Below are 72,089 nucleotides of genomic sequence, written 5' to 3' on the forward strand. Positions count from 1 at the left end.
CCTGTTCAGACTAGGCCAAGAGAATCCTACCTGTAGAATCTTCCTACTGGTAATATCTAGAGCAAAGTGGCCGCCGCAGACACCATCATGGAAACTTGAGATTACCTCCGTGATTTACTTGGAGATTGGCACTCGCCTGAGAATCTGATCTTTGTCCTTGCAATATAAGTTGTTGTTTACAAGGTGGTATCTTGTAGCCTTCCTGACAAGCCATTGTTTCTGTCCCTTGGTGTACCCTTCGGGACATTCTCCAATATCTAAGAAGTTAATGACATCAGGCATAGCATCGCTACCTTGAAAGAGGGGTAATTTTAGTTTGATTGCTCTTATGTGAACGTCTTGTATTCTTTCCTTGGCTAGAGCATCTGCCTCTTGATTTTTTGCCCCAGGGACATGAAATAATTGCAATGCTTCAAACTTTCTTAAAAGATCCTTAACTTGGCATAATTAGCCAAGTAAAATCAGATTTTTACAAATCCAAGTGCCATTTATCTGCTTTATCAAAAGCATAGCATCGCCAAACACATTTAGGCATTGAATACCTTGCAAAACACATTGTCCTAATCCAAGAATTAAAGCCGTGTACTCTGCTTCATTGTTGGAGTGGGAATGTAACAACTGTCCAATAGAGAATACCTTCTCCTTTTCCTCATTGAAAATGATGATGCTAGCTGCAGAGTGGTCCACTGTTCTTTTGTATGCTCCATCAAAGAAAAGAGAATGAGCTCTTTCTAGCTTAGGAATTTCCACCATTGGTGTCACTTCTTTACCTTCTGTGTTGACCTTTAGCTTCTTCTCATAGTGACGATGAGTAAGAATACCTGCTAGACTAGCCTTGGTGGAGTTTTCCATCTGCATGGTGTAATTAAACTCTTGTAATCTAACAAGACACTTAGAGATTCTAGATGAGACATCCATGTATTACATCAAATATGGAAAGAACTCTTCCATTGTCAGAATTATAAAGGGTCTAGGCAAAGAGCGGAACTTTGTAGTGGCAAACATTTATGCAAGCACCTTGTGCTCTACTGCGGTGAATCCTTTTTCTGATGGGGTCATGACACGACTAGAGAAGTAGATAGGATGCATGAAAGAGGTTTGGGGGTCCTTTTGCATTAGTACGGCTCTAAGGTATCACTTCCTACACTGGGGTTCACATAAAATGGCTCGTCCCATCTAGGGGGTGCAATGGTGGGAAGTGTAGCCAGGATTTGTTTCACTTTGGTAAATTGTTGCTCATTTTCTTCACTCCATGAGAAGACATCTTTATGGGCGACTTGTTGTAGAGGGAGAACTACCTGAGAGAGCAAGTGAATGAACTTGCTCAAATGTCTTACCTTCTGAAGGAAAAAGACCAATTGTTTAGCTATGGTGGGTGATGACAAAGATACCAAGGCTTGGATCTTGCTAGGGTCAGCCTAAATCCCTTTTGCTGAAATTACATGGCCAAGAAGAGTGACCTTGCTTTCACCAATGTGACACTTATCCACGTTAATCTGGCCACCCAAAGTTTGCAGTCTACTCAGGCCATCATTGAACTTGCTCAAATGGAGGGAGCAAGAACTATAGATGCAAAAATCATCTACGAAGACTCATATTGACGTTCCAAAGTCTGGCTAGAAGACAAAAGTTACATAGCGTTGGAATGTGGCCGGAGCGTTGCTGAGGCCAAAAGTCATCACTCTGTAAGCAAAACATCCCCATGGTGTTATGAAAATTGTCTTTTTTTGGTCTTCTTCTACAATGCTAATCTGAAATTAGCATGAATAGCCATCACATACTATGTAGCACTCATGACTTGCTACCTCATTGAGGATTTTGTCTTGGAATGGAGAGGGAAATGATCCCTCTTTGTGGATGCATTGAGAGGTTTGTAGTCTACACAGACTCTCCACTTACCATTCTTCATTGGTGTGACTACCACGGGAGAGACCCACTCTGAGTCTTTGACGGGGTAAATGAAACCTGCCTGTAGCAAATTCCTTACCTTTTTGAGCAATGATTCTTGTTGGATTACCCCAAACCTTCTGAGCTTTTGCACTACGGGCTTACTTCCTTCCTCGAGTCTTATGCGGTGTTGTACCACTGTGATGCTTGTGATCTTATCATAACCATCAATGAACAATGTGGTGAAGTTACCTAGCATAGAGACATATTCTTTCCTCTCTTCACCAATTAACTCACTGGCGAGAATTCGATGTAACTTACTTGTATCCACCAAGGGTTGCGTACTTGATGGTCCCTCTTGGTTTGCTGATGGTGTTTCAAATTGTGTCAATCTTTTTGGGTCTTTGAGGATGACCCCCATTACTTTGATGCTACTGTCGCTCTCTTCATTTGTTGTTGTCTCTTCTCGTGAGGTGGACGAATAGTCATTGGTGGACTTATCTTCCGATGCCTCCAAAATCAGTTTGCGTTGCTTCCCAGTCTTCATGTCGTAGAATATGGACTTTCCTTTAGCGTCCTTCATTTGAATCATTCCGATACTCCAATCTTGCTTAGCTTCCATAGCCATGAGCCAGGGTCTTCCAAGAATGATAGAATAGACCTCCCATTTGTGTGGCATGAAAAAAATGTCTACCTCCACTTCTGTGTTGAATGCCTTCACTTTGACTTCATTCACTATGCCTACACACTTCACTTTGACATTATTTTCCATTTTGGCTTGGCAGGGTGCCGCTGGCCTACTTGCCTCTGGGCCTAGATGGTGCATCATTTTCTCACTCATGACACATATCTATGTGCCACCATCTATGTAGGCGTTTGAGATATGTTGCCCCTTGATGTCGGCATCCATGGTTGGTAGGATGTCATCAAGATTCCTCCCAGAGATAGCCCTAGATATCCTTGGTCTTGATTTTCTTGTACTTACCATCTTTGTCCATTGTATCCTCATCCTTGATGCAAGATGGGGTAATTGGGACCAAGTTATCTTTGGACCCTGCATCAATACATCCTGAACTAGGTCATATGGTTTAGCATACTCACCCAATGAAAGTCGATCTTCCGTCGAGGCTTAGATGCTTGTTTGCTAGATTCACCTTTTCCTTTCATCTTCTCCTCCCTTTGAGAGGATTCTTCATGCCTGGCATGCTTCACTCCCATGGCATCCACTTCTTCTACCTTTCCTTTTCCTTTGTTCTTCTCTCGGACCAGCTCTTCTATCTTTGCCTTCCCTTTAGCTTCCAGGCTAATGACACTCACTGCTTGGTTTCTAGCAAGAGGTGGAGGTAGCGGTGGAATGAGAGGTTGTGGTGGTGGTGGTTGTTGTACACATGGTCAAAGTATTTGGACCGGTAGAATCGGCCTGGTTGCCTGGGTGGTGGTGGTCTTGCCCTTGGTGGGCAGATTTGATTCTGTCTTCCTCCTCTATTGAAATTCTACCTTCTTGGATGTGGGCAGTAATACATGCCATGGCCGTCCTCCCCACGGTTGTAGTAGTGGTATTCTTGGTTTTGCCTTCGTTGTCCCCTTCCTTGCTCTGGACTTCTGACAGGTGCATGCCCTTGCTGTACTAGATGCACGAATAAACTTTCAAGCTGAGTAGTGTTGCGACTCAACAGGTCTTGCTGCTCTTCTGATGCCTCTTGTGGTTGGGTTCTATGAGCGGCTGTTGCAGTCACTGGGGTTAATCGGATTGAGCTCGATTCCTCTGACTCATTGACTCTTGCTTGTATGCGTAACTTCTTGTATTTAAGGCGGGCTACTTCCATTGCCAACTCATATGTTGCAGGGAATCTCCCCTTCACCTTCTCTTTAAGCGGCGACCACAGGCCAACAATGAAACGGTCCTTCTTCAGGAAATTAGACTCTCCTTCACCTTCTCCAATGAGGCAATCCATCACTCCCACACATCCACAAACTTGGATTCGTAAGTGGAATACTCTAGCAGATCTCCCTGCTTTAAGTCTGTCAGCAACTGCCATAACTTTTCTAAGATTGTGCCTCCACCAAACCTCTTCACAAAGGTAGCACGTAGTATATCCCATGCATTCTTGGTAGCTTGGGACAAAGCATTGTACCAAGACTCGGACTTTACTTTCATCAGTAGAGGAAAAATTTGTAGCCGTGAGGCATCGTCATCCTTGTTGGAAACCACACAAGCGATGTCAAAGTCATCTAGAAAATTGGTGGTGATGTCTTCCCTTTTCTTTCCACTGAAAGTGGGGAAAGAGGCACTTGACATGGTAGTAACTCAATGGGCAGGAAATTACAAACTTAAAAAAAACAAATCACAAATGACTGAGTGGCTCATAGCGGCTTTTTATAGGGTTGGGTGGATAGATTTAAAGCAGGATAAAAATGGATACATTGAAAGAGTGGTGGTAATCCAATACGGGGAGAATAATAGGGTTTGGGGAGCTAAGGATTTCTCCTAGCACAGCAGCGCCAAACAGATACACAATCTTTTGTTGGTAGAATATCTTTCTATCTACATAAATATTCACATGCATGTGTTGCAGAAACCTAAACGGAAAAGTTGCTGGTCCATTTTCCATGATGCACAGAAGGTGGAACACTTACTTATACTCTTATCGCGCCGATGTTGATAAGTCGGCACATCCACAGGAGGTCGTCGTCCTTCATAGGCTCCACTTTTCCTTCGTTGCTCAGCATGTACGGGGTGATGACGACGTGTTTGAATACTCCTAGCCTTTTAGCTAGAAGCAACTGCAAGTAATTACCATAGCCGGCGCATTGCATGAACTCCACTCCATTCAGCTGTAACTCGTCTCCGGCCCACTAGGTCTTACCTGTGGTAAATCTTCAGGATAAGCTGTACGAAGAGAGAAGGAAGAACCTCTATCTGTCCTCCAAAGCAGTGGGAACAGTAGCCGAACCACTCCTCCTTAGGGCATGGAAACCTTCTTACCACTTTTGCTTCGGGGTTGTCAAAATGGACTGGCAGCACTCGCATGTGCCGTACGAATCGATAGGCGACCTTCCGCCACTTTGCATCGGATGACCTTCTTTCTGGCAAACTAGGCACGAATCTGCTTCCCAAACTTGGAGCACTCGTGTGGCTAGATGTGTCTTCCTTTGGGGTCGTGTGTTTCATGACTAGCCTAGCCCTTCCTTTCCTTTGGCTCGAGCAGCCCCGTTTGGCCATTTAAGAGTAGATGCTATACCTTTACTTGCAGATCCCTTAGGAAAGAGAGGACTTACCAATCTTTTTCCTCCTTTGATATGGATGACCTCCTCGTGATGAACATCGATGTAGATGATTTCTTCCTCTTCGTTACCTTTTTTGCTGGCATTCATTGATCGTGTGCTTTGGTTGACAACAGTGATGGCATTTCGTAGCCTTCCCACCTGATGCTCTTAAATTGCGGTTAGCACGAGCAATACGAGATGGGGAGCTTACCTCTTGAATACTAATGACGCTACGCCTGGCATTAGTATTTCAATGAAGGTGGTGAGTGTTTCCTCAATCTCCTCCTCCTCCCTTCTCTAGTTGGAGAATTCTTGCAACCATTCGTCCATGGTCGACGATGTGCATTGTCTTCAACATTGTAAATTAGAGGTTTTCAAGAAGCCCTCCTCAGTGGGGGCACCAAATGACGAGCGCAAAGCATGACATCGACCCCGACAGCCTCAAAACGTCAGGAGCCGATGCACACCGAGCTGGCCACGGTGAAATGAACAGGGGGGACCACATAGCTTTAAGCGGCTAGGACGCGTACAATAATGATTTGAAATAACGCAAACACTACACACTGAGAGAGAGAGAGAGAGAGAGAGAGAGAGAGAGAGAGAGAGAGAGAGAGAGAGAGAGAGAGAGAGAGAGAGAGAGAGAGAGAGAGAGAGAGAGAGAGAGACGTGGGTAATGAAAACCCCTCGGGATATGAGGGAAAACTGATTCAATGCAATACTTACAGAAAGCTCATCTATGACGAGATGACAACCATGGCGATAGAGAGATAGAGAGATAGAGGGAGATATAGTGAGCCTAATGGTGCGTTTTCTAGAGGTGAATCATAGACATGGAGATTCCTACTCTCGTGAGTGTGTGGTGACCATTGGAGTCAAGGTGTGGACATGGCTTCTTCTCAAAGTGATAATTCCCAAAATGTTGCACTAAATCCCCTCTCTCTTGATACAAGTGTTGCCAATCCCTCCCACCAAAATGCTACGAAGGACTGACCCCCCCCCCCCGATAGTGACCTCTCAGTGCCTTTTTATAGGTGTAGGTTGCATTAGTTTAGGGTAATCTGATTAGGTAAGGGCCCTAATCAATAGAGACAAAGCAAAGAGTTGGGTCGAGATGGTTGACCCTTGCTTTGTCTTACGATAATTTTAAAATGAAAACTCATAGGTGCGCTTTTGTGACCATCACCTAGAGAAGGGTGACAATTTACAATGGGGCTTTTTACAGATTTTTGACTTGAAACTCAAAAAATAATGATAACCTACAGATATTACTGCAAAGATGCGTTGTGGGCGAGATGAAGGCGAACGACGGGCCTCACTAGGGTGTCGATGTAGCACGTTTGCTAGTTTCGGGGCCGACCGGGATATGTCTTTTGTGTCTTTCCTTGTTTTGGTGTTGGAATCGTGGGACTTGGCCGTTTCTTTTCTTTTGTCGATGGCGTCGAACTTCGTTATTTTTTATTTTTATTTTTGTGGGTGCATATGGCGTGGTTGTGATGTGTGTTTATATGCGTGCATGTAGGCATGTTTGTGAGTGGGTGTGCAAATGTATATAGATTGTGCGTGGATGTGTAAGTGTGTGTGTGTGGAAACAAGAGAGAGACAGAGTGATTTTATTATAGATGTATATATAATTAATTTTTTTAAAGGATTCTTACTACGCACTGAAAGAGAGAGAGAGAACGAGAGTGAGAGAGAGATGATAGGGCGGGTGCTGGGGAGAGAGGGAGGGGAGAGGGTGTGTGAGTGTGTAGGTGTGTGTGTATGAGAGAGAGAGAGAGAGAGAGAGAGAGAGAGAGAGAGAGAGAGAGAGAGAGAGAGAGAGAGAGAGAGAGAGAGAGAGAGAGAGAGAGAGAGAGAGAGAGAGAGAGAGAGAGAGAGAGAGAGTGGGTGATGGCTCAATACTACGCCTGCAAGGTTGACGAGGGGAGAGAGTGACAGAGAGGGCGGGCGTGAGATGGGGTGAGGGAGTGTTGAGGGGGTGACGGGGGTAGTGTGGGGTATGTGTGTGTGTGTGTGGGTGTGAATGAGAGAGAGAGAGAGAGCTCTGTACTCACCTGTGGGTTTGACACAGAGAGCGTGAGAGAAAAGAGAGAGAGAGAGAGAGAAAGATGGTTCGGTACTGCCTGGCCAACAGGAACGAGAGGAGGGGGGGAAGGTCACGGGATGGGGGGAGTAGCGGGCCAAAGGGGGGGGGGGGGGTGGCTAAGGGGTGAAAGAGTGAAGGGTGGTGTGTGTGTGGGTTATGAGAGACAGAGAGATTCTATAATGCACTCGTTCGGGTGCCTGGCCGACAGGGAACGAGAGAGAGAGAGAGAGAGAGAGAGAGAGAGAGAGAGAGAGAGAGAGAGAGAGAGAGAGAGAGAGAGAGAGAGAGAGAGAGAGAGAGAGAGAGAGAGAGAGAGAGAGAGAGAGAGAGAGAGAGATATGAGTGAGTGAGAGGGCTTGGGTGAGTGGTAGCCCACCAAAGGGAGAAAGACAAGAGGGGAGAGAGGGAGGGGAGAGTGAGGTTGAGGGAGTGTGGAGGAGAGGGGAGAGGGAGAGGGTGGTATGGCCGCCCGTCGGGGAGGGAGTATGGACGAGTGAGGAGGGGTGAGAGAGAGAGAGAGAGAGAGAGAGAGAGAGAGAGAGAGAGAGAGAGAGAGAGAGAGTTAGAATGAGGGAGGGAGAGAGAGAGAGATATGAGTGAGTGAGAGGGCTTGGGTGAGTGGTAGCCCACGAAAGGGAGAAAGACAAGAGGGGAGAGAGGGAGGGGAGAGTGAGGTTGAGGGAGTGTGGACGAGAGGGGAGAGGGAGAGGGTGGTATGGCGGCCCGTCGGGGAGGGAGTATGGACAAGCGAGGAGGGGTAAGAGAGAGAGAGAGAGAGAGAGAGAGAGAGAGAGAGAGAGAGAGAGAGAGAGAGAGAGAGAGAGAGAGAGAGATTTTGTTAATATGAATAATGAAAGAGAGAGAGAGAGAGACTTTTGTCCAAGCATGGCGGGCCGCCAGTGGAAGAAAGAGGGTGGCAGCTTGTTTTATGCACCCATTGGGCTAGGTGACACAGAAGCAAGGTAAGAGAGAGAAAGATGGTGAGCTAGCGGAGCCGAGCAAGAGAGAGAGGAGCTGTCCTCTGGTGATAATGGAGGGGTGTGGCCAAACTGAGAGGCGGCCCGCCAAAGGGCAAGCATAGAAGGGGGGGTGGTGAATGTAAAAAACGTTCTTTTTCATTGTTTTCTTGTATTGTGCTCCTCCCCGATTGGACTAGAGAAGATACCAAGAAGTTGCTCACTAAAATTGACATGGCTTACAATAAAATCCATGCATTTTGGAATGATTTTATCCTATTTCGCAAGGAGTACAATAATACAAGAATGCACAAAGTATGGAGAAAAGTGATACAGAGAGGATTTGTTAGGAAATATGGTGCCTGTAAAAGTCTTTAGACACGTTCTCATTGTTTCAAGATAACAAAATGGATGAAAGCAAGGGATGGTGGTACAAAATTGGTTTTCCTTGGCAATACCTTTGACAAATCTCTGCAATGCAATTTATCGAAGTCCCAAAAGAAATCACTTATCATCACACACACACAAGGCTCTCTCCATCACACACATACACAAGACTCTCTCTCTCTCTCTCTCTCTCTCTCTCTCTCTCTCTCTCTCTCTCTCTCTCTCTCCTCTCCCTCCCTCTCTGCCCTTATTTACACAAATCTCTCTCTCTCTCTCTCTCTCTCTCTCTCTCTCTCTCTCTCTCTCTCTCTCTCTCTCTCTCTCTCTCTCTCACGTATGCTAAAGAACAAGATTTGAAGTGGAAAGTGTACGCTCGAAAGAGTTCCACATACACGACAAAAAAAAAGACAACCGGTGAATTTATGTGAACACAAGATCAAAAGTATGAATGATCATGGTATGGTCTTTTCTTCCTTCACACTTTGAGATTAAACAAAAATTATTAAAATAATTAGAATATGCACAAAAATACTTGACAATATAAACAAAAACGATTGAAACAAACTCAATATGAATGAAGAAACTTAACAATATTATACAAGTAGACTAGAACTGATTGAAGCAGAATGAATATATAAATCATCAATGTATGTATGTATACAATGTCAATATTCAAAAATAATCATCTATCTAAATGCCACTATGGCTGTTATCTGACATATCGGACTTGTCCACACGATCCTCCTATCTCCCAGCATGTGAAGATGATGCAATGCGTGCCCGTTGCTCATCTATCCTCCTACCCTCCTCCTCCTCTCTCACAACAAGCTCGAGATCTCTCTTGTTGTGAACCTCCTACATTTATAAAAGTTAAATTAAATCACTTGAGAATTAATAACTAATTTGAAAATCAGTTTAACATAAAAAAAACTCTTTACAAATATTACTCACAAAAGGGCGTGCTAGTGGAAGGATACACTGCAAGGCTCTGTATCCCTGGTATGTTTCCATCTTGATCTCTGTTGGAGTTGGAGGTCGACTGTACTCTTTGGTCTATACAAAACAAACCCAAAGTTTAGGATTATTTGTATTCACATCATTCTAAAAACTATGGTATGAAAATCTATAAATATATACTTACAAAAGTGTCTATGAAGCTGGTCTTGCCCATGCGACCCAAGTGGGATGTGTAGACGCTCGCGACTCTAGCTTGTACTGCCTCTTACATGACATTCAAAATAAAATGATATTACAGTTACATAATCGGTGAATACATAAGTAATTTAATTAAAAATTAAATTTGTAAATTAACGTAGTTGCTCATGCGGGAATGCTATTCATAATTGCAAAACTGGGTCCATGACTCCTCATGGAATCCTGGAGGTCTCTTATTTTCAAGGATCATAGCATAATTCTTGTTTGTGTTCACAACAAGAGAAAATAATAAATGTTTGTATGTATAAATGTATGTATATATGTACTAGCCTTCTGAATGGAGGACGTGGCCTATTCATTGCACAAAATCTACGAGTACCACCACATTCAGAGATGACCCTTATGTGCTTTTGTGGACCTATATATGGATGAGGCCCTTGGCATCAATTGGCGTGCTAAATCCATAGCATGACCACTTATGGTTTGTGTCTCAATGCAACATTCCTTTATGATAGAGGCATTACCCATGTAGAAACTCGAAGACTTTATGTAGATGGCAGACCATATACACATGGAAACATAGCTGGCTTAATTAATAGTAGTCGGGGAAGGAATGCACGAAATGGACATGAACCGAAGTACATGAGCAAAGATGTCCCAAGATACATTCTTGGAACATGAACCAAAGTACATGAGCAAAGATGTTCCAAGATACATACTTGTAAATGTTGTTAGATCATTACGTGTCAGTGATGAACTATTAGTGAACTACAGATTTTGTAGGCCAAAAAGAGAACCTCCACCTCCAGATTGAATATATAAAAGGTATACAAGAAACGTGCAATTGTGGATTATGTATCAAATTTTTAAAATTTACACATCTATGTTTGATAATATTGAGTTTTTTGCGTAATCAATTTGTTTCTTTTTTAAATGCTAAGTATGTGCTACAAAATATTAAGTTTGATTTTTGTGTATAAAATGCTTATAATTGTGTATATGTGATAGGTTCTAGAGTATGATGTTAAAAATTATGAGCGTCTACTTTCTCATGGCATCTCACGTATGTCAATTGAGTGCATGAAACTCTTCCGTAAAAGTGATCCAAACAGCTATGAGAGATTAAAGAAACTATATGGCTCGTATCTTGACAAAGAGTATGATGTTTTGATGACGATGATGGCATGGATGATTTTATTCATGATTGGTACGAAGAAAGTGAAGCATGTAATAACAAAAAAATTCTTAGAGTAAAAGCACTAAAGCAAATCTACAAAGGAGAAAACTTGTCACAGGCTTTGTGGATGCCTCGGCTGTTTCTTGCTGTGTAGAGATAGAAGGTGTTTCTTCGGAATCCTATTCTCTTGTGTGTTCAAACTTTGTGGTGTACTCTGGTGCAGGACTCACTGCCCTTTCTGGCTCTGGTTCTTGCTCTTTGTGTTGCTCTTGTGTAGTAGCTGCTTGTTGTGAAGATTCAGCTACTTCTCTTTGTTCAGGCTCTGTCTCCTTTGTGGGATAAGTTTTTGTGGCTTTAGCTGTTGGTGATGGTGGTGGGCTTGGCATCGGGTGATCATGCTGTTCTGAAGTAGTTGAAGAAGGTCGAGAAGACATATCACCTTGTTCATGTTGTGCTTCTCCTTGTGTAGTTGCTTCTTTTTGTGTGGCTGCTTCTTTGGCTTGTTTTTGCTGCTCCACCGCCTCTTTAGCTTTTTGTTTCGCTTCTTAGGCTTCTTTCAGGTTCAAAGCTTCTGCCTCCTGATACATTTTTTCCAATAGTTCTGTGGAATCTTCTGTCTATTTCTTGGAAAGGTGCTTTTTTCTTGGTCCTTTCAATTCAATTGGTACCCACTTTGCTGGGTCCTTGCCTTGTTCTTGGCGGTTGCATTCGTAGGAGTGCTTTTCTCTTTCAAATCTGGCCTGCTTCTGTTGCGGCTTCTCCTGATGTGCTACTACGGCTTTTCTTTTCATTTCCTCAATTCATGCTCTTCTTTCCTTGTTATAAAAGCTTTCACTACTATTCCGTTCTGGCAAGCTCTCAGCAGACTCTTCATTAGACTTGTATGTTCTCTTGGTAGATCTTGTGGCCAAGGGGAAGGCTGTGCCAAGTGTTTTGATCCGGGGCAGGCGACAAGTTGTCGGCCATGCCGATAGCATGGTAGGAAATTCTGGTTAGAACCTCTGGTGCTCCTAGATATGTTATTTTTCCCTCTTTCTTTGTCCCCTTCAATGTGGACAACACATACTGTGCATGGTCAATTGGTTGCCTAGTTGTTGATTTGAGAACTTGTGTAAATGTTGTGGCAACTGCATGATTGGGTGTTGTATACCTTGGTGGTCTCTTGGCGAGGAAGTGGAAGTGCTAATGATACAATCTTGCAGGTTCTTCCACATGTTTTTGGATGGGATGTGCAAATGTGGCAGCGGCGGTTTCCTTGGTGAAGGTCCCTGTTGTCTTTCTATCTCTTGCCTCTGTTGGAAGTTTAATTTGAGAGCTTCTACCACTATCTCTTTTGTAATAAACACTTTGACTTTGTTTCCTTGGTGGTCAGAGATTTGGGCGGTTCCATCCTCTTTGATCGTGGACAAAAGCTTATAAGCTTTTTGGAAATCCACTCCACATGGCTCTTGCTCGTAAAACTCTCTGAGCCCAAGCCTTTTGTTGGATTCTTTTGTCTCGGGCTTTGCAATGACATCATAAACTTCTTTTGGTAGAAGTTACAATTCTACTTGGTGTCCTTCTTCGCTCTTGAATTTACCTGTGAACACTGTGGTGTTATGCTCTTCAAGTTGTTCTTTCGACAGGTAGGTCGCTTTGGCAGTTTTGATTGAACTGCGGTCTAGTTGGTATGGTGGTAGCTCTTGCAACTTTTTCTTTTGAGTGAGCTTCTTCTTGGCCTTCTCTGCTGCTTGCATGGCTCCTGTTGAGTGAATAGAGTGTCAAAGTCAGCAAATTTGACAGATTTTCCTCTGAAATGTCCTTCAATCTAAAATGATGACAAATTGAGTCCAATTTGCTTCAAATCATCTTTTGAACATGCATAGATGCATAAAAACATGTAAAGAGAAAAATTACGAAGTCCAAACAAAAAATTGCAACAAAAGTAAATAATCGTGATTATTTACAGTTAAGTAGTTTTTTCAACTTTCTGCAACTTTGGCATTATAGGCTTGAAGTATATACCAAATAGATACTCTAAGTGTATTATGGGCCCATTTGGGTGCATAGGGTGACACTGGTGCCAGATTTTGGCTTTAGGTCTCTGAAACATTAGATATAATGGAAATTTGAGATTTTGAGCTCCAAATTGGTTCAAACTTGGCTAGTGGGATTAACATATCATGTACTTTGATCCTATGGTGGCACAATTGCAAATTTTTTCCATTTTGGCTAAAAGTAAATAATCACAATTATTAACTTTTTCATCAAAATGAACACTTTTTGGTGCAACTTGGTTCTAGGAATGATATAGACCTTGTGTATGTGATATGAGGTGATTTGGATCAAAAAATGTGGCTCATAACTTAGATTTTGGCTTGCAAGGACTTCTTTGCATTTTTTTTAGCAATTTTCTAAGTTATAATTGATCATTTTGGCTCATACTTAAAATTTGGCATGTAATGGATGTGTACAAGTGATAGGTGAGGTGATGATACAATTTTCAAGCCAAAATATTACAAAAGTAAATAATCATGATTATTTACAACAGTCACATTTTTCTTGCAAAACTTGAAAACTTTGACCTAAACACATTCTATAAACCTAAAACAAGTCTTAAATTGAATTTGGTAAACTTTCGTCTTGCCGTAATCACTTCGTGCTTTGTTGACTCTGAAATCTCTGATTTTTGTGATCACATGACCTGTAGAGTTGGTTAGTCACTTTTGAGGCTATGGACTTGTCCGCAACATAGTCGTGAAGCAACTCATCCAATTTTGGCCCATTTGAAGTCAATTTGACCTCGTATGTTGAGTTTGATGCTTTGTAGCCTTCAAGCCGTTTTTTGCTTTTCGAGGGCTTGGCTTGATCGATTTCATGAAACCAATCATATAAATTGTGTATAGACCTCATAGGTAAGGTCTCTATGGAGTCATAATCCAATTCTGGCATTTTCGAAAAACCTAGCTTTTCGATATGGGATCCCCTCGACCCTTGTTGAATGGTCAACTGTTGCTATAGAAGTGTTCTATTGTGCTGGGGCATGCTACAGTTCAAATCTCATCCAATTTGGTTGAGCTGACAGGCTGCTGTGGTCAATTTTTGGTCGTAGGTCTTCGTGCACTGCTCGGATTCTAGGGTTTTTTTAAGGGGTTTAGACTAGATACCGATCATACAAAATGGATCATTGATAAGTAAAGAACTTACCCCTCATGTCTTGTGTGAGAGAGCGCTGAAAACAAGTGACTGTGGACTCCGGAAAGTACGTGCGAAGAGGGTCGAAAGGCTCTCTCTCCAAAGGCAACAAGTAGAAATGAGGTGATTTTAGCCTACCTTGGGTATCTATACCTGGACTTCCCGAACCATTTTTCCCAGATTCCTCTGTTAGTCCTACTAGGCCGTGAAATCTATGTTAGACTCAAAAATTTCTCCAATCAGATTCCTATAGCTCATTCTGCTCCAATTTAAGCTTCCCACATCCATGTGCCAATTTGATCGAAATTTTTTATGCTTGTCCGCCTTGTCTTTTTTATCACCACTGTGTCTTCAGTTTTTCCATTTGAGCTCCTTTGCTATTTATTATTATTTTTTGACTTGTTTATAAAAAAATCAAAGAAAATAATATAATGCGCTAAAAAAGCAAAGTGAAAATCCAATAATTAAGAAAATTCATTGAAAAACACTGTTTTATTGTTTTTTGTTGAATTTCTCCATTTTTAAGTCTCAATTTAAAAAAAATGATAAAAATAACAAAAGAGAACTTTTTTTTGATGATTTTCTGATAGTATATACACTATTTACACTCACCGGGGAGATATTGTCAATTAAATTTTCCCTCTTGATGATTTATAAGGACATTATTAGATAATTTGGCAAAAAATCACACGTTAACATCAAACTTTTTCCTCTCTCTTCAAACATTGTCCTTAATTACTTAGTACTCTTCCACCCCTCCTAGATGGCGTACTCCGGGACGACTATGTGCATGGGTTGAACAATCGTGTCTATGCATAGCCTTGGTTGGCTTTACCATGCTTTGAAGATCAATGCAGTTCAAACCATTATGCTGTACAAGAGTTGGGTCTTGAGTAATTAACTCAAGGGTTTCTGATGTCGAGGCTTGCTGATGCTGTCTTCCAAATAACAGATCTTGTAGCGTGTATTCTCTTTTCTTGATTGTACCATCAAGATGCTGTAGCACGCTGATTTCTTGAGATTTTGGTATCAATAATGATTGTTGTCGAGCTTTTTCTCGCCATTGATATCTCGGTTTGTCTTGGTCAAAATGGTGTGGTTGAGGTTTCTGAGGCTTAACTCTCCATTGCTTGATTGGTTTTGCCGTTTGCGGAGAATATAAGTGCTCCTTTTTCTTCCATATCCATTTCGTGTTAGGCTCCTTTCTCAAAAATGCACGTCTCTGTGTTTTGACCTTCGGAACTGTTTTTGGTATTGTCGATGATGTTTTGAGCACCCATATTTGAATCGACTTGTTCTTAAGTTGTGCTTTCGGTACCCAAATTTTCGTGACTCTTTGCATGCTACTTGTAACATTTTCTTGTTAATAGGATGGAGAAGATTGATTACTTCGTGGTTTGCTTTGTTGGTAAAATACCTTTCCATTCCTCCTTGCTTGGTGCAATTGGAACAACGAGTTGTTTGCCTTTAGGTGATAGTTTGAGCTGATTGGTATCCCTATCTAGTATTGCCTTGTATGTCCGCATTAAGGGAATTCTAAGAATTATCATCTCATTCATGTGTTCATATGGTAAGCATACAAACTGATGAGGACATGAACATCCATGTACTATCACATTCAAGTTGACTACTCAAAATGTTGGTGTTGGGTTCTTGTTGCATCCTTTGATAGTTGCTATTCCTGCTGTCAGAGACTGACTTGTTTCTTTCTTGTACGTGGAATAACTGACTGCATTTACTCTAGCTCCTGTATCGACCAATGTATTTGTGCTATGATTGTTGAGCTATAATTTGATGTGCATGTCCATTTCATCTAACCATTCATCATCTGTTGACACTGCATCTTTTTACAATTCCCATTGTCGGTCATCTATGTCCATTGTGTTGATAGGAATAGGTATTCGTTGATTCTTGAGAGGAACCTTCCTTTTGAGTACCCAAAGTCGAGCTTCCTCTTGGGCTTCATCAATAATCTGCTGTCGTTTTATCTTTCTTTGCTTGGATGCATGCATTCCCTCTAGCAAATCATTGGTTAGCGGAAAATTGTACTTCTTTAAACAACATCCACTAATCCAATTAGCCATTGGTTCACCATCTAGGGTGGACAACTTAACTGCTCCACTTGGAGATATGTTTTTAATGATAAACGGTCTATTTCCCTTTTTCTTAAACTTAGGAATGTGTTGCTTAAGAGAATAGACTAAAACTAAGTCCCCTTTTTTGAAGATTTTTGTGAATAGATGGGAATCAAAAAACTGTTTTTGGTTTCCTTTTAAGCATAGATGTGAGCGAAAACAATTAGCCTTTGCTTATCTAGCTTTTCTAAATCTTCAAGTTTCTTTGACAATTCATGTCTAGTCCACTCAAGATCCTTAGCTACCCTTAGTGTTCGGCAATAGAAACTTTATTGGCAGTATGGCATCAAGTCCATAAACAAGGTTAAAGGGTGTAGCATTTAAAGCTATTTTGAATGAAACTTGATAAGCCCATAGAGCAGCATGGAGATTCATTTCCCAGTCTGTCCTTCCTGAATTAACCACCTTAGTCAATACCGAGCTAAGAATTTTATTCGTATGCTTAGCTTGTCCTTTTGGTTGTGGGTGATAGGGAGCTGATTTGTTACGGATGACCATAAATTCATTAAGCAGATACTCGATTACCTCATTGAGGAAAGGAGTTCCCCTATCACTAAAAATTTCTATTGGTAGTCCATATCTCATGAATACATACTCATATAAGAATGTGGTAGTGGTTCTGGCATCATTCTTTTGAGTTGCTTTAGCCTCGTCCCACTTGGTCAAATAATGCGTAGCTACAATGATATATTGAGCTTGGGTTCTATAAGCAGGTGGCGGTATTGGCCCAACAAAGTCTATGCCCCATTTTGCAAAAGCTCTAGCTCCTATCATTGGTCTTAAGGGCATACTATCTACTCGTGTTGGCATTTTTTCTCGTTGACAAGCATCACACCTTCAGACATATTCTTTGGCATCTGCAAAAAGTGTTGGCCACCATATGCCTGCCATTAAGACTACTCTTGCGATGGTCTCACTAGAAAAGTGACCTCCAGTTAATACAACATGTGCTTGTTCTATAATCAAATTATATATTTGTCTTCATTTGCATAAAGATGCAAATAGTTGATCCTTACCTCTCCGAAACAATTGGTTTCCAATAAGAGCATAGTCTCTTGCTTCTATTTTAATTGCTCTTTGATAACGTTTACTCATATCCTTAGAAAATGTTCGGCTCGATAAGTAAGTAACTATATAGTTACTCCACTTAGGAACAAGCGACATTTGGAACAATGTCACATGAGGTATGGGTGTTTGTTCTTGACATTGAGGAAAATCCTTTACAAAAGAGCGAACATGACTCCTCACAGTTGGCCAGAATACTCAAAGTCTCAAAATCCTTTGCATAATTTGGTCTTCTGCAAAGTGAAGTCCTACTATGGTAATATGTGCTTGACTTAGGTATTGGGTTTTCTTTTCAGGATTAGTGCATAAGAGCAATATTCCATCTTAGTTTCTTTTGTATAGCCTACCAGCTAGTAATTGATACATAGCCGATTGCTTGATTAATCTGATTGTAATAAAAAGTGTTATTTGCAAATCCACTTGAGCTATGGTCATCAATGATACCATATTTTCCGACCATCGAGGTATCATTTCCATGAAGAACAGATAGGCATCTGGTAGATCATCATATACTCCTTTAGGCGGTTCCCCTGAAACAATCCTAGACAAATGATCTTTTCTTTGATGAGTGGTGCCCTTTTTCACAACTACAGTGAAATCAAATTCTAGAAGAATGATGAACCATCTCACTATTCTTCTTGTGCTGCGCATGGCTTATTGACCAAGTACAATAAGGCTTGGTGGTCCACGAAGAACACAATTTTTTTTGCTAATAGGTAATGTCTATACTTTTTGACGGCATAGATCATCCTAATCTTTCCCTTTCAGTGGTGGTATAATTCTTTTCTGCCATGTTCAACTGTTGGCTAGCATAAGAAATAGAAAAATCGATTTTCCCGTCTCTTGCTTGAGCTAGTATACAACCAATGGAAAAATTGGAAGCATCTACATGTATTTGAAATATCTTATTCCAATCTGGTGCTTTCAATATTGGAGCTGAGGTGAGAGCTTGCTTAAGCTTCATGAAGGATTCTTCACGCTCATCAGTCCATTCAAAGTGTGTAATCAAGCTATACATGGGTTTTGCAATTACAACATACATGTAAATGAACCGTCTGTAATATCCACAATGTCTCATGAAGGCTTGAACCCCTTTGACTATTGTTGGTCTAGGCAAATCAGCAATAACATAATTTTATCCATATTAGTAGCTATGCCATTTTTAGACACTATATGTCCCAGAATTTTCCCTTGTCTACCCATGAATGTGCACTTTTTAGGATTTAAGAAAATCCTACTTGAATTCTACATTTTTTGAATACCTTTTTGAGGTGTTCAAAATGATCTACCTGGATTGATGAATGCACGCATAGATCATCCATATATACTTCCAAGAATTTCCTAAGATATTCTTTAAAAGCATGGTTCATCAACCTTTGAAAGGTGATAGGAGCATTAATTAACACAAAAGGCATAACCCCATAGGCAAACATACCCCATTCTGTTGCAAAAACAGTTTTATGCTGATCTTTTGGGTCAACCAAAAGTTGATTGTATCCCGAAAAGCCATCTAGCTAAGAAGCTATAAGTTTCTTTACCTGTAACTCGTTCTAAAACATGCTTAGTGATTGGAAGAGGAAAGTTGTCTCTAATGGTAGTTGCATTCACTTTCTTGAGGTTGACACACACTCGTAATTTTCCATTCTTCTTGGGTACAACCACACTTGGAGATACCCAATCTGTGTGTTCAAATTCATTAATGAATTCGGCTTCCTTTAGTTTTTCAATCTCTTCTTTGATCTTTCTAGCGATGTGAACGGGATGGAAACACACATAAAGCCTCTATAATCACTCAACACACACTCTTGGGATAACACACACACACACACACACACACACACACACACACACACACACACACACACACACACACACACACACACACACACACACACACACACACACTATGGGGCACAACTCGGTTTACACAACCCACCTGACCGAGACAGGGAACACACCGATGGAGTGAGAGGAGAGAGACTGTTCATCTGCCCACTGAACACAGACACACACACACATCCAAAAAACTCATCTCAAAAGAGAAGAATTTTTGATGTTTAGGTACAGTTGAGCTTGGGCCACCACCAATGGGAAAAATAGCTCACACAATATGGATAAAATATGCCAGATACAATTACAAATTTGAACAGAGACTTCGCTCACAAGAGAAACTTACACAACCAAAATATCAAGAAAAAGTGAGGAATTTGGAAAAATGGATAGCGCCATTGCGTTCGAAGCGGCCAAAAACCCCAGTCTACAATATCAAAGTGCTCAAATCCGACCTTACATGAGCAATTTATGGTCAAAACAGGCTCCAAAAATAGCAAAGACTCAGTTGTGGCTGTTCCTCCTCTTCTCTCCACGTTTTGCTGGTCTTTGTCTCCGGTTTTTCAGTGTCCACACTTCACTTTATCACTTGGGCACCTTTGGCCTTTTGATTGACCTCAAACGCACCCGAACAGCTGGCCACGCATTGCATTTTTGTCACCCTTCTACATCCATCCGTACACTTGGCACTCAACTTTTTCCAATAATGCATCCTGCAACCACGTGGCACCCAAATATAGTCCTCATGATGACCTTTTTGCATAATTATCACAAGAAAACATCCACGTTGTGTTCGTACTTATCCACGTGCAAGTATTGACCCCTTTCAACCTCCTGATGCCACTGTATGTCATCTGACGCACCTGCTTACCTCATGTCGTTGGCCGGTGGATAGATTCCTCAAGAATTTTTACGCGCTACCAACTCCTCATTATTATAGAAAAAACACACTAGTACTGGTGATAATGAAAATCGATGCACTATGTACACATTGTCCTACCTGTACACATGTGGGCCCCATGTAACCACCTGGCTCTGGAAAATGTGTAATCCTTTATTTGATGCACCATGCATGTGTATGTACATATGCACAATCACTTCTTCCAAAAAACTCCTAACATAATTTCTCCATCCCCTAGCCTGCTAGATCATTCATGATCAGCAGTAGCAAAAAGAGATATGAGACTTGCCGTGTCACAGGTCTCCTCATCCCTCACATACATTACTTGTTCTGCAGATAGCTCATCTTGCTCCACCATCATTAATCTAGCATGATATAATTTAAGATGCAATCCGTTTACCCTTGACTTATGTAAAATCCCTTAATTTGAAATTTCTTTTGGAATGTCTTGTCCAGCTTACTGTTGTAGCGCAAAACCAAGTCATGTTTCTTGACACCCTTACTTTTGACCTTTTCATTTATCTTTGCTAAATCCCTATCTTGCATCTGTCCATAATGCTCCAATGTGCTCATCCTATCCAGCTAAACCTCTTGTAATTGTAAGAGCCTCTCTTTGAATGCATCACTAGACTGCCCAAGAAACTTCTCTAACATCTTGACTGCAGGCAACTCTACTTCCACAGGTAGTAGTGCTTCCTTTCCATATACCAAATGAAATGGAGTAAACCCCGTACCTGTCTTTACCGAAGTACGGTAAGCCCATAATGCACTAGGCAATTCCAAATCCCAACTCTTTCCTTGGTGCTCTGTCACTTTTGAAAGAATTTGTACCAACTCACCATTGAATATTTCATTTAAGCCATTAGATTGGGGATAATAAGGAGTGGTATGATGGTGCCTAATCTTCATCTTTGCGCATAAAAAGTCCAATAGTTTAGCTATAAAGTCTGGCCCCTTATCCGAAAGTAGCTCCAATGGCACCCCAAACTTGCAACATATTTCATTGTACACAAATTTTGCCACATCCCTCGTAGTGATTTGTTTTACTGCTATAGCCTCTGCCCATCTAGAGAGATAGTCCACTGCAATCAAAATATAGCTTTTGCCCCTCCTTGTGATAGGTAACGGGCCTATTGCATCAATCCCAAGACCTACACCAATGGTGAACATCCTTGTGCAAACTAGGCCATACATACCCCTCTTGCAAGATCTTATGCAAGATAATTTTTAGAGCAAAATGTCAGCCACATGCGCCTTCGTGATTCTCTTCCAACACTCTATAAAGCTCCTCCCACCAAGGTACATGTCTCCACACGAGATCAGCCCCTTTTATGTATAATACATCACCAATCAATTTGTACCTAGATGCTCTACGCACAAAACCATACTTCTTAGACTTCTGAATGTCCTTCGGAATGATTCCTGTTAGCAAAAACTCCTCTTCTTGAGCCAAACTTTCCCGGCCATGATAAAGAGGTAAATTTATTCTCAACACAAATAGCTCCCCAATCATGCTTTGAGCTGCTTCATGTGCCTCTCCATTTGGAGCACGTTCAATGTGTCTGATACTCCATGCTTCAAAATTTTTTAACAGGCCTTTAATTCTGAAACACATTTCCTTCAATGAGGTGTTCTTGCTCTTCCACACACCCAACACTTGCTTCACAACTAACAAGGCATCATCTTTTATGCTCAACATTCTAATCCCATGCTTCAAACAAATGTGTAATCTGGCTTCCAACTTAGCATATTCAGCCTCATTGTTACTATGAGCATCCAATTTGAAACCTCTCTTGCATACTAGCTTCCCCTCTGGATCATAAAGTGCTATACCCCCTGAAGCCGCATCATGGCTCTTTCTGTATGAGCCATCAAAGAACAACACATGTGCATTGCTGATCTGTGGCACTTCTTCAACTACCCTTCTCACCACCTCTTCCTTAACAAGAAGGGGATTCTCCTTGTAAGTCAACTAATCAGCTAGGGTAGCTAGCTCTTGTACTGTCTTCCACTAAAAAAGAGAACTCAAACTCTTGAAGCTCAATTACCCATTTCTTGACACATTTGACATGTTAGTGCCATTAATTAACTGTGGCAAAAAGACACAACTCGTTAAGAAAACAAAAGGTCGTGGTAGCAAGTAATGATGAAATCGTTGACAAGCAAATATTACACTAGCCATCACTAGCTCTACTTCGGAGAAATTTCTCTCTACTACCAACTTCACTCGGCTTGCACAATACACTGGCCTCACAGAATGGCTACCCTTCCCCTTTTGCAATAGCATGGCTCCAAATTCCAATGGCATCATTTGCTACTGATGGATTTACATAAAACGCTTATTCCCAATCAGGAGCCTGCATGGCTGACAACCCCCCTAACACCTCTTTCACCTCTTGAAACACTTCTTCACACTTGTCATCCCATTGCAATGGATCATAGGCTTTGCCACTTGTTGTAATGGATAAAGGAGCTATGAAGACAATGGAGTAAACCGCACCATGTACTTCACTTTGTGTATAAAGGTTGCCAATTGCTTCGTACTCGTAGGTGATGGAAGAAGAATAATAGACCTAACCTTGTCTGGATCAGCCTCAATGCTATTTTCTGACACCATGTGGCCCAATAACTTCACCCTTGGTTGTGATAAATGACATTTGTTTGGATTTATTTGTTCTCCATATTCATCATATCCAGCGAATACCATCTGCAGCTCCTCATGGTGTTTAGCCCTACTACTGTAGACACAAAAGTCGTCCATAAAAGCTTTAACACAACTACTAGTGAATGGTGCCAATACCCAACTGGCTCTCTCTTGATAGAAAGATGGTCCATTCGACAACCCAAATGGCAATACTGTGTAGCAATAACAACCCCATGGCGTAATGAAAGTTCTCTTTCTTTGGTCTTTAAGAGCAATCTTCAATTGAAAATAGCGTGAAAAACCATCACACACACTGTACCTCTCATAACCTGTCACTGAATCCAAGATCTGATCAATGAATGGAAGAGGGTATGGGTTCTTCTTAGTGGATGCATTTAAGGGCTTAAACTCTACACAAATCCTCCACTTTCCATCCTTCTTTGGGCTGACCACTATTGGACTCACCCATTCCGTGGTTTCCACTGGGACTATGAACCCTGCCTTTAATAACTTGTCCACCTCTTCCCGCAAGGCTTCCATTTTCTCTTGACCCATCCTTCTAAGCCTTTGTCGCACTGTCTTAGCAACTTCTTTTAGCTCTATATGCATCTCTTCTCCTTTGAACCCTCTAATCTCTTCATATAAAGTAATGAAAAAATCCAGAAAACTAGCCAGCATGTGCAAATATATCTCCTTTTCCATAGCTGAGAGGTCTCCACTGATCACTCGTGTCATCAATTCCTACTTCTTTGAAAATTCAACCTTGGTTTGCATCAGCCCTTCAATCACTTCATAAGGCCCTTCACTTTCATCTTCAATCTCATTTGCAAATGCAACTAAACCAGACTCATGGATTTCTTTGTCCATCAAAAGAAATGCAACATCAACATCCTCATCATTGCTGTCATGATGGGTGGCTGGGTATGGGCAGTTGGGGGTGTTCGAGTCTGAGTCTGGATAGTAGTTGCTTGCCGATTGTGATTCAAGTGTGTGTTTACTAGGGGATAGGGGTGTTGTGAGATCAGTGGGCTATAGAGAGTCATTCATATTATGTGTTGGTGGTTTTCTCATTTCCCCCTTTCCATCTTGTGGTGCCCCCACTAAGGATCCACTGATTGCTTCCTAACCGAGTGTTCGTGAGTCAAGATGAAGCAGGAGTTTGGTCCGGTGTTCAAAGGAGATGAAGATGCAGACGATTGGATTGCCGATTTTGAGCTATTTAAGCTGACAGTATTGCAGATGCCAGGTGATGAAGCAAAGCTCCAGACTCTACCTTTGGTGCTACGAGGTACAACAAAAGTTTGGTTCGATGGCTTAGAAGATGCACACAAGAAGACTTGGATCGGATTTCACGAGAAATTCTTACAAGGGTATGGAAAGGTGGTGTCGGCCTCGGAAGCAGATGCAAAGCTCAAAGGATGGCAGCTGGAAGTAAGTGCAAATTTTGATGCTTTTGTTGATAAATTTGAAGGTTATGGGGGGATTTTGCAGCTGCTACCCAAGCAACCAATGCGGGATATTTTAAGCTGGAAAGGTTTCTATCCTGCTTGCATCCCTATGTTCATGAGAGAGTGGATTATGAAGATCCAAGTACCTTTGATGAAGCTGTCAAAGTTACCAGAGAGAAGAGTCAAAAGATGAAGAAGAAGATGGAGGCAGGATTGTTGCAGTCAATAATCATGACAGCCAGTGGACCTAGGCCCAAACAGATTGATGAGCATCAAAAGGTAAAATCTCATTTTGTTGATATGCATGTAGTCAAAGCACATGAAGGTGATGCCATGCTAGAAGAGGTAGAACAAGTGCCAACCAGGTCTCAAAAAATACAGAGAGGCATATTCAGAGTGCCACCCAATTTGCTGGCTCAAGAGGACGAGGTGATAGAAGATCTTAAAGAAGAAGTGTTGACGAGGTGATAGAAGATCTTAAAGAAGAAGTGTTGGTTCCAGAACCAGCAACGAGGAAGGTAGCAGTGGTCCAAGAATTAGCAAGTTCAAAAGAGAAGTCCGACAGCTCTCATAGCTCCAGCAGCAGTTTGGACACAGATAGCATGTGGGAGACAAAATCCATCTCTTCTAGGTATGAAACTTATGATGTTTTTCATGTAGATGAAGTGGAAAAAAATGTATGCGAGTTGCCTGCTAGCCAGCTAAATGTCAAGAGAAGTATAGTGTTGCACCTTGTGTGAATCTGCCAGTCGAGCAGCCCTATCAAATGTCTTGTGATGGTGAGTCCCTATTGGAGGAAGAGGTATGGTTTGATTGTGTATCATACCTAGTTGAAGAGCACGTTTTTGAGGATGACTTGCAGGAGCTAGGAACAGAAGCAGTGGTAGGTCAAGTTGATTTGTCTATGCAGGGGGTGGGGCAACCTTGCCTTAGTGGGCATGTCAAGGTGCATAGTATAGTTTTAGAGTTTGTGTGTACCCGTGGAGAGTTAGCTACGGCAAACGACTTTATGGAAACTGATACAGGTGCAACGCCCTATAAGGGAGAGGCTCCATTCAACAAGGAAGGTGCCGCCAACCTTGCAGGTGCTGAGATATTTGAACAGGTTGAAGCTCTAGCAAGTCATACTCTTGAGTATGAAAAGTTGGCCTTGGAGCCATTTACAGAGGGTTTGGATACAGGTTTGCAAGGAAAACATGTTTGCTTGGTTATGCAGCAAGTGGAAGCAAATGGCAAGGCATTGAAGCTATGTGTTGTGTTGTTGATAGCTATGTTGTTCCAATGCTCATGTGATAAAGATGATCATATGGAGGGTTCTCTAGCAGATGACATGATAGCGGCTTATGGTACCGGTGCTTCAAGTGTTTGAAAGTATGCTTATGGTTGGCAAAAAGGCTTGTGGATACAGGGTGACGAAACTCCGTGCTATAAAGAGCTGGAAGGGTGGCGTGTCTATTGGCCTACAAGTGCAAAGGAAGGCTTGAAGATGCATGCTTTACAGGTGGATGGCCACGGCCATGTTTTGTTTTTGATCCAGGTGGACTCTATGCCATGCTTGGGGAAGCTTTGAGCTTTCAATTTGATCCTGGAGGATGATACAACAGACACTCTTCTCTCTATATCTATGCTATCTATATAGCCACTATTCCTTATGCAGTCTATATATCTATGTTATATCATTCTCTCTATAAATGCCTATTTTACCTAAATAATACTTTTGTTGAGCATGGATGCTCAACGAGGGGGTGGGCAATGATGGTGCACCCAAGTCATGTTGACCCAGGAAACAGCCAGGAACAGATGCATAGGCGCAACAGACAGATTGATAACAGGGTGCTTGGACACATGATAGGTGTAATTTTGAGCTGGTGTCCTCATGATATGTATGCCATATGTGACATTATGTAGGTCAAGCACTGGTTTTCCGAGCCCGACAAGTCGGAAGAAGGATCCCCGAGCAAGCGAATATAAGCTCAAAGTGGAAGACGTTCGTGACGATCGTCATGTTTTTGTTGTGCGGCGGAGATGTCATTGGTCGCTGGCCTTTGAAAGGATTCTTTTTGCTGGACTATCGACTATTGTCATTCAGAAGCTTGCAGGGTTTCGATATGCAAAGCCCGATGCGATGGACGCTTTGCTCGCGGGAATGCACTCCAAGTCGGATTGAATTAAAAAGCTTTGAGTTCAACAAAAAAAAAAGGTGGAAATCTGTCAACTGCAGGGAACGAGAGCAAGATAAAGAAAGTGCGCCATCTCGTGGTGGTGGAGGTGATCGACAGGTGCATGGAAGGCCATTGGACAGTCTTCTACTGTACGCGCATTGTAGAGGGCCAATTGGTGGTGCATGCAGAGGAGGACAGTGCCAGGTGGTGAATGAAGGGTAGGTGGCGGCATTGCATGCGGGGGAGCCCGCCAGTTGGCTGCAGAGAAAAGGGCGAGCAGGGCCAAGAGTCGCGGGCAGCTGGAGGGGCTGGAGATACCGTGAGCAAGTCGGGGCCGTCAGGGCTTATTATGCAAGAGTAGGGCCAGTTGCAAGAGGGGGACCAGTTTGCAAGGGTGCACTCGGGTCAGTTTTTGCAGGGGGGAGAGGACCTCGCTATTGGCCAAGAGGAGGAGGAGCGCTGCTCTAGGGGCTGGGGACAGGAGGCCCGAGGATCGCCATGTCTGAGAAAAAAAGGAGGGCCGAGAGCTGAAGGAAAAGGTGATGCTCTAAGTGTCAGAGGGAGGTTGAAGGCACGCTTTTGCTGCACAATATGGGAGGAGGCCATGAGAAGTACAAGGAGGGAAACAGTGTAGAGAAGACAAGAGGCTATGGACTATATGAGTGGCCGAGAGCTGCATGGTGAACGTGTGCAGGAGTCTCTAGCCATGGAGAGCCTGAGAGGAGAAGGTGGGCAAGCTATATGGGGTGCCCATAGCCACACAGTGGCACCGCCGAGCAGCGCAGGGAATAGGTGCCTATAAGCAGGAAAAAAAAGTACCAAGAGTAGCTGGAGAGCCGAGCAGGAGGAGAACTACCTTGCAAAGGAGAATTCCTGATAGTTATTGAGAAGAGAGGAGGCCATGTGAAGCATTGTATACCATTGTTACCATTCAAATCAGTATAGTAAGGATTCAGTTGTTGATTCTATGGTTCCTAGTTTCTATCTTTTGCTCGTATGCATTACATATGTGCTTTCTATGAGTGCTAAGTGAGTGTTCCCCATACACCTGTGGTTTATGCATGAGGATGAAAGCTTGAGAGTAAACTTGGGTCTTCCAATGTTCTTGGGGTGTGTGAGGGTGTGGAGACTCCTTGTATGGGAGTATATGGTGCTCTAAAGGATCAAACAGATTGCATGATGGGTGGCTGGGTATGGGCAGTTGGGGGTGTTCGCGTCTGAGTCTGGATAGTAGTTGCTTGCCGATTGTGAGTCTAGGTGTGTGTTTACTAGGGGATAGGGGTGTTGTGAGATCACTGGGCTATAGAGAGGCATTTATATTATGTGCTGGTGGTTTTCTCATTTCCCCCTTTCCACCATCTCCACTCGATTCGTGCCCTTTGTCGCTCTTGCTTTGCATCCTCATATTGTGAAATCCACTTTTGCATCACTGGATTGTGAAGCATGAAAAATCGGTTGATTTTAGCCTCTAGATCTTTCATCTTCTTCTTCTCAACACCAAGATTGCACATGACAGTCCCAGATATGCGCTCATCATCTATGGTTCGCCATAGCGTGTCTAGGGCTTTATCAAATCCATCTAGCCACTCTCGAATGTAGACTAGGGACTCTCATACCAGCCGACCTTCTGCCATGCTACCCTCCGGATGTGCCTTGTGACGCACATATCCCTTGAGCATTTTAATGAAACGTTCTAAAAAGAACATCCATCTGGAATGTACTGTGCCAGCTATTTCCACCTCATCAACCATGTGAACAAGAAGATGCACCTGAATGGTTAGCATGATAGTAGAAAAGTGTTTCTCAAACATGCACACAACCTCTGTAGCATTTAGTTTGGCGAATGATATGGAGTCTACGTTGATCTCCTTTTGTGAGATCCATTGCACTAATTTCGCAAGTTTGTAGATTGTGTTACGGACGTCAAGAGACAAACATCCCTCAATGGCCACCGGTAAAATAAACTAAAAAACACGTGCAACAATGATATTTAACTCCACACACGAATTTGTTACACAATTTCCATTATGACATATTCCACTATGAACATACTTGACACATTTTATGCCAGTCGTGTGAATTCAAACCGGTAAGCTTTCCTTCTTTAGTAAAACACGTTCGGAGCGAGTGCATTACGCCAGTGGGGTCCGCACAGATTGAATGGTATCTTTTACTTTGCGTTCTTGGGCTCCTGTGAAAATCCATGGCGCTTTAGGGAGTTTTATCTATCCATCAGATGCTGTTGGTGACCAATATTGCTCCATATGATCCACATTTCTAAGGTCAACCCTGGCTCCCAAAGTATCTTTCTTATCGGTCAGATGGTCCCATAGCAGATTACCAACATTCTTGAATATGTGCATTGGATTGAGCAAGTGATTGATCATGAGTCGGGGCCAATATGGTAACTCGTACCATAGGGAGAGTCTCTTCATCCCTGGGGGCAAACCGTCATCACACATCTCCGTCTGCTCTAACCATGCTTGTGCAGACATTGTCATAATACTCAATATCTAATTCTCCTAAATGATTTTCTCATATTAAACTGATCATTTAATGTGGGGAAGTGCCAAGGGAGAAAAAGCTAGAATATTGGTTAAGTTAGCAGACCGGCCACAGTAGGGATCCAAAGGAGGGAAAATAGGGATCCAAAGGGGGGGCCATCTGCAAAAGAGCCATGTGAAACAACGGGCTAAAAAGACCCTAAGGTTCAGCCCATTAAGACTTCCAAAATGCTAAGGTTCCAAAATTCAAAGGTTGTGTCCAAAGGTCAACCTTAGGGAAAATTGGATGCTTAGTGTGTGTCCAAAAAGTCTTTTTACATCCCTACATGGGAGGGGGCGAGCCCCAAAGCTAGGGGATGAGAGAGAAAGCCACACACACACACACAGGCTCCCTTTACACAAAGGGAATGAGGGACACATGTCAGCTCCCTAGGCCAGATGCCCACAAGGTGTGCCCAATTCCTATTGGAAGACCCTTGAAGTGGACCAATGAGAATTAAGCTAGAGTAAATCTAATTTAATTAATTTAAAAACATTTAATAAAAGAAACCAATAAGAATTAAGTGTCCTAGAAGACTATTGGGCAGTCTCCCAAGGGGTCCAATGAGCATTCAGGAGCCCCATGGCTTGCCTGATTCCTATTGGCCAGGAGGCAAAGGGGTCCAATGAGAGTTTAGTTTAATTATTTAATTACCTAAAGCTCTCACAAAAGGGGAAAGGGGGACACATGTCAGAAGGCTATCACTTATGCTGCTTAATCCCTATTGGCTTGACCTGGGGAGGTCCAATGAGGCAAAAGCCATACCTATTTAGCAGCTAGGGCCCGCCCAAGAGAGAGAGGGGGGGCTGATTTTTGCTTGGCATGGACACACACACACTCAGACTTGACCATGTGTGAAGGGAGAATACTCTATCTCCTCCCAAGCTTTAATGGAGAGCTCATCACCTACTCCAAGCTTGTGAGATAGAAGCCTACAACAACACTCTCTTGGCATGTGGATGCAAATCCAACCAAGAGCCAAGCTTCAATGCATGCTCATCTTCTCTACCAAGCTAATTACTAAGCTAAGCTATGCTAATATGAGTGATTATGTGAGGAGATGTACTTCTTTCTCGTAAGATACTTCTTTTTCCTCTCAATCTACTCTCATACCCTGCTAGCTCTCACCATCTTCGAAGGTGTGTGAGGTCTTGGGTCTGAGAACGGGGATAATTCAAGTTGTGTTTGATTAAGTGTTTTGCTTGGTGTATGAAGCTTCCATCTTCATTGCACTAGCTAGTCTTGAAGGAACACAAAGAATTGTATTGTACAATGTCTCTCTTGATGGGAGAAACCATAATACAAAGCCTTTTGGAGGGGGGACCGGCTCCATGCAAATCCGGTCCTCAACTGTTGTCAATAGCTTAATTGCTCTCTCTTTTGAAAGTATTGTCGATGCTATCTAACTAGGTGTTATGCTTTTTGTTGCTCTCTCCACCCAAGCACTCTTGTAATTCTCATTAGGAATCTATTCTAATGAAATGCCCACTATGTTCATGCTAATTTCCGCTACACATAAGATTCTAGGCCATTAAATGTTACAGACATCCTCGGTGGCTCTCTTCCCAAAAAGCTGTCACATAACACATGATTCTTTGGAAGATACGCTTGATGACCTTCGTAGATTTGATTCTTCAATGAGGGTGCCCGACGTGCATTCAGTCTAGGCCCACATGTGACACATGCTCTGTATCCGCTTGTTTGAAGCCGTGCATGTATACACATGATAATAGATAAGCTTGAGAAAAACCAAGATTTACAGTGTTTGAGTCCAAGTGTAATTCACCTGAGCATTTTGTTAGTCCGGGAGAGTCATGCATAGTCCACATTAGAATACCTCTGATCAAAACATTACGTCGACCTGTGTGTTGGCTCATATCCACCACTTCTATGCCAATCCACAATTATTGTAGCTCTTCCAATAGTGGACGAAGATACACATCCATATTCTTCACTTTATACCACCCCGGCACAATCAAGCTTAGCCATAGGTGCCCCTTCTTCGTAGTCAACCACGGGGAATGTTGTAGTTGACGATGACAACGGGCCATACACTGTAAGATGTTGATTTTTGACCAAATGGATTTATGCCATCCATAGCCAGGCCTAGGTGCCAATTTCAAGCTTCCCTAGCAAAATCCGACTTTGTTTCATCTATATGTTTCCAGGCTGCAGAATCTGTAGCACACCATCCGAAGATTTATTCTTCTTATGCCATGATGCTAGGGTGGCCATGGACTTACATTCGAAGCGAGGAAGTAGAGGAAAATATCGCAAAACCTTTTGTGGAATTTTTGTTCCGTGGAGATGTACTCGATATCTCTCGGAATCACATTTCGGACACTTCTCCATGTCTATGTATTCCCCTCTGAAAAGAATGCAGTCGTTAGGACAAGCGTGGATAGAATTGCAATCCATCCCCAAGTTTCACAAGATGTTTCTTGCTTCCTCTCTTGAATCTGGGATCACATTATCAGCTTGCAGTATGTGCTCTTTGAGCAATCTACACAGCGACAAAAATGCGGTATAATTACGTAAAAATCTATCAAATCATTATACATCTACAGTTTTTTACTAAAGTAAACACATTGTAATAGATCACCTGAAAAGGGTTGTGACGCTAGTGTCACTCCATCTAAACTTTGTCTGCATGTTGAGAAGAACCATGAGCGCCTTCAATCTAGACACACGTGCTCCATCATACAATGGTATATCGGCTTCACTTTTCATATCATCATAGATAAGCCTTTTTGAATCCATGATCGTATCGATAATTTCATCGATCTCGGGATCAAACATTGCCTCGTTGAGAATGTGGTCTGTACGATCATCCCCCGAGCTATCTCACAAGCTACATTTGTGGCCTCACATATGCTGCCTGACCAAAGCGCCTGCGAACACATCTATTGGGTTGCAAGATTGCTGCCTGTTGGCCAGCATCAGAGTCCAACGAGTTATAATTTTCAACAACTTGATCTATAATAGATGGATAGAACTCACCAAAGTCACGAACGTGCTGCAAAGTAACGCGTCTTGTTCGTCGCAGAGCATGCTTGCATTGATTACAAGGACATAAGATCCTCGTTGAGAGAAAGGTGTTTCGGTTGGATGGTCCCACATCCTCGTCAATACTCATAATGAGGGTAAAAACCTTATAACGTGGACATAAATTTAATCTTCTATTGGCATCCTCCATCTTTTATCTCTCTCTCTCTCTCTCTCTCTCTCTCTCTCTCTCTCTCTCTTTGTTCACACTGTAAACTACCTCACATTCTCTAGTCATGTCCAATCCCCGCACACCTCGGTCTAGAGGTGCACAGAGATTAGAACCACCGGGTTATAATCTCGTCTTTATTGGTCAATGCCTATATTTGTGGGTACAAGAAATCTACACACCCACGTCTACATGATAGTGCATGTAGTGGACAAAACCCCTTTGCCTCTTCTCTAGCTGTAGCATTTCACAACATCTTAGCATCTTTTCACAGTAGATCTTTGCTCGAGGGATTACTTAGCACATTACATGTTGGCCTCCAATCAGAGTATCATGCCGTCGAAAGCTTTTCAGCTTAAGGTCGCATCCGTAGAGAGGAAGAGAGGGATCACTGTTCGTCTAACTCTAATTTTCTTACCGTAATCTCGAAGGTAGACTCTAATATAAAAACTCAATCCAAAATCTAATCTTAAATCTAACCTAATTGAACATGTGGTGATTCGCGGCTAATTCATGAATATTGTTAGTGTGTGAGTCAATAGGTGTTAGATTCTGATGGGAATATACATATTGTTGTGTGACTAGTGTTTGCTCTTTGGGCAAAGCGCACCTTCATTGACATGCACTAAAATCTAACCTAATCTAAAAAAAGCTAGTCCATCGAACATAAATCTAGATCTAATTTAATCTTAAACTCAAAATAAACCTAAATCTAATCAAATCTAACGTAAATAAACCTAAATAATCTAACGTAAATCTAACTCAAAATAAACTTAAATCTAATCTAATCTAATCTAAATAAACGTAAATCTAATCTAGCGTAAATCTAAATCTAACCTAATCTTACACTCAACATAAACATAAATCTAAATGTAATCTAACTTAATATAATTTTAATTTTAACATAATCTATTTCTCTCTTTGTTTTCTCCCCTTATCTCTCTCTTTCGTCTTCTCCTCCCCTCTCTCTCTCTTTGGTTCTTATTCTCTCTCTCTCTCTCTCTCTCTCTCTCTCTCTCTTTCTCTTTGTTTTCTCCTCTCTCTCTCTCTCTCTCTCTCTCCCTCTCTCAATGTGTGTGTGTATATTCATTCTTTATTTATGCATCTGTATGTGTGTGTGTGTTTTGTTTATGCTTGTGCTCTCTCTCTCTCTCTCTCTCTCTCTCTCTCTCTCTCTCTTTTCCTCTCTCAATGTGTGTGCGTATGCATTCTTTGTTTATGCATATGTGTGTCTGTATGCATGTGTGTGTATGCATTCTTTGTTTATGCATGTGTGTGTCTGTATGCATTCTTTGTTTATGCATGCATGTGTGTGTGTGTTTTTTTTTTTTGTTTATACATGTGCTCTCTCTCTCTCTCTCTCTCTCTCTCTCTCAAAAACACACATTGTGTGTGTGTGTGTGAGAGAGAGAGAGAGAGAGCACATGTGTGTGTGTATACATTCTTTGTTTATGCACGTGTGTGTATGCATTCTTTGTTTATGCATGCATGTGTGTGTGTGTGTGTGTTTTTTTTTGTTTATGCATGGGCTCTCTCTCTCTCTCTCTCTCTCTCTCTCTCTCTCTCTCTCTCTCTCTCTCAAAAACACACATTGTGTGTGTGTATGTGTGTGTGAGAGAGAGAGAGAAAGAGAGGGACAAAGAGAGAAAGAGGGGAAGGGAACATGAGAGAGAGGAGAGGGAAGGAGCATACCTGGCTCTCCTTCCTCTCCTCGTGTGTGTGTGTGTGTGTGTGGAGAAGAAAGAGAGAGAGAGGGAGAGCACGGGTTACCTCTTTGCTTGAGCGTCAAAGTCAGATTTGAGATCTGAGTTTTCGGGCGCTCTTGGTTTATTTTTTACCCCTGTCGACATCGCTATGGACGTTGCTATGAGTGTCTCTATGTTACAATAAACTAGCGACGCTCATAGCGATGGCCATAGCAACGCTCATAGAGACGCCCATAGCAACGCTTATAGCGATGCCGTGAATTTTCACTTTTGAGCGTCGCACTGCGAGCGTCTTTAATGTGAAGTGCCTCTTGTAGTGAGGCCAAAAATTGGCCATGCAGTGCATTTTTGTCACCCTTCTACATCTATCTGCACAATTGGCACTCAATTTTTTCCTAGAATGTATCTCGCAACCTCGTGAAGTGGCCCCAAAATTAGTCCTCATGATGAAAGTTTTGCATAATTATCACAAGGAAACATCCACGTTGTGTTCGTGCTTATCCACGTGCAAGTATTGACCCCATTTGACCTCTTGATGCCACTAGATGTCATCTGACGCACCTACTTACCTCATGTTGTCGGCCCGCGGATAGCTTCCTCGAGAAGTTTTACGCGCTACCAACTCCTCATTATTATAGAAAAAACACAATGGTACTGGTGATAATGAAAATCGATGCACTATGTACACGTTGTCCTACCTGTACACATGTGGGCCCCACGTAACCACCTGGCTCTCGAAAATGGGCAATCCTTTATTTGATGCACCATGAATGTGTATGTACATATACGCAATCACTTCTTGCAAAAAACTCCTAACAATGAATGTTTCATTATATGTGTATGGCCTTTGTCTACTTGGTTTGGCATCATCTCTCATGGGTATGGTATATTGACAGATTTCTGGATCAACACCCTTGAGATCCTTTAAGAGTACCAAGCAAAGATATCGCGGTATTCTTTCAGTAAGCATAACAAAAGCTCTTCTTCTTCTTATGTTAGGTCATTTGCAATGTAGGCAGGCCTAGGCTCCTCTCCTGGTTCAGCCAAATCTATCATTTTTGTATTTTAAGGCCCTTTGTAGGACTCGCATTGTTTTCATAGTTCCCTAACAGGTTGTTCGCTTATGATTTTTTGATCTTGGAGAGTATATTTCCTGTAATGGGATGGAACACTCATTACATCTTTACTATCCTCTTTTGTGGTTTCCATTTCGGTCGTATATATCTCCTTTAGAGATTTTTTCAACTCTTGATATTTCTTTTTCCACTCAACTTGTGTCATGGTTAACTCCTTGTCCTGTATTTTTGGCTTTGCTTGAGTATCCTTGCTCATTTTTCTTGATGTTTTTGACACTTCTGTATTTTCATTTGAATGATATCTGCCAGTGATTTTGTCCTTGACACAATCATGTGCATCTATCTACATCAGGAACTGTGTTCTACTGGAGACTGATGGCATAGGTCTAGCTTTCACATTTTTGGTGTCTCTTTTTCGTCTATACCATTTTTGTCTTCTTGATTTCTGGTTTGGAAAGTCAAAAAACTTTTCCTCCCCTCCTTCCATGAGTAGCTTTGCTCTCACATGTTCTTTTTCCGACCCTGAATCATCTGAGGTAGCTGAATGTTCTTCTAACTAATCTGTTGCATCGTAGTAGAGGTCTGAAAAGATTTGTTGAGATTTTATCAAGTCCTTGGGTTCCTCGATTTCATCTTCAATGTGGAGGGTTGAGATCATTTGTATGAGAATTATGTCATAGCCATCCTCATTGCAAAATTGAGTAGGCATAGATGTATTCACACATACATCTATTGTCACTAAAGTATAAGTCCACTCAAATGGCTCAAACAAATGCTCTGGAAAGGGTTCAGGTACATATGCTTCGTCTGTGCGATCCCTTTCTAAAATATATTCTTCTCTTTTTAAGCTCCTGTTTTTTGAAGCTCCGCACATCCAAATAGGAGTGTCTTTGTTCAACCAAGAGGGAAGCTTGGTTTCAACTGAAGATACTGAATCAAACTCTTGTATGGGAATTTTCATGACGTCTCTATAAGTGTGATCTTTTAGATTAACCCTTGTTATAGATCTCATTTACTTCAAGTACAGATAATTGTTTTCCCAACCTTGGATGAGCTGTACTTGTTGCATTAAAGGTCTTCTCAATATGATTTTGTAATTGAGTTTCTTTTCAAAGTCTATGGCAAAAGTGTGTTGATATTCAATCCCATGGGAATTAATTATCACTTTTTCAAGCAGTCCTAAGGGTCTTTCAATATGTCCATCAACTAAATGCAATTTCATTCGAGTTTGTCTAATTGTCTGGTTGTCCCTAGGATTTCCATATTGCTTTCGTGGCTATGGCTATGCCTGCCCCACTATCCAATATTTCCATGATTTTGTAATTGAGTTTCTTTCCAAATTATACTATGGCAAAAGTGTATTGATATTCAATCCACATGAATTAATGATCACTTTTTCAAGCAGTCATAAGGGTCTTTCAATACGTCCATCAGCGAAGTGTAATTTCATTTGAGTTTTTCTAATGGCTGGTTGTCCCCACGATTCCCATACTGCTTTTGTGGATATGGTTATGTCTATCTAGTATTGCCATGGTTTCTATGTCATTATATTTCACTGGAAGGGTGGTGTTTCCTTCTTCCCCTTCGTAGTATTCTTCGACTTTGTTCATTGGAATAGATCGAATCTCTTTGTTGTCAATTTTATGTTTCAATTTTCCAATTTTTTTGCGACCAGCGCCGTTGTTCCCACCTTCTCTAGAGTTTTCTGTAGATCATTTCATAAGTATAATTTGATTCTTAACAGTTCTCCCAAAGTAAGAGTGCATTGGATGGGTGTAGACATGATTGAATGATTGTTGTCTACTTCTAGGGTCTGTTCTGCTCTTTTTACTTGAGTGGTTTTCAATTATGGACCTGAACACATTATCTCAAGGATTTGTAGCTACGTCTTCCAAAACAAGGATCAAACACAATACGGTAGCTCAAATGGATCTACAGCTTTAAATAGAAGCAAGGTGAGTCTGTTAGGTATTGTGCACCTCGAATGAAACAATAGATTGCCAAATTCCCAGATATAGAAATACCTACAGAAGAACGACTAGTATCATTGTTTCTAGAGAGATTGTTAAACAAAGAACTTCATGCTATATTGTATAGTAAGAAGCATACAACCCTAGAAGAGTGTGTGTCAGATGCTATTGAGTTAGGAGACAATTGTGATACAACCAATTAAACATCAAAAATGGTGTGCAATTGAGGATAAATGGACCAACCATGAGACCAATGAGTGCTACTATTGACCAAAGTATGATGGGAATGTTCTGTGTGGGAACGGCTGCTGCAGCACCACTTTCAGCCATAGAAGACATGCTCAAAAGGATGAATGACATGATGAATAACATGCAAAAAGCACCTATGAGGGGACCATGGCAAGGGATACCTCAATAAGTACAACCAATTAGACAGCAAAAATGGTGTGCAATCAAGGGTAAATGGACTAACCATGAGACCAATGAGTGCTACTATCGACCAAAGTATAATGGGAATGTTCAGTACGTGCCCATGGGGCCACAAGGACAACCCATGTACAGATGTTAGCCTAACATGGCACCAGCTCAAAGACCATATATGGGTATGGAAAGACCTCAACCCGTGTTGGGTCAACAACATCCATATCCAAGACATAATGCAGTGCCTATAAAGTACATGCATTCATAAGGAGTCATAGATGAACAAGCACTAATGCCTGCTACACCCTATGCTGAGCCTAGTCCATCTACAGTAATGGTAGAAGGAGATTGGTATAATTCACATCCACCACCAATGGAAGAACATGTGACTTATACTCCACCAGAGCTTGCACCAATGTATTATGTAGTTAATCAAGGTGTTAGACTTCCTATTGTAAGACCCATGATTAAGCCAAGAACAGGAAACTGTCACAATTGTGGTGCAGATGATCATTGGAAAAATAAATGCCTAGAGCCTGACAAAAACCTCAATCCAGTTGAAGCTTATTGCATACAATGTTGCAAAAAGGGAGGACACTTCCCGGAAGATTGTCCTAAAAATCAGTAGTAAACGTAGTCCACGTGATACTTAGTAGCTCATCTGAGAGTGAACCGATTGTTCCAATCAAGGTAATCACTAGAGCTCAAACTAATAAAAAGAAACATAACTCCTCTGATGATTCCGAGAATATAAAAATTGCCTCTCAAAAGACCAAAAGAAGCAAAAGCAAAAGGTATGAGATGACAAAATAGAAACAGTGAGTTGAAATCAAGGCGAAAGCAAAACAACTATTCCAAGAAAAGGTGAGAGAAACTCGAAGTGAAATCAAAGAAACAACCGTGAAATTTGGAGAATCAATTTTGGTTGATGACATTTTTGAGCCTATTAATGCAGCCTTGGAAGCCTACCAAGTAGGACTTAAAGCACGCCAAAACATGGAAAACAAATGGAAAAACCATCCTTCTCCAAACATGGAAGCAGCTAAGCTTGAAGCTTATCAAAATTTGGTAAGAATCACGTAGGAGTTGCTTGAAAAACAAAAACCCAAGCTCGAAAGTATGGCAAAACCTGAGGAGCTTGTGATAGGAGACAATCAAGAAAAATCCAAAGTGGTGGTATAACCCCACTATGAAACAAAAGAGCCAGAACTTATAGTGTCATATATACAGCGAGGATGCCTTAAACGTAATTCTATTTGTAGAGGAAGACTAGCCAAGACACTTATGGAAAAAATTTAGAGAGATCAATGATGGGAGCCTAACCCTAAAGTCAGTGCAGGATCGGGAGGATCAGTACTGGTAGAAAAAGTAGATGAGCAGCTTGACGCACTTTTAAAAGCATACGAAGCCAGACTAAAAAACAACCAAAACCAAGAGCAACGATGGATGACTTATCCATATGCGGAACTAGAAAAACAGAGGTTTGAAATGTGTAGGAAGATGATTGAAACAACCCAATGTTTGATAGAAAAACCACTTAGTAAACCTGCAAGTTGGCACGAGGTGCCAGCTCCAACCCCTATCACACCAACTCTAGAGAAACAAGCTGACACAGAGGAGGGACTCATGACTGCCTCAGAGTCTAAGCGGGAACCTATCATAGTGTCAAATACAACAGATGAGACATTTGATGGTTTCCAACCCAAAACATCTGCGGGGATGGAAAGAGTGTGACAGTCTAGATGACCTGTGGAAGCAAATCCGGGAAGCAAATGAAGCCAACAGGGTGAACCACCAACTAAATCGCGCTGAGAAGGAGAAAAATGAGATCTTACCTCCCATTGAAGAATTTGAGGCAAGATCACAAATGAGCTTTGATATGCATTCAGAAGAAGGGGACCAGGGTCAATTAGATCGGGGCACAACCAACCTGACTCGCTAAAAACTCTACCCTCTTACCTAGGGGAGTATGAAGCTAAGTCTGAAGTGAGAGCAATCCCATCCCAAAGACTTTCTCCCAACAGAATAATGGATTCAGAAGGGTTGATTGAGTTACTATCCACCCCGGTGGCATGCACAATCACATTAGCCAAACTCCTGAGGTTACGACCAAACATGTGGACCACATTAGGCAAATGCTTAGAAAAATTTGGAGTAAAAGACCCACCGTGAGAATTCAAGAAGGGATCAAAGAATTGGACAAGCCTCAACTGAACACTAGGCCTGTACCTTTAAACAAGATTGGAGAATATTGTGAAGGAGAAGATGGAAATACCACATTACCAGTAGAATTCCAGGGAGTAGTCTCCAAGGCTATTCTCGACAGTGGAGAGGGAGTCGCTATTGCCACAAAAGAAATCTGAAAAAAATGGGGAAAACCGGCTTTGAGAGCAACCAAAATGAAATTACAACTGGCAGATGGGTTCATGGAAAAGCCTCTAGGAATTTTAGAAAAAGTAATTTTCACCTCTTGCGGAAATGAGTATAAGCATACATTTGCAATAGTTGATTTCGGTAAAAAGAACAATTACGAGATCATCTTGGGAAGACCGTTCATGAGACAATTAAAGATGGTACAGGATTGGGTTTATGACCACATATACCTCAGGCATGGGGAGACTACAACCAAAATATACCTAAAGGACCATAGTTACAAAGATGTGAACCAGACATCAGTGGAAGAGTTTGATTCGGCTACGTTGGCAGGGTCCAAACTCCCAACATGGTTCGGGCAGAAAAAAGAGCTATGGATGTGTGGAGATTCACATTGTGGGAGCTTGAAAAGAGAGGAATGCATCTTAGAAAGAGCTATTGAAGACAAGGATTATATTCCAGAACCTTTTCCCAAAGATACATTAGAACCTATGGAATGGGAACACATACTAGCAACGTTGGACGTCTGGATAGCCCAAAACCAAAATTTCGTGATAAGGACGGTTATGATGTGCTACCCTATTACATGGTAAATTTTGTACCAATAGGAGATAAGGATGTAGACTCACCAGAACGAGAAGAGTTTTATGACTCCACTACGCATATGGAATTAAGTAACGATGCAGATAACGAGTGTTCAGACAGCTCAAGCGAGAGTAGGGAAACAACCGCAGATATCAAGTTTTATGATTTTGCAAATCAACACCCTAGACGACAGGAACGCTATAGAAAAAAAACAGCAGAAAACAAGGTTAGAGAAAATCTGATGCCCAGGATAAAAGACAAAATGCACTATCTAATGCTAGCCAAGGCAGAGGATTGTGTAAAAGACAGAATATCAGGGAGATTCTCAAGAGTTCGAGGGAAAAGGACACATGAGGACATAAAACAGCACCATTAGGCAAAATTTGGACTCACAAAGGGGCCCTTTAAGGAGTTTGACTTTACTTCTCTCTACCAAAATGGGCACATGGATAAATTTTTGCACACAAACTCCAAAGTTGGCGGAGGTTTGAAAATTAGAATGTCCTCTTCAAGCTCTATCCACTGATATATAGCACGCCATGAGATTTCTCATATTTTAGAAGATTCTTTTTTTGATTCACTTAGATTCCGATAGAGTTGTTACATCATAGGTGAATAAAAATAAGAATCTTCTAAAATATGAGGAATCTCATGGCGTGCTATATATCAGTAGATAGAGCTTGAAGAGGACATTCTAACTGTCAAACCTCCGTCAAATTTGGAGTTTGTTTGCAAGAATTTATCCATGCATCCATTTTGGTAGAGAGAGGTGAAGTCAAACTCCTTAAAGGGCCCCTTTGTGAGTCCAAATTTTGCCTAATGGGAAAACTAAAACGGATACAAATTCAAGAAAATATCAACAATCAAAACGTGAAAAGACAAAAGATCCCGAGTGGACCAAAATGGAGTATAAGAAGAAATACAAAGAACTTAAACGGTCGTTACGAGAGGTATGGACTACTGACGCAGAAAGTGAAGGTAAGGAGGATTCAGAAAAAGAAAACATGGATGTACCATCCACTATCGAAAATTCACCATCCAAGACAGAAAAATCATAATGACACCATCAATAAGGGAAAGAATAAACCAAGAATCTTTCGATGGACCGGAAAATGCAAAACGATTTGACCTCGCTGCGCCAAACGAAGAGCCTCAGCATGTCTATATAGCAACTGATTTAGGGCCTGAAGAAGAAGAAATGCTAACACGGCTTCTCAACAAGTATAAAGATATGTTTGCATGGTCTTACAAAGACCTCAAGGGAGTTGATACATCGATATGCCAACATACAATTCCGTTAAAATTCAGATGCCAAACCAAGCAAACAACGTCCTTACACATGTAAGGACACATTTGCTAAACGAATCAAAGAAGAGATTGACAAGCTGAAGGATGCCGAATTCATCTATGAAATCGAGCATAGAGATTGGGTGTCACCCATTGTGGTTGTCCCCAAAAAGAACGGAAAGTTGCATGTGTGTGTGAACCTCAAAAAGGTAAATGTAGGAATAATAAGGGATAATTATCCCTTGCCAATCACAGAACATGTGCTTGAGAGGGTAGTAGGAAAACAGGCCTATTCATTTTTGGATGGGTTTCAGGGTACAACCAATTGGCAATTGCAATAGAGGATCAACACAAAATGGCCTTTGCCACAGAATGGGGCATATATGCCTTTTGGCCTAACCAATGCCCCAGCCACCTTCCAAAGGTTAATGACTCATGCATTCAAAGAATACCTAAGAATATTCTTAGAAATATATATGGATGATCTCTGTGTCGACTCTCTTATTCGAGAAGAACACATTGACTATTTACAAAAGGTATTTGAGAAGTGCAGAACATATCGAATGTGTCTCAACCCGGAAAAGTGCATTTTTATGGTAAGGCAAGGCCGCATATTAGGATATATTGTCTCAAGAAATGGCATAACTACTGACCTAGACAAAATTAGAGTCATAGTAGACTTGCCCAGGCCTACTAATGCCAAACAAGTACAATCTTTCATGGGACACTGCAGATATTATCGAAGATTCATATATATGTATGCGATCATTGCACAACCACTATATCGCTTATTAGTCACCCGGAAAAGTGCATTTTTATGGTAAGGCAAGGCCGCATCTTAGGACATTGTCTCAAGAACTGGCATAACTACTGACCTAGACAAAATTAGAGTCATAGTAGACTTTCCGAGGCCTACTAATGCCAAACAAGTACAATCTTTCATGGGACATTGCGGATATTATCAAAGATTCATATATATGTATGCGGTCATTGCACAACCACTATATCGCTTATTGGTCAGTTTCGACTGAACTGAGGAGTGTGAAACTTCATTCAAAAAGCTTAAGGAAAACTTCTATCAGCACCTGTACTTAAAGCACCAGATTGGGAAAAGATATTCCATGTTCACATTGATACCTCTGCATACGCAATTGGGAGTATTCTGGCTCAACCGGGAGACGGAACAATGGATTTCCCAGTTTGTTATGCGAGCCGACAACTAAATAGTGCATAAAAGAAATACACCACCACTGAAAGAGAGGGATTAGGAATGATATATGCTGTAAAGAAATTTCGACATTATCTGCTTGTAAACAAATTTGTGTTCTTCACAGATCATCAAGCTCTTCTGTATTTAGTAAATAAACCATGCAATACTGGGAGAATTGTGCGTTGGTTTATTATATTGCTAGAGTTTGACTTCACAGTGGTAGTAAAAAAAGGTAAAACGCATCTATGAGCGGATCATCTTTCAAGGCTACACAACGGGGAAGCTCCTAAAGGAATCGATGATGACATACCTGATGCTTATCTTTTCAGTATTGAAATGATACCCAAATGGTCTCAAAAAATTGTTAGCATGCTTCCCTTTGGAGGTAGATTTGATAAAAAGGAAGAAGAATCCACACAATAAACATTTCGACAAACAAAAAACTTTCAATTGATTGCGGGACGACTATACCATCTAGGCTCGGACAAAGTTCTACGCTTGTGTATAAATCCAGAGGAATTCGAGTGTTATCTTGAGGAAGCACACATGCAAGATTGTGCATTTCATTGTTCAACAATGAAAACACACCAAAGGTTGAAACACTTAGTAGTATATTGGCCAACTATGTATGCTGACATACATGCTTATGTTAACAAATGTATTATATGTAGTGCCAAACGATCGGTGGATCGTGAGACATTGTTTCAGGTAACCATTGCACCTGCATGGAGTCAATATATCTTTAATTTATTAACAACGAGGACATTTCCTGAAAACACAACAAAAGCACAACAAAGGGCTATAGAGTTGGAGGCTCGAGACTTTTATTCAAATGAAAATCAACTCTACAAGCGAGGAAAAGACAATCAACTTAGAATCTGTGCAAGTGAAAGTGAATACCTGCTGATTCTAAAACATACACATGGAGGAATAAGTGGAGGCCATTTTTCAGGCGATAAGACAACAAAAATTGTCTTAATTGCGGGGATATGATGGCCTACATTGCACATAAATGCTACGGAATTTGTAAAGCGTTGTGACGCATGTCAGCGCACTAAAGTGCCGATAAAAAGAGATGAAATGCCACTACGGCCAAGGATGGGAGCACGGGAATTTTCAAAATGGGGAATTGATTTTGTGGGGCCTATTTCACCCCCTGCATATCGCACCCATACCCAATATATTGATAGCCGTTTTTCAGCTCTTTGTAATTGCCACAGTGAGTTACCTCACCCTACCAAAATCACCCAAACACTGTGGCTATCCCTACCATTTCACTGTACATAGGCGTGCGTGAGTCACGGGACTTTTCCCATATCTTCTTAAAAAACCCTCAATTAGCTAGTCATTGGGCTAGTTGAGCCAAAAAAATAAAAAAAATAAGTATATTATGGCCCATGCGTATGTAAATATTTCTTTGTATATAGGGCCTAAATAAAATATTTTTTTCATAATTATTTTGATATTTATTTAAATATTTCTACCGAGGTGTGTGTTATTTATGCTCTGTACATTACCTCACCATTACCACAATTTTCTTACCATTTTTCATACTCTTTATTCCATATAGAAATATTTTCATGTAATCTTCTCTTATTTTTGGTGTAACTCCATCCCAACAAAAATCCAAAAAAACTAGTTCTATTTATGTGTATATTTTTTTCACTATTGTGATTTTTTCCTTCCTACATATATTCTCTATTACTCTCATAAATTAGACCACCAAAAATATTCATCTTTTTATGGTAGCCTCATAATGAGAGGGATTTCTTTTGACCCCTTTATATTTTTTCCACTTATATTATTTATATTGGACATGTACATATTTTTTAGACCCCTCAATATTTGATTTTCTTAGTTGTACTATTCACTTATATCATGCTCTCTACAATATCTTCATATATAGACCTATCAAATAAGGTCAAGGGTAGGTGGCATGCATACATGCACTATGGAGGGCTCACTCTTGGAGGTATTCAAAAGAATCATCCAAAGAAGGACCCCACAAGGACCTTGTGCAGTGGAAAAAAATGGTCAGTTTTGCTGAATTTTTAAAGTTCACTTGCTCTCCGAATTTGAAAAGGTGATACAAACAAAAGTTGTAGCTCGTGGGCTGAACTTTTGCCTCAAATTTTTTCATATTTTTTTGAGCTACGAGCTGTGAGCTATGATTTTATTAGTAGACCCCAGTTTTCCCATGCTATGCAGCCACACTCCCTCTTCCACTTTATCATTTTCCTCTTTCACACACAGTTCTCCACGCATCATCCCCACCTCTCTCACCCCTCCTCTCTGAACCCTACTCACCTTCTCCTCAACCTTGAAGAATAAGAAAAACCATGGTGAACTCATACCTCCCACACACAATTCCATTCCAAAATTGACCACCTAATCTCATTTTTCCTCCTCCAATTTACCTATATCTATCAAAAAAACCACAAAATTCAGCCTCTTCTCTTAAAAGACAGCATCATGGTGGTTGATTACTCAGCTTCAATTACCTTGTCTCTCAAGGAAGGTCAAGAGTGGAGAAAAAATGTACCGTCAAAGCTAGTGGACCGTCAACAAGCATCAAAATTGGCCCTACTCAAGACACTTGGAGCATCAACCTTGTAAGAAATCCACCTTTTCTTACCTCTTAAGAGTTTTTTTTCCTTATTTGTATCCTACATGGATACTCCCATTGTAAATATCCAATTGCATTTGTAAATTAATACTAACTCTACTAACACTAACCCACTATGAAAAGTCCTATCACCTCCATTTCTCTCCTCTCTCTTTCCCCACCAACTTCTTGATAATTCCAAGCAAAAGAAATTAGATAAATTGCTGAAAATCTAACCCAACCATGGTTAGAGGAGTAACCCTAGCCTTCAAAATTGCTATAAAAGGAGGGTGTAGCTAGCACAAAAAGGGGGAGCCATAAGCAAGAGCACTATGCTATAGCTTGAGAAGCCAAGCTCAACCTCTCTAGAAGGAGCTCTTGAGTGGAAGCTCATTGTCTTATGCATGTGCATGTGTTGTAATAGGGGATTAGCAAGGGAACTCTATGCCATTGTAAGAGAGAGAGTGATCATTCAATTGAGAGTAGGAAATCTATCATTTCTCCTGCTAGTGTAAGCCCAACATTTGCTGAATCAAGGAGGGTGGATTTGGACTAAGCTTGGATATTTTGTCTCCCTTCCAACGTGAAGTAATGGACAACAATCATGCGTAAGTGTCTTGGTGTTTTTTGTTAAGTTCTTGATAGCTTGTCTCTGGTGTTGTCATCAATCTAGCCATAAATCCCACATACTGTAAGAGGGCGACAGGGTGGAGAGGACTCCCCTTGCTTTAAGACAGTGATTGGGGTGGCTTTTCTTGTGATGTGTTGTGGTGAAATTTACGCAAGCTATGTTGAACAAATACTAATTTCACTTTGATTTGTCATGACAGATTTGTAAGAAGGTATTAATGCAACAAGCACCCCCTCCCCCTTTCTCTCTCTTTCTTAAATATATAGTTATGTTTGCTTGATCATTGCCGATACGTTTCAAAGCAGCCCGAGCACTATCTCTCTCTCTCTCTCTCTCTCGTGTTTTAGTGTGTGAGAGTGTTCCATTGGTGTTAGGGTTAGTGTAAATTCCTTGCTTGTTTGTGGGTTGCTCTAACAATTCTCCTCTTTTGCGTCCTAGTTCGCTCTTAAACTAGGTGGTGCCCCTTGTGTAGTTGGTATTTGGCTGTGGGTTTGTTGTTTTGGTTTGTGTTGTGTTGTGCCCCAGCCCCATTGAGCAGCACGGGAGCCTTGAAGGGTGTCTAGAGGTTGATCTTCTTGTTGCCCGCCCCGGACCGCCTCAATATCATCGTGGCTATGGACTATCTCACAAAATGGGCTGAATCCAAAGCTACACAAAAAGAAGATGCAAGGACCACTGCACAATTTTGTATGAGAATGTCTTTGTAAGATATGGATTACCGATAGAAATTGTCAGTGATCGAGGAACACATTTTCTTAATGAATTCATTGAATACCTACTAGAGGAATTCATGGTCATACATAAAATATCTGCTCCATATCATCCACAAGCAAATGGACAGGCTGGGGCCACAAATAAAACCCTATGCACTATTTTGACTAAAATTGTATCAAAATCATGGGCAGACTGGGATGAACAATTACACTCAACACTAAGGGCATACAGGTAGCTTATAAAACATCGATTGGAACAACACCGCACAACATGGTGTTTGGTCTAAACGCTATATTGCCCATAGAGTTTTTGATTCCAACTATGAGTAGCGAAACTCTTAGAATGGACAGGCCATGAACTCTCTTTAAGAATATATGATCTTGAAAAGCTAGATGAACTTTGACTGAGAGTTGTAGCTTTGATCTATGATCAGAAGAGAAGACAAAAGTAGTTTTTTGACAAGCATGTGCGCACGGAAGAGTTTAAAACAGGTGATTATGTACTTGTTTACACTTTTAAGCAACATGCTAAAAAACTTAAAAAGCGAGGGATGGGACCCTTTGTGATTAGTGACTTTTCACAAAGTGGAGCCGTCAAACTTGCGACATTGGAAGGTGAAGAAATGCCAAATTGAATTAGTGGGTGTCGGTTAAAAAAATATCATTTACCACTAACATAGGAGATGCTCCAACAAATCCATCATGAAAAACAACGAGCAAAGGAGAAACAGAGGGTAAGAGAAGAAGCACAAGCATAAGCAAAAGAACGCATTGCAAAACGAAGGCTTCTACAACAACAACAACTACAAATTGGATCACCGTTGAAAATAAATGCTATTCGATTAACAAATTTTAATGAAGACACAATGGATTCAATAATTGCAGTCAAAGTGGGTAGCAACCAAGTTGACTCGACGACATTGCTTGATTCAGGAGCTTAAGCAAATCTATTTCTTGCAAATTATATAAACAGCTCAAGATTGAAGAACAACTCCATCCTACTCAACAAGCACTGGAAAGAAGTACATCATATTCATTAAGAATGGTGGGCTGGACGATATTGCATGTACGAATACATCAATATGTTTATCCCCACAAGTTTTATGTCATTGAGGATGTGAGTACACTACATCCGATGATGTTGGGACAACCATGGCAAAAAGAGTATAATGTGCAGATAGATTGGAGTTCAAATACAATTAAAATTCAACAAGCACAACAACACCAAGTGGTAGCATTTGCTCAGACAACCCGGAACCAGCAAAAGATATCTACGAATGATAACCAGGAAACCGCCCACCGTAATCAATCAAAAATGAGACACCACAGACGACAATAAATAGATCAAGGTCAGCAATACCCAAACAACATGTATGGGTACAGAAGGATGGAAGTGAACGGACCTACAAACAACAATTCAATGGCAGAAGACCTCCAAAAAACAATGTTAAACAAACACCGAACCGGGTCATAAAACAGATCTGGATATCGAAAAACATGCTCAATCGCCAACTACATGAGACACGCATTTGGATCCCCAAAGTGAAGCTACAAGAACTCCATTCAGTACAAGCAACACAAGTAGCCAGACAATCACTAAATCTGACATCAATAAACAGATCTAGGTGGGTGCCGATCAAAAGAACCGCAAAAACAACCAAAGAAGAGGCCATAAACCTCCAAATGCCTCCAAATCAAAGCTACAAATGGCAATCAAAAGAGAAAAATATTATGGCCACATCGGACAAGACACTCCCATCCAAGGAGATCACAACGGCAATATCTACAGTAGTGGCAAACTAAGCCACTTTCGCAAAGAAGACGATCAAAGAACGAGCAGCAGATTTATAACTTTTAATTGCAAAGAAAATCTGCCAACCAAACCAGGAACAAATAGGAAACATCAACGTCAAATGCCAATAAGCATCTTGCTTACACCCTCCTCTCGCACCGCATTAATTTTACCATGCATTGATTGAGTATGCATCAGGTAGGGCCACTTTACAAGGCCCCGCATTAGCACAATTTTTAACCCATGCACTGCACATACCCCGAGGCGATACCTTGTCATCCAAGAGGACTCCGATTAGGAGGGGGGGAGGCATTCTCAATGCGAACCCGATGACCGTAAAAAGCAGCAAAAAGGGTATGTTTTGACTATTTTTGACGGGTTTACGTTTGATTGCAAAATTTTCTAGACTAACCTAAGTACATATGCCCTTATACAGCATTAATCAACAGATATATCAGGCCAAACGCCAAATTGAGGCCTATAGGTGTATGTATATATGTAAAAATAGCCATTTTTCAGGCAAAATATTGGTGAACGGAGAAATCCGGCCATAAAAATTACATGTGAGTGTACATAGTGTGTCAAGGTGAAATTTTTGATTTATTTTAATTTTTGGGATTTTTTTGGGTTGACCTTGCTATTTTCTTTTTAATTTTTCTAATTATTCTTAGAAAAACCTCAAAAATACAAAAATCAGGTGAAAGATGAACGTAATGAAAAACAAAAAAGATGGGGATGATCAGTGACTATAAGATTACCCAGGGTACAATGTGGGTGCAATTATGAGAATGAAGCGGGAGGCGTGTTGTGGCCAGATTTTGATCGAATCGTCAAAATTCTCAGAAACTGGGCAAACGGAGTCCAAATGAGGAACTTTTCAATTCTAAACCTCGTCTCGCGAAAAGTTAGGAGCACATGTCAAATTTCATGAAAAATGGTTTGTGGACCCCCATTATAAGATTTTTTAACCCCACATAGAGCTCATTTCTACTATTTCACTTGTGAGAGAGAGCTCTAGCCACCTAGAGCGCACAGGACTTCCAACAGCTGATACGCCGTGCACAGGCACTCGACAGCCACCAGATATGAGAGGTAGACTCAGCACCTTATGCTCTTCGTGTATATTTGATGTTTTGTCGCCAAGACTAGCATAGAACTCCAACAGGGTTTGCAGGGTAGAGGCCTGTAAGCATAGGTAGCCACCTAACGGCTAGCCCAATACCAACAAGACTTCATAGGAGGTTTACCCTAGCCTAAGAGACCAACCTTGGATGCCCAAAGGAGGCAAGAACGCAACGGAAAAAACCCTAACATCTCAAGCCCTGCAAAAGGCCACAAAGAGGAAAATCCGGCAAAAGTGACCCGAATGATACCAAAACTCATGGGTAGGAGCTTCTCGACGAGCTCTACAAGGCTACATAGGCCACATGACCATAAGGCGACTCAAAGCTGGCCTAAGCTTCAGAAACAGCATCAGAAACGCAAAGCGTCACTTGGCTCTCACAGCCAAGCTAAACGTCCGTTTGCCACCAAACTTCACGAGCGGCTTACCAAGCCCTTCAATAACCAAGTCCTATGGTGGTAGACCACTACAAATAATCGGTGGCATGCAAACGCAATCATGGGCACTTCTAGACAGACAAATCGCCAAACAAAGCTCAGGTGAAGCCAAAGCCAACAAGAATCGCATGGCCATGAGTCACATCTTCAAAATCATGAAAAAGACATCCTGCACATAGTATGTCTCCAAGCTTGAAATGACCTGCAGGTGGATTTTTTTGATCTTCAAACATCTTTATCACATTCAAAAAACCCAACCACCAAGTTTCAAGCCAAACAAATCACTTTTGGCCTCATAGCTCCATAGATGGACTTTTCATACTCTAAAGCATAAAAAATGGTCTTCCTACCCTTAAAACTTATCCAAATCCAAATCTAAGACCATGGTGATGATCCACAGGCTATGCCCTCTCACATTGATAAGTTTCATGCAATTCTGAGCAAAAAGACATCCTATGCGTAGTATGTCTCCAGGGTCATTTTGACTTACTGAGCAAAGTTTGACATCATGAATGTGATCAACATGCTACAAGGAGCCTACATATTAAGTTTCAAGTCATTTGAATACCATTTGCTCATCATTACAAGACATCCTACTCATTTTTATACCAAGAAGCCTAAAATAGTCAAAAATTGCACTTTTTGGTGTCTAAATTAAAATCCAAGCACATAGCTATGATGTACAGGTCCTAAGCTATCATCATGTCAAGTTTCAAGTCATTCTAATGAAAAAGACATACTACGCGTAGGATGTCTTTAGGCTTATTTTGTAGCACAAATCCTACTGTTTTCACTTGCAGGGCATCCTTAGTCCCTCTTGAGCTCATGTTTCAATTTTCAAGTCAATTGGATGGTTAAAACTCAGCTTATGTAATCTGTAAAGAACGTTAACTTTGGGCTACTGAGTGAAACAGGATCCATGGCAGCCGCTAAGTCGCCAGCAAAGAAGAAAAGAATGACCAACAAGGACTACCTCGATGATGTGGAGCCATTTATAATACCAGCAGAAACCACAAAGCCCACTACCACTTGGTTACAAAGCAATTTACTTGAAGCAAATGACCTCAGGATATACCAAGGCATGTTCATAGACCTAGAGGTCAATGCCATAGAGCTACCAATGATACCACAGGAACTCAATGAGTTCACGAGAAAGCTAGAAATAGTGTCTATTTGGGAAAAGTTAGACTTACACAATTATTTTGAGGCTTTGCCAGTAGGAATTGACATTCAGAGAGTCTGGGAACTCGTCACCACCATAAAGGAGAATGGCATAGCCAGGTGAGAGCTCTGCATGGAAAGAACAAAGTGATTGTAATCACGCTAGGGGTGGTTGCAAGTGCCTTGAACCTCTCTAATGCAGGTGACAGTGTCAACAAGAGGCGAGAAGAGGTGAAGGTATACAAGGAAACCAAGAAGAACTACACATTCGAGGATATTGCGGATCCAATGGTGGCAACCATGTGCCAACTTTACAACCAATATTTCCATATCTGCACCAAGAGGCCTCAAAAGTACACTGTGCCACCTACAGCAATTGGAACAACATTCACATGGGCAATCAAGACAAGAAGCCTAGGAGAGATGGATTATGCGGCATACCTATAGGACCACATTGTGAGGATGGGAACCAAGAATCCTACATACATATGCAGCAGGGGAGATGCTCACAAAGGTGATATATGAAGCTCTATAGGCTAGGGGCTAGTGGCCTCTTCCTCCATCACAGAATGAGTGGCTGAAGCTGACAGAAGACAAGGAAGAAGAGCAAACTATAGCTCCCAAGGTGACCACCAGATTGAAAAGAAGGTTAGAGACAGTAGAAGAAAAGCCACCTCAACCAAAGAAAGGAAAGAAAGCTACCATTCAGATGCCAGCAAAAGAGACAAAATCCCAGAAGGCCGCTCGGCTAGAGAGGCTGATGGACAGTTTCAGAGCCCAAAGAATGCTTAAAGGAGATCTAACAAATTATGGAAACCCTCACTTGAGGCCATGTTTGTATCTTCTTGAAGTACTAATCGGGATCGCTTCGAAGATTAAATAAAGAATTTCGAGATCCTAGATTGGACGGCCGAGAATATCCAATCATACCTTTTACCAAAAAAGAGGTTGTTGATGTGAGGCGGAAGCTATTAGAAGATCAGGAAGGTGAAGAGCGAGAGAGGAAAACAAAGTCTAATCGAGACTTCAAAAAGAAGCCATCAACCCCACCACCAAGCCGCGAGCAGTCCTCCACCATCACCACCTCCTCCTAGTCCTCCTCAACCGCGACAAACTGAGGAGTTGAGTAAATCTAAGAAGCAACAAGAGTCCAAGAAAGAGGAGGACAAAGAGAAAGAGAAGAAGGAAGAAATTGAACCAAATCCTGAGAAGCAAGATCCGAAAGCAGAAAACTATGGAATATTCTTGGATCTACTAGCTGTTGGATACACTCGAGAAGAGGTAGCTCACACAGGTTTTCAAGTGTCAACCCCTAAACCAGAAGAAGACACACTGAGCCCTCGTTTGGTGGAGTTAAAGGAGATTGCAACAAACACATGGATTTGCAACCACAAGCCGAAGATTGGGAAGAAGTGATGCAGAAATTGCAAGGATTAAGAGCCAGATCAGTGGCCAAAGAGATTGAGTATGAAGGACTGAGGTTGAGTGAAGAAAAGGTGAAGGGTGAAGTGGAAACACTTCAGCAGAGCAAAGTCAAGAGAAAATGCACAGCCAGGCACAACTGCAAGCTGAACTAGAAGCGGCACTGAAGAAATGTCAAGAGTTAGAAAGCCAAAATCGAGAAACCAATCCGAAGATGATGAACTCTGAAGAAGAATACCAAACAATCAGCAATGCTTTGACTGAAGCAGTAAAGGAAAGGGATGGGCTCACCCTACAGCTGGCAGAAGAGTCAAAAAAGGTTGAGAGCTTGAAAGAGGCCAAGGACAAGGCTGAAATATCACATGAGGCTAGCCAAGATGAGGTGATTGAACTAAAGGACCAAATCAAAGTGAAAGATCAAATGATTCAAAGGTTGAGAGCATCTTCGGGCAGAGAAAGAGCTGCAGCTACAACTAGCACTAGCCAAGATAAAGATGTGTTTGAATAACAAACGATAGAACTTCAAAAAGAGCCGACGCTTGAAAAGAGGCAGAGAGTGATGCTAGCAGAGGGATGAATGGTGATACAAAGCAGATTGGAAGATGATAACAAATCATTGAAAGCAACAGTGGTTAACCTTCAGAAAAGACTAGAAGATGATACAAAGACGCTGCAAACAGAGAATGATGAGGTAAAACAGAAGCTAGAGAAAGTTGATAGAGTCAATGCAGAACTTAATGACCTATTAGTAGCTGTGATAGAACAAGCCCAGTTAGCAAAAGACGACTTACATAAGCAACTGGACGAACTTAAGAGCCAAACAAGTGAAGAGCATCAACACAGTCATGGGCCGGCTGCTATGGAAGGAATTGATATAGAGAAAGTGTCAGATCCAGTGGACACAACAATACAAGAAGACACACCTGTGGGACCATTACAAGAGCCCCGGGATCTGACACAAGAAGAAGAGGACAATCTACAAAAAGCAATAGAAGCATCCATAAAAGACACCGCCAAAGAAGCAATGTAGTGGGAGCATAGGATATTGAAGTCAATGACCATTCATAAATTAGATGCAAATGTCGTTCGACATGAATGGCTACAACCCTCTCTCCCCTATCCTCTTCTAAAATAAGAGGCTGCTACAATCAACAAGAGGATTAAAGAGGAGCCTATAGTGCCGTTGTACAATGAGGACATCACCAAACCAGAAGGTGTTAAGCTCATTGTAGACTCTCAACCAAGATGGAGGAAGACATGGCTCACTAAATACCCACAGTATTTAGTACATTTGGTAGAGGCGCCTAAAATGATCAGAGACGACCTCAACTTTTTCCCTCTACCAAGGATGAGGACATGGAAGGAACATGGATTGCTGAAGAGAAGCCACCCCACGTGGCTCAACTACCCGAAGCTGCCAAGCTTGAAGGCAGGCAAGAGAATGAGTGAGCAATACATGGTGAAAACCCTAACGGGCACCATTAAATTTTTCACTGGCTCGCCTGACCTCTCTTGCATTATGCTCAAAAAGATATGTAAAACACTTCTGGCAGTCTTTGAAGTCTTCAAATTGGTGGGATGTTTTGGAACCATTTCAATGCTTTTCCTTCTAATGTCATTCCAAACCCCTCGAATTGAGTATGGAAATCGAATATGCATTCTGCTCTTAGCACTTGCTTAAAGCTTGCTAAGTGGTCGTATGGATCCCCCGACCCACTATATTTTTTGACCCATTTTTGAAAATCAGCTGGTCTGACATGTCTATTTGGTTCAACTCCTGATCTCCTGACAGTTGGTTCTGTTCCGAGTCCTTCAAACCGGTTTGTTGGAAATAGTGACTTATGTAGCCCTGGACTGACTTTAGTGTCACCCGAGTTTCTGCGTGATGAGGTGATTTTTGATTTCTTACCATTATTCTCAGAAGATCTCTCATGGTGTTCATCTCTTGGAATAGTTTCTGGTCCTTGGCCCAATATCCGATCCCTTATTGAATACCCTTGATATTTGGTTTGTTTTACCTCCTCAAGAGTCATCATAACAAAGTTGTTGTTATAAAAATCCCTAAATAGGTAGGTTGGTAGATTTGCTGATCCCTTATCCTTGATCTTGAAGCTATAGATGATCAGTGTGTTAGTTATCTTGATTTGGCATGCAAAGTCCATAGAAGATCTTTTACATTTGTATCCTCCCAACAATAGATTCCGATCCTAGGATTATCCATATTAAGTCGTTTCAAAGGGTTTAAATCAACTTGATCGTATCCCTCAAATTTTGAAGTTGGTGGTCCTTCTTTTGCAGCCATATATAGAATTATGGTATTTACTTCTAACCTCTATCTGTCTATCATGACAGGGTTTTCAACTTGTAAATACTGAATTTCGTTTCTATCCATGTACATATTTTCTTGTTTGTTTTCCGTAATCTCTTCTTCAAACTCAATACCATGGTCATGAATGCAAATAGCATACTCTCCTTTAGGATCCACGTAAATTAACCTGAGCTCCATGGCGATTAGTCTTATAGAAAGAGAGTATATGCTTATAGTGCACTATCGTTCTGGTTTTTGAGTGAGTCAAATAAGAAGACATTTCAGATGTTGAATCATAAAAAGTGTCTGAGACTTCTTCACGACCAGATCTAAGGTTCATAAAGACTTGTGAAGCCCTGGATAGAGTACTTACTGTTGGATCAACTTGTTGTCAATTTCTTTCAAAAAACTTGACTTGATTGAAACTTCTATCAAGCTGCCAATTCCTCATCAGCTACAACCTGATTCCTGTATCAATTTTGATCAAGTTAGATATTCTTTCACAAAGATTGTGTAGTTTTTGCTAACTATTGGGATAGGTCTATGTGTATCACTTCAAATCGAGCTAATTTAATCAGCAGTTGAGATTTTCAGACTCGACTTTGGCAAAAATCAAAGGATTAATCTGCAACCTGGAAACTCAGTGATCATATACCAATTTGGATCCGATTGGACCCAAAATTGTCCGATGGATTTATATTATGCTGGTCTAACACTATACAAGTTCAAAAGTAAAAATGGTATCTCTTTGTAGTAGTAGTGAATAAATTCAATTATTTACTTTGTCACTTTTTTGCACTTTTTGGCTTGGTTTGCCAAGTATACAACGTATTAAGGTCCTTGGACAAGTTTCAACAAGTTTGGACAAAATCTGTTCAAGTTTATCAATTGTTTCGTGTCCGCAGACTCTGATTTCAAGAATTTGGCTTAAGTCTCACTTTTCTGATCCAAATTTCACCAAAATTGATTTGTGTGGTCTACTTGATATGCTTGACCTTGTGGTATGATCAAATATGCAAGATTGTCAATTTTTGAAGCAGATGTGAGTAATCGTGATTATTTACTCTAGCTAAATTTTTATAAATTTTTGTCCTAATCTTGACAAAGAACTGTTAAGCACCTCAATTTAATGTCTCTAGCCAAGTTTTATAAAGTTTGGACAAATTTTGGTCAAATGGTCATCACTTTTTTGTCCGCGGACTAACTTTGCAAATTTGGTCACAATTTTCAATCCAATGATCCAAAACTTACCAAATTTGGTTTTTGGGCTTATTACAACATGGTAAAAGTAGTGGTATGCTACCTTGGTCAAAAAAGTTTAAAAATGGAGCAGATGTAAATAATCACAATTATTTACTTCTGACAAATTTTTGCATCTTTTTGGTCAAATGAGCATATACACATGTCTATCATACAATATAGGTCTATGAATCAAATTTCATCAAGTTTGGACTATTTTTTTTCCAATTTACACTCAAGTTCTCGAAAGTCAGCACAATCTTTTGTTTTTACCCAGTTTTTTGCTAGTTTGGTGATCCAAATCCGATGTGCCTTTACAAAAGTTGTTTGTACACACGAGTCACTAGTATCAACCTTGGTCAATTTTCAGCTGAAAGTAAATAATCACGATTATTTACTTCATGATTAAAATGAATAATTTTTTGCACTTTTTTCTCGGACAATCATTTCACGAGTTATTTTAAGTCTAGAAATCAAGTCAAAACTAATTTGACCTAAAAATGTCAAGAAAAAGTAAATAATTTGAGTTTTTGCCAACTCTTGAAATTTTTACCTCAATGTGTCTTTGAGCTTACCCACCACTGGTTCATACAACTTTTAGGCTTGCTCTCGAGTCGGATTGAGTGGTTTGGAGTCTTTTCATGCTATTTCTAGCCATAGACCTGAAATTCTACAACTTCAAATAACACTCACAATGATTCTTTCGGAGAGAGCAATGTTCTGAAATCCACCTCGGATCCTACTTACCCTACTCCTAGGTTCTCATCCAATGGGCTTGTGGAAAGTGTCCACAAACACCCGTTTTCATGTTTTTTATGGTTTTCTGAGCCTTGATCTTAAGACTTGTATGTCTATCAATTATCCTCAAAATCCTAATCTAGTTCCACTATCCTACAATCCTAAAGGCACCCGACAAGTACAACTTACCTCCAAGCTACGTCTACACAGCAAAAGACGATAATCTTAGGCTATGCGGTTTCTAAAAGAAAGTTTTTAACTCTAGGAGGTCCTAGAGGAAGTTAAAGGACAACTTCACAAGACGCTTTTGTTTTTCCCTAGTTTAGGTCTCTTCGATCCCCGGCAGCGACGCTAAATGTGGGATGGGTGTCTAACCTCACTCCTATCGTATTGCAGATTTAGCGAGAACCACGATTAAATTATTAATCCATGGGATGAAGCTAACTCGACTAGGCATAGAGGCTACAAGAGGTTGTCAATCTTGTGGAAAACAACAAACAACTCGCATCTAACTCAAGCTACACTTAAATGACTGAAATCACCAAAAGCCAATGGCTTATCGGCAAACAAATCACATCCGTTATAGTATCAAATGACATCCAAACGTAACAAAACTTCTAGGACAAGTTTATAAGACCTAAGCACACATGCTTATGGTGTCAAATCCCACTTTAGGTCAAGTGCGATTATTAACAACAGTGGATTTTTGACCTAGTCGTTTTTGACGCAGAATGCACCTAGATGCTTAGCAATGATGCCCCAATACCCCACCTATGCTTAGCTTTTGATTTTGAAGTGTAATTCCTACTTATGATGAAATTAGGCCGCGGGACGACGACGCCAAAAGCTACAAAATACCATGAAGTGTTTACGTATATGTTCAGTTCTTACATGCGGTTGCAATGCAACAAACGCGACTGTAATATGACAACCGAGGAGGGAGTAGGAAACATGAGAAGGAGAGAAGTGAGAGCCGTTAGCTCACGTTGTGTATTTCATTATCCAAAACTTAATAATAACTTACAAAAACTGGCTTTTATACTTTAGCTAAGGATTTTGGTGGTCAAAACTAATATTTTGGGAGCTCTAACTAAAGACGGGTAATGAAAGGTTGATATAATCTAAAAGCTTGTAGCCTCCGCTCATCTATTACAAAGTTTATTCAAAAAATAAGAGTTACAATATTCCAGATTTATAAAAAAAAATAAGTGTTTTTTTATAATGAGAACTTCAAAAAATGGTATTCGAGTTAGCTTTCTGCTAACACACACACACACACACACACACACACACACACACACACACACACACACACACACACACACACACACACACACACACACACACACACACAGCGAGAGAGAGAGAGAGAGAGAGAGAGAGAGAGAGAGAGAGAGAGAGAGAGAGAGAGAGAGAGAGAGAGAGAGAGAGAGAGAGAGAGAGAGAGTATGTATATAGTGGAAACTGTCTTTAAACAGGTGCATGTACATAGTCAGGTTAGAAGTTACTAATAGTTATTATGGCCAATGAATGTAATAGTGCACAATCATGAAAATCTAATACGACACCTATAATTAGGACCTACTAATTTAGCTTTGGGGACACTGCCACTCCATTAGCTTGTCTTTAGTATTCTGTAGTCGTCAAGCTATTGATCTTATTGTAATTGAGCTCTGTTGTAATCCATAATTCAGTATCTTGTGTCCAACATCTGACTTTGCACTTTCAATTCAGTGCATTATTTGATTTTCCCTATGTTCATTTGAAGTACAAATCCGTTGTCTATTTTATCTTATCTAACATTTGATTTTGACTCTTTAATGTGGAAAATTGTTAGAGTGACCAATTCATTCTATTTTTGCAATCATGATGGTGAGCCTAAGATCGTGATAGAAACTTATCTCCAAATTGGAATTTGGAGCCAATTGAACATTTGCAATTCTGTCAAGATGATCAACAAGAGGGAGGACCATATCATCACGATGCTTAACGAATTGGAATAAAAGTTCTAATGATGCATCTCAATCCGAGAATGAGGAGATAGGTAGCCCTAGTAGGAGAGGCACTGAGGGGCTTGAGGAATCTTAGCATTCAACTCAATCCATGCAAAGGTATTCATAGGGGGATGATAGACGCTCTCCCAAAGCAAAGGTTTAGACTAATGCCAATGATGGTAGCGGGCAAATCAGAAAAGCAACGATACATTAAGTACCAAATAAGAGGAATAAACTTGACACTATACAATTGAAATGGATGATCAATATAATGAAAGATGGTGTCATAAAATCTAATATCTAACCAACCCAAATAATTTTTTCATATTAAACTAGTTATTTAATGTGGGAGAATAAACGGGAACAAGGGCTAGAATATAGACACGTGCTTATAGATGTGTCTTAACACAAGGCCAGGTTAAAGGGGTCCAAATGAGAGATGGTCTATTAAAGAGAAATGCTACCTAATGGAGCTTAAATACCTTAGGGTTAGCTTCATTCAAGACCCCCAAAAGTTAGTGTTGTTTAAAAGCCCTTTGACCTTAGGCAAGCTAGGGCACCTTGAGGTGAGAATCCTACCCAAGCATGAGGTGCTTGTCGTGCTTGATAACTAGGGTGCTTCAGGTGTTTGTGGGAACCTTGCCCAAGCTTGAGGTACTTCTCATGCTTAAATGACTAAGGTTCTTGAAATGTTCAATTCAAATATGATCTCTCAAGAGGCATAAACAATTTTCATGCTTAAATTACTAAGGTGCTTGAAGTGTTCAATTCAAACATGATATCTTAAGAAGCATAAAAGACACATGTCAAGATTCCCCCCCATTGGGGCCTTTATGATGTGCTTGAATCCTATTGGATAGGCTTTTAAGGGGTCTAATGATAATTTAGATGCATAAAAATAACTAATTTAGTTCTTTCTTTCAAAGAGGAAAAAGAGAACACATGTCCAAATGATATAATTAAGTAATACGAGAGAGAGAGAGAGAGAGAGAGAGAGAGAGAGAGAGAGAGAGAGAGAGAGAGAGAGAGAGAGAGAGAGAGAAGTATACTCTCCCACACACACACACGCACACACACACACACACACACACACACACACACACACACACACACACACACACACACACACACACACACACACACACTACTTGTGTGAAGTGCAAAAAGCAAGAGCTCCATCTCCTTTTCCAAGCTTGAGAAGTTGAGAGCCTACACCAACACTCTTGGCTATGGAATGCAAATTGAACCAAAAGCCATGCTTCAATGCTTAAGATTTCCATCTTCTTCATCTTCATTACTATGCTATTATGCTATGCTAAGCAAGAAGAGTGATGATAAGTGATGAACTATTTCTTTCTTCTATGAATGATTCTTCTTCCTCTTTACTACCCTCATTCCCCGCAAGCTCTCTCCACCTTTGAAGGTGTTTGAGGCTTTGGGACGGAGGCTTGTGATAGTTAATTCTTTTTGCAAAGTTCATGTTATGCTCGTGATGCATGAAGCTTTCCATCTTGATTGCATCACTTAGGTCACAAGGAACACAAAGATTGTATTGTACCAAGTCTTTCTTGATGGGAGAATCTATAATACAAACATCTATTGGAGGGGGGACCGGCTCCAAGTAAATCTGGTCCTCAACTATTGTCATGTTCTCTAATACTCTCTCTTGAAAAAGTATTGCTCATTCCAACTTAATTAAGTACTAGGTGTATGTTGCTATCATCAATTAAGTTCACCCTTTATGTTCTCAAAGTAATCTCACAAAAATGCTCACTCTAATTCTCTTAATTCTGCTTTCTCAAAGTTCATAGGCCATTTCCATTACTTTGGTATTAGAGCATTTGGTTTCTCTTCTCTTGCTTAATAAGAGAGGTCCTTAAGTAGCCTATTAATGGTTCATTTGGTTAATTATATTAGGGTAAGTGGGACTAGGATCTATTATCGGGTTTGTTGAGCCCACTATGTGGGATATGGTGCACACCTTGGGAGCTTTGGTCTTAATAATGGGGTGTTTTTAGACTTGCCTATGGCTTTAGCATTATTGACCCATAAGAAGTCCAAAAGGAGCTAGCCCTCGGCAATTCTGCAATATTAGACCCACTCCACTACTCTCTATAATTAACGAATTCGAGCCGTGGGTGTAGATACTTAAGTGTTTATTTTCAAAGGCTAAGAGGAGTAGCAACTAAGGTTTTGAATTGCCAAAGAATACACTAAGTAAACACATAAGTATAATTAGCATGGTTGACAATAACCAAGAGAGTAGAGTGAACATTGATAACTTTGATTTTGCACATGAAGGTGCTAATGATGATGCCCTCATATTTGTCAATTATATTGTTACTAGGTTGCAAAAAGCTATGGGAAACCTTGCTTTGCAAGACGAAGTTATTCAAAACCTTTGTGCTTATGGGATTTCCCTTCCTCTCCAAGAGGAGAGAGAGCTTAGGATGCCTCTTGATGAGACTCCCAAAAGAAGACTCCCTCCCATATGAGAAGAGGAATCCAAAGAACAAGAAAGTAATGAATTCCTAAGTTCCTTTGAAGGTGTGGCTCCATGAAGACGACGGTCTAGACAATTGCCAACTCCTCCCAAGAGAAACAGTCAACACACATTCCTTCTCCTCGTCACTCCAAAAGGGAAGAGAGAAAACAAAGGAAGAAAAGGTCAAGAAAGAGTTCACCGTCTTTTGCTTCTTCACCTTTCGCCTCTTCCGACAAAAGCTATGGCTATTCTCCTAGAGAATACAAGTGGGGATGACATTGAAAATAATACCCTGCATGAAAAAGATCACAAAAGCTCAAGAAGTTCAAAGAAGGAGGAAAGATTATCTCTTTTCTCACCTACGATGGCACCTTTGGTGCCAACGACAAAGTATTGGCCTTCATCCTGCAATTTGATGTGGCCTTTGGAGACAAGGGCTTCATAGAGTCCTCCAAGCTAAACCATATAGCTATGCACTTTTGAAAATTGGCTTGTCAATGGTGGGCTAGCCTTTGTGGCAACGATGAAGCCCCAAAGACATGGAAAACTCTACAAGTTTCCATCATAAAGCAATTCCTTGCAAGCATTGCAAAGGATAAAGTCCTTATCGAATGGTGCAGTTTGAAGCTTCTTTGCCATGAGTCTATTCACAAATATGTGGACAAGTTTTGGGATTTAAACCTCAAGGTTACTGCCTTCCAAAAGATAGAATTTGTTGAGAAAAAGAAACAATTTTGCGCAAGATTACCTGAAGAAATGGCCGAGTATGTCAACTCCCAATGTCCTGGTTTTATCACCGAAGTAATCCTCGATACCATGGTTGCTTCTCGCATCAATTTTCAACAAGGGTCTAGACAAAATGTCAAGCCTATGGAAAAAAAGACAAAAGTGATGCAAACGGGAAAACCAATGCTCAAAATTCTTCCCAAGGCAATTCAAATTACAAGAACAACAACAATCGGTCCAAGGAGAAGGGAGTTTACAAAGGTAAAAACAAACTCTCTCCTGCAGAGCTTGAACCTTTTTGCAAGGACCTTAAGTGTTTTAAGTTTGGGGATCGTTCTTCTGCGAAGTGAAATACCCATAGTGAGACTCCTAGAGCTTCCACCATCAAAGCTCCAAAAGAGGATGCTCATTGCAAAGGATCACCTCTCTCCTATGCTTGGGAAACGGTAAGGTAACATGATGCCTTCATCTTGTTTGACTGAGAATGATGTTCTGATTCAGAGTTAGAGAGAATGAGTACAAAGTATGTATGCCTGAAGTACACTGGACTACTATATTTAGGATTACAGATGAAAGATTACAGATAAAGATAATGTAGCTCAAGAACAGCTCGAGAACTAAGGATTATGAATCAAAAGCTAAGTAGAAGTACAACCGACAAATGCCAACCCAATTACAATGTAATGGGTCCTATTTATATGCCTTGGGAGTTACTGTGGTAACTGTCGTGGTAATTGTTGACTGATCCGCTGTTCGTCTCACAGGAGCCGGTTTCCACCCAATGAGACTGTCTCCGCCATCTACATCCTTCCTTCCTTTCTTGAATTTTTGCAAGATTCCAAAATTTCTCAGAAAAAATCCACCGTCTGATTCTTCTGGAATTTTGGTCGTTGAGTGCTTGACACCCCTATAGTTGTAGTTCCAAGGGCATCCAGCCAAAAGACACCAAGTCGGATTGGAAAAATCCACCGTCTGATTCTTCTTGTGCTGGGTTATTGAGTGCTTGACACCCTTGTAATTGTAATTCCAAGGGTCTTCCAACCAAGTGACACCAACCCCTGAGTGGAAAAATCCAGCGTCTGCTGTGGAAACTGCTGGAAAAATCCACCGTCTGATTCAAAGACCGGCGGAAAAATCCTTGACCGAATTCTCAGTTCATCTAACTGGGTAAGATCCTCCAGTTGCTTCTTAAGATTGTGATTGAAATCTAACCCATATTCTACAGCCATTCTGAGACTTGCAATAAAAAATTCCATAGGGAACAACAGCTTCAGTGCCATATACCATTCTAAATGGTGTTAATCCTGTAGTGACCTTATAAGATGTCCTCTATGCCCATAAAGCAGTCTAAATCTTCAAATCCCACAGGTGGCTTTTTCTACACAATCTTAGTGAGAAGAGTCTTAATGGTCTTGTTACTGCTTTCGGCCTGTCCATTGCATCTAGGATAATAAGGTGTGGATTTTTGATGCTTGACTGAAATCATATCCATAAGGATCTCCATAGTGTCATTGATGAAGTGTGTCCCTTGGTCCGACACAGTCTCCACAGGACAGCCATAGCGGCAGATAATGTTCTCAAATAAAAATTTTACAGTGGATTTGGCTGTGTTGTCAGGAAGAGCCTTCGCTTCTACCCACTTGGTTACATAGAAGGTAGCCATCACTATATACCTATTCTTCTTGGGAGTAACCTTCTTGAATGGTCCCATGAAATCCAGACCCCATTTCATAAAAACACCCAGTGGCTGAACTGGTGTTAAGGGAGTCATGTTTGCAGCTGTGGGCCTACCCATTCTTTGACATATGTCACAGGTTTTGCAAAAACTTCTGACATCGGATATCAAGGTTTGCCACCATAAACCAATCTGCAGAATCTTCTTGTAAGTAACATGAGTATAAAAGTGTCCACCAGATTCTCCATTATGTGCCTCTGAGATAACTTGCATTCTCCCCTCCATAGGCACACATCGGCAAAGAATCCCATCGACACCTAATCCGTAGAGTGAGTCCCCAATGATGGTAAACTTTAGGCTTTTGATAACCAGAGCCTTCTTCTGGTTTTGCTTCCAGTCATCTGAGAAACCACCCTGAGAAAGAAACTGATATACTTCATATATTTCAAGATCGACTGATTTTTTCGCTTCCAGCTGAAATAATTCAGCATCCACTGGTTCGTCTTTTAAAGACGCTTCAGAACAACCCTTCGTACTCCTAGAGAGGAAATCAGTGCCACAGTGGTTCTTGCCAGGTTTATGGAAAATGCGGAATTCAAATTCCATAAGGAAAATCATCCACTGTATTAGCCTGCCTTGAATAATGACTTTATTAATCAAGAATAATAGGTCCTGATGATCCACATAGAAATGAAACAATTTGCCTAGCAAATAATGCCTGAATTTTGTAGCACTAAAAACCATCCCTAGAGCTTCTCGGTCAGTGGTTGTATAACCCTGTTCAGCCTGGCTGAATCTGCGACTGGAAAGGTAGACAGGATAGTCAGTCCTTCCATCTGGCTAGGCTAGTATCGCCCCCGTCGCCAGCGCGGAAGCATCCACATATACATGGAAGATAACATCCCAATTTGGTTTCCGAAGGACTGGTTTACTAATAATGACACTTTTTAAGTTCTGAAAACTTTCCTCACACTCAGCAGTCCAATTGAAATTGCTGGTTTTCTTTGTGAGCTCATACAGTGGTAAAGCTTGGGAGGAAAATTTATGCACAAATCTTTTGTAAAAGTTAATATATCCCAAGAAAGAACTTAACTCAGATGCATTCCTAGGCGCCTTGGCCTGCTGAACGCACTAGATCTTTTTGTTGGCCATTTCTATTCCATTGCGGGATACCACATGTCCCAGCAGCCATCCTTTCCAGAGTAGGAAAACAGATTTGAATGGATTTAGACAAATCCGCTTCTCTTGACAGCGCTTAAAAACCATTTCCAAGAATAGTAAATGTTGTTCCTCTTCTGAATATACAGGGAAGTTGTCCACGAATATGGCAAGGAACCGATGAAGAAACTCATTGAATATCTCCATTATGCACCGCTGAAAAGTGGTTGATGCATTGCATAGGCCAAATGGCATTACTAGATACATAAATGCTCCCCACTCTGTAATGAAAGTGGTCTTCCCCCGATCCTCAGGAGAAATTTGTAACTGGTTGTAGCCACTATATCCATCCATAAAATTGTACATCTCATACCCTGCAATATCATCAAGCAACATATCTGTGAAGGGCAATGTGAATGGATCCTTGATGGTTTGAGTGTTGAGTTTTCTATAATCTACACATACTCTCAACTTACCCTTCTTCTTGGGAACAACTACAATAGGAAGCAACCAATCACTACTGGCCACTTCAATGATGAACCGAGCTTTGAGAAGGTTGTTAATCTCTTCCTTGACCTTCTTAGCATAATTGGGATTCATTCGGTATCGCTGCAATCTCATTGGCCTGGCATCCAGCTTTAATAGTATCCTGTGCTAGCAGACCTCTGGATCCACCCCTTTCAGATCAGTGTGTTCCCAGGCAAAGACATATTTGTAATGCTAGAACATTCTGCGTGCTTTCTCCTTCATTGTAGGGTTCAGATGTTTGTTAACTTTGATCATTCTAGGATTGTCGCTAGAGCCTAGATTCCATTGCTCGATCTCTTGGTCATCTGGGAGTAACCAATGATAGCTGTTTTTTCGGCTCTTCGTAATTGTCACAGTGAGTTACCTCACCCTACCAAAATCACCCAAACACTGTGGCTATCCCTACCATTTCACTGTACATAGGCGTGCGTGAGCCACGGGACTTTTCCCATATCTTCTTAAAAAGCCCTCACTTAGCTAGTCATTGGGCTAGTTGAGCCAAAAAAATTAAAAAAATTAAAAAATATAAGTATATTATGGCCCATGCGTATGTAAATATTTCTTTGTATATAGGGCCTAAATAAAAGATTTTTTCATAATTATTTTGGTATTTATTTAAATATTTCTACCTAGGTGTGTGTTATTTATGCTCTGTACATTGCCTCACCATTACCACAATTTTTTCTTACCATTTTTCATACTCTTTATTCCATATAGAAATATTTTCATGTAAGCTTCTCTTATATTTGGTGTAACTCCACCCCAACAAAAATCCAAAAAAGCTAGTTTTATTTATGTGTATATTTTTTAACTATTGTGATTTTTCCCTTCCTACATCTATTTTGTTTTTTCTTTTTCTAAAACATTAGAACACCAAAAATATTTATCTTTTTATGGTAGCTTTATAATGAGAGAGATTTCTTTTGACCCCTTTATATTTTTTCCACTTATATTATTTATATTTGACATGTACATATTTTTTAGACCCCTCAATATTTGATTTTCTTAGTTGTACTATTCACTTATATCATAATCTCAACAATATCTTCAATTATAGACCTACCAAATAAGGTCAAGGGTAGGTGGCATGCATACATGCACTATGGAGGGCTCACTCTTGGAGGTATTCAAAAGAATCATCCAAAGAAGGACCCCACAAGGACCTTGTGCAGTGGAAAAAAACGATCGGTTTTGCTGAATTTTTAAAGTTCACTTGCTCTCCGAATTTGAAAAGGTGATACAAACAAAAGTTGTAGCTCGTGGGCTGAACTTTTGCCTCAAATTTTTTCATATTTTTTTGAGCTACGAACTGTGAGCTATGATTTTATTAGTGGTCCCCAGTTTTCCCATGCTATGCAGCCACACTCCCTCTTCCACTTTATCATTTTCCTCTTTCACACACACTTCTCCACTCATCATCCCCACCTCTCTCACCACTCCTCTCTGCACCCTACTCACCTTCTCCTCAACCTTGAAGAATAAGAGAAACCATGGTGAACTCATACCTCCCACACACAATTCCATTCCAAAATTGACCACCTAGTCTCATTTTTCCTCCTCCAATTTACCCATATCTATCAAAAAAACCACAAAATTCAGCCTCTTCTCTTAAAAGACAGCATCATGGTGGTTGATTACTCAGCTTCAATTACCTTGTCTCTCAAGGAAGGTCAAGAGTGGAGAAAAAATGTACCGTCAAAGGTAGTGGACCGTCATTAAGCGTCAAAATCGGCCCTACTCAAGACACTTGGAGCATCAACCTTGTAAGAAATCCACCTTTTACTACCTCTTAAGAGTTTTTCTTCCTTATTTGTATCCTACATGGATAATCCCATTGTAAATATCCAATTCCATTTGTAAATTAATACTAACTCTACTAACACTAACCCACTATGAAAAGTCCTATCACCTCCATTTCTCTCCTCTCTCTTTCCCCACCAACTTCTTGATAGTTCCAAGCAAAAGAAATTAGATAAATTGCTGAAAATCTAACCCAACCATGGTTAGAGAAGTAACCCTAGCCTTCAAAATTGCTATAAAAGGAGGGTGTAGCTAGCACAAAAGGGGGAAGCCATAAGCAAGAGCACTATGCTATAGCTTGAGAAGCCAAGCTCAACCTCTCTAGAAGGAGCTCTTGAGTGGAAGCTCATTGTCTTATGCATGTGCATGTGTTGTAATAGGGGATTAGCAAGGGAACTCTATGCCATTGTAAGAGAGAGAGTGATCATTCAATTGAGAGTAGGAAATCTATCATTTCTCCTGCTAGTGTAAGCCCAACATTTGTTGAATCAAGGAGGGTGGATTTGGACGAAGCTTGGATACTTTGTATCCCTTCCAACGTGAAGTAATGGATAACAATGATGCGTAAGTGTCTTGGTGTTTTTTGTTAAGTTCTTGATAGCTTGTCTCTGGTGTTGTCTTCAATCTAGCCATAAATCCCACATACTGTAAAAGGGCGACAGGGTGGAGAGGACTCCCCTGGCTTTAAGACAGTGATTGGGGTGGCTGTTTTTTGTGATGTGTTATGGTGAAATTTACGCAAGCTATGTTGAAGAAATACTAATCTCACTTTGATTTGTCATGACAGATTTGTAAGAAGGTATTAATGCAACAAGCACCCCCTCCCCCTTTCTCTCTTTTTCTTCAATATATAGTTGTGTTTGCTTGATCATTGCCGATACGTTTCAAAGCAGCCGAGCACTATCTCTCTCCTCTCTCTCTCTCTCCCTCTCTCTCTCTCTCTCTCTCTCTCTCTCTCTCTCTCTCTCTCGTATTTTAGTGTGTGAGAGTGTTCCATTGGTGTTAGGGTTAGTGTAAATTCCTTGCTTGTTTGTGGGTTGCTCTAACTATTCTCCTCTTTTGCGTCCTAGTTCGCTCTTAAACTAGGTGGTGCCCTTGTGTACTTGGGATTTGGCTGTGGGTTTGTTGTTTTGGTTTGTGTTGTGTTGTGCCCCAGCCCCATTGAGCAGCACGAGAGCCTTGAAGGGTGTCTAGAGGTTGGCTCTTCTTGTTGCCCGCCCCGGACCGCCTCAAATTGGTGCCCCCACTGAGGAACGGCTTGTGTAATTTTGTGTGAAATCAACCTTTAGCATAGTCAAGTAGTTTGCATGAATCACGAAAATTTGTATGATCCCTTCATTCCCATTGCAAGGCAAAAGGTACACATAATTGTTAGTACTAAGTTGCAATTTCAACGTGTGATTCGTAGAATTTTAGGTCCTCTTAGGTTGGCCGAGATAAACGCTTCAGTAAATCCTTTTATTTTGCCTCTCATTAGGTACGACCTTAGTTTGGACGTTTATATTTTTGTTTTGTTTTAAGCATTAGGTCATGCATAGACCATGGATAATGGCCCAGGAATAGAGGTTTTCCCCTTCCATTTCACTCCACACATTAGAATAAACATTGCAATTAGTAGGAAAATCCATTTTCAACAACGTATGGTGTTCATGTTTGGTGCCCAAAGAGTAGGAGAAATTCTTGCATCACCAAAACCCTGTCATTCTACCTCTCATCAACTACCACACTTCTTTTGATGTACATGTGTTCATTTTATTTTAAAATGAAGTGCAGCCCGGCAAAATAGTGTGTATGTTTGTTTTTTCTTTGTCCAAGTTGTTACAAGAAACAAAAAAACGATCATTTGTTCTAACTGGGAATGTGTGTGTAGTGAAAGTTCAATCCTTAGAGATCTAGCTCTATTACCAATTGAGAGTTGCAGGAGCAAGTAGTAAGGCGTCTCCCTCATAACAAGAGGGTGGTGAAGTTAAGACGGAAGGTCCTACGCGTGGATTCCATTTTCCTCTTGTTGTTGGGCACTAAGGAAGACCGCGCATTCATCCAACTAGTGTGTGCCCTAAGATTGGTAAATAGAGTGAAATTTGGCGTTTGGCGAGTGCATTTCACCATTGAGGAAGACTCTTTAGGAAACTTGCGGCCAGAGTTCATGCTTCATCACCAATCAATTTGTACCTAGATGCTCTACGCACAAAACCATACTTCTTAGACTTCTGAATGTCCTTCGGAATGATTCCTGTTAGCAAAAACTCCTCTTCTTGAGCCAAACTTTCCCGGCCATGATAAAGAGGTAAATTTATTCTCAACACAAATAGCTCCCCAATCATGCTTTGAGCTGCTTCATGTGCCTCTCCATTTGGAGCACGTTCAATGTGTCTGATACTCCATGCTTCAAAATTTTTTAACAGGCCTTTAATTCTGAAACACATTTCCTTCAATGAGGTGTTCTTGCTCTCTCCACACACCCAACACTTGCTTCACAACTAACAAGGCATCATCTTTTATGCTCAACATTCTAATCCCATGCTTCAAACAAATGTGTAATCTGGCTTCCAACTTAGCATATTCAGCCTCATTGTTACTATGAGCATCCAATTTGAAACCTCTCTTGCATACTAGCTTCCCCTCTGGATCATAAAGTGCTATACCCCCTGAAGCCGCATCATGGCTCTTTCTGTATGAGCCATCAAAGAACAACACATGTGCATTGCTGATCTGTGGCACTTCTTCAACTACCCTTCTCACCACCTCTTCCTTAACAAGAAGGGGATTCTCCTTGTAAGTCAACTAATCAGCTAGGGTAGCTAGCTCTTGTACTGTCTTCCACTAAAAAAGAGAACTCAAACTCTTGAAGCTCAATTACCCATTTCTTGACACATTTGACATGTTAGTGCCATTAATTAACTGTGGCAAAAAGACACAACTCGTTAAGAAAACAAAAGGTCGTGGTAGCAAGTAATGATGAAATCGTTGACAAGCAAATATTACACTAGCCATCACTAGCTCTACTTCGGAGAAATTTCTCTCTACTACCACTTCACTCGGCTTGCACAATACACTGGCCTCACAGAATGGCTACCCTTCCCCTTTTGCAATAGCATGGCTCCAAATTCCAATGGCATCATTTGCTACTGATGGATTTACATAAAACGCTTATTCCCAATCAGGAGCCTGCATGGCTGACAACCCCCCTAACACCTCTTTCACCTCTTGAAACACTTCTTCACACTTGTCATCCCATTGCAATGGATCATAGGCTTTGCCACTTGTTGTAATGGATAAAGGAGCTATGAAGACAATGGAGTAAACCGCACCATGTACTTCACTTTGTGTATAAAGGTTGCCAATTGCTTCGTACTCGTAGGTGATGGAAGAAGAATAATAGACCTAACCTTGTCTGGATCAGCCTCAATGCTATTTTCTGACACCATGTGGCCCAATAACTTCACCCTTGGTTGTGATAAATGACATTTGTTTGGATTTATTTGTTCTCCATATTCATCATATCCAGCGAATACCATCTGCAGCTCCTCATGGTGTTTAGCCCTACTACTGTAGACACAAAAGTCGTCCATAAAAGCTTTAACACAACTACTAGTGAATGGTGCCAATACCCAACTGGCTCTCTCTTGATAGAAAGATGGTCCATTCGACAACCCAAATGGCAATACTGTGTAGCAATAACAACCCCATGGCGTAATGAAAGTTCTCTTTCTTTGGTCTTTAAGAGCAATCTTCAATTGAAAATAGCGTGAAAAACCATCACACACACTGTACCTCTCATAACCTGTCACTGAATCCAAGATCTGATCAATGAATGGAAGAGGGTATGGGTTCTTCTTAGTGGATGCATTTAAGGGCTTAAACTCTACACAAATCCTCCACTTTCCATCCTTCTTTGGGCTGACCACTATTGGACTCACCCATTCCGTGGTTTCCACTGGGACTATGAACCCTGCCTTTAATAACTTGTCCACCTCTTCCCGCAAGGCTTCCATTTTCTCTTGACCCATCCTTCTAAGCCTAAGCCTTTGTCGCACTGTCTTAGCAACTTCTTTTAGCTCTATATGCATCTCTTCTCCTTTGAACCCTCTAATCTCTTCATATAAAGTAATGAAAAAATCCAGAAAACTAGCCAGCATGTGCAAATATATCTCCTTTTCCATAGCTGAGAGGTCTCCACTGATCACGTGTCATCAATTCCTACTCCTCAAAATTCAACCTTGGTTTGCATCAGTTCAATCACTTCATAGGGCCTTACTTTCATCAATTCATTTTTGCAAATGCAACTAAACCAGACTCATGGATTTTTTTGTCATCAAAAGAAATGCAACATCAACATCCTCATCATTGCTGATGTGATGGGGGGCTGGTGGGTATGTTATGGGGGTGTGTAAGTCTGTTGGATAGTAAAAGCTTATTGTATTGGGTGGGGGTTGTAAGAAGGCAGTGGATTTTTATGTTATGTCGACCAAGGGAAGTGGTTATCCATTTATCCTAGGAAGACCATGGCTAATGAAAATGCGAGCTTTGCAGGATTGGGAGAGTGGGAAATTAATTTGCAGGAATGACAATCATAAGAAGGTTGTCTTTGACATGAAGGAGCAACGCCAAGAGGAGCTCCATGAAGAATCATCTCAAAGTGAGACGGAAGAAGGTTGGACTGATAGCACTTCAGAAGAAGAAAGTAGTGGCAGCATTACTGAGGAGGAGTCTTCCATTGAAGTCATGGGGGTAAGGTTTAAGCCAAACAACGAGGAGACCTCTTCTCGAGGCTTGGAGGAGGTAGGTCCTCAAGAGAACGAAGGTGTTCAAGATGAAGGGATGCTGGAAGGTATTCTATCAACAACACTTACAAAGGATGAAAGAGAGGAGTTCAAATGTGTGCTAAGGAAATT

General features: G+C 41.0%; 1 pseudogene; it reads left to right on the forward strand.

Annotated features, from left to right (window-relative positions):
• Nucleotides 1–24,082: 24,082 nt before the first annotated feature.
• Nucleotides 24,083–51,568, forward strand: LOC147437730 (uncharacterized; annotated as a pseudogene).
• The last annotated feature ends 20,521 nt before the right edge of the window (nt 51,569–72,089 follow it).

This window comes from Adiantum capillus-veneris, chromosome 17 (genome assembly GCF_014529385.1).
Source record: "Adiantum capillus-veneris isolate H3 chromosome 17, ASM1452938v2, whole genome shotgun sequence".
NCBI lineage: Eukaryota > Viridiplantae > Streptophyta > Polypodiopsida > Polypodiales > Pteridaceae > Adiantum > Adiantum capillus-veneris.